Source organism: Schistocerca cancellata, chromosome 6 (genome assembly GCF_023864275.1).
Source record: "Schistocerca cancellata isolate TAMUIC-IGC-003103 chromosome 6, iqSchCanc2.1, whole genome shotgun sequence".
Classification (NCBI taxonomy): Eukaryota; Metazoa; Arthropoda; class Insecta; order Orthoptera; family Acrididae; genus Schistocerca; species Schistocerca cancellata.
The window spans coordinates 384,849,412-384,921,500 of NC_064631.1; positions in this window are offsets into that span (position 1 = coordinate 384,849,412).

A 72,089-nucleotide genomic window follows, 5' to 3' on the forward strand; every position below is an offset into this window, starting at 1 on the left:
ATGTATGTTAACAATTCCGTTTCTGTTTGAATAAGTGCTGGATATCGTGCATAGCCTATGTTTAATTTCTCTAAAGTACGATGTATATTTCTGGTATAAGTGGCACTATTACCTATCCTTCCTCATAATGGTTTCTCGATGTTTGATGTATACTACTTGTTCGCACCTTATATTTTTAAATTTATTTCAATAACACAATTAGAATTATAGGTACATCTTAAGTCTGCTTTTATTTCATATGGGTCTACTATAAGTTATGTAAAATCAAATTATTTTATTAATGTTCAAAACCGGTTGCTTGGCAATTTTTTTACTGTTTTATCAACCTGTGAATGTACGTATGGGTTCTGACCCAGTGCTTATATGGAAGCGTACAACCAGTGATGGGACGGTTGATATGTACATTATCACGTCGTTAAATATGATAACAAAATTGTTACTCTACACCCTCAAACCATTTTTATTGTTGTAATGAATATTGTTTAATAGCATTTGAATTGTTTCTTAGTGGCATTTTAGTACTATTACTATTTTTATTTATTTGACTTCGCAGTTTTAACGTAATATTTACGTAAATCAAGAACGATATACTTCTAATTTCCCACGTCAAATGGTCGGTGCTATGTTTTACAATAAGCAACCATGTGTATTTGATATCATGTATGTATGGGTTCTGACTAAGTGCTTATGCGGAAGCCTATAACCACTGTTATAACAATGCTCGCTTGTCCAAAGGGACAAACGAGACGTACATCAGCATGTCGGTTAAATACGAGGGCAGTTCAATAAGTAATGCAACACATTTTTTTTCTCGGCCAATTTTGGTTGAAAAAACCGAAAATTTCTTGTGGAATATTTTCAAACATTCCCGCTTCGTCTCGCATAGTTTCATTGACTTCCGACAGGTGGCAGCACTGTACAGAGCTGTTAAAATGGCGTCTGTAACGGATGTGCGTTGCAAACAACGGGCAGTGATCGAGTTTCTTTTGGCGGAAAACCAGGGCATCTCAGATACTCATAGGCGCTTGCAGAATGTCTACGGTGATCTGGCAGTGGACAAAAGCACGGTGAGTCGTTGGGCAAAGCGTGTGTCATCATCGCCGCAAGGTCAAGCAAGACTGTCTGATCTCCCGCGTGCGGGCCGGCCGTGCCCAGCTGTGACTCCTGCAATGGCGGAGCGTGCGAACACACCCGTTCGAGATGATCGACGGATCACCATCAAACAACTCAGTGCTCAACTTGACATCTCTGTCACAATTGTTCACCAGTTGGGATGTTCAAAGGTTTGTTCCCGCTGGGTCCCTCGTTGTCTAACCGAACACCATAAAGAGCAAAGGAGAACCATCTGTGCGGAATTGCTTGCTCGTCATGTGGCTGAGGGTGACAATTTCTTGTCAAAGATTGTTACAGGCGATGAAAGATGGGTTCATCACTTCGAACCTGAAACAAAACGGCAATCAATGGAGTGGCGCCACACCCACTCCCCTACCAAGGGAAAGTTTAAAGCCACACTCTCAGCCGGTAAAGTCATGGTTACAGTCTTCTGGGACGCTGAAGGGGTTATTCTGTTCGATGTCCTTCCCCATGGTCAAACGATCAACCCTGAAGTGTATTGTGCTACTCTTCAGAAATTGAAGAAACGACTTCAGCGTGTTCGTAGGCACAAAAATCTGAACGAACTTCTCCCTCTTCATGACAACGCAAGACCTCTCACAAGTCTTCGCACCCGAGAGGAGCTCACAAAACTTCAGTGGACTATTCTTCCTCATGCACCCTACAGCCCCGATCTCGCACCGTCGGATTTCCATATGTTTGTCCCAATGAAGGACGCAATCCGTGGGAGGCACTACGCGGATGACGAAGAAGTTATTGATGCAGTACGACGTTGGCTCCGACATCGACCAATGGAATGGTACCGTGCAGGCATACAGGGCCTCATTTCAAGGTGGCGTAAGGCCGTAGCATTGAATGGAGATTACGTTGAAAAATAGTGTTGTGTAGCTAAAATTTTGGGGAATAACCTGGTGTATTTCAATGCTGAATAAAACAACCCTGTTTCAGAAAAAAATGTGTTGCATTACTTATTGAACTGCCCTCGTATGATAACAAAATTGTTTATCCACACCTACAAACTTTTTTGTAATGAACATTGTGTTTCACGGCATTTTAATTATTACGTAATAGCAGTTTCGTACTATTACTATTTTTATATATATATTTGACTCCTTAGTATTAACGTAACATTTTACGTAAATCACGAACGTTGTACTTCTAACTTCCCACGCCAGATGATGGGTATTATGTTTTTTTTTTTAATATTGTGTTATACCTCATTTCATGTTATTTATATATTATTCTTTTTCATTGTATTTTTCTCTTTTACCTGTCCTGCGCTCTGACAACTTATTATCGATCTGGTTTATGTTTTGTAAGTTTGCTTTTTAAAAACAATATGCCGATGTATTTTAGATGTTTCCTTCCCCCTTCGTCTGCTATGTGTTTTACGTGCATTTTAATATTTGAATTACTTCATGATTCACAAATGCACAAGAGTTATTTAGTGTTAATATCTCGCAAAACCAGTAATATTAAGTCTTCACGTGACACATGTCACATAGAAGGCGTTCCAAGCCCTGTCACACCGAGGTCTGCTGAACAAGTGCATGTAAACAGCGGCCTCAGTTTGTGTGATCGCTCTAAGTTTGTTGACACCAGTGCCTACCAATTTAAATTGTATATTACAGGTATGTTCCTACCAACTGTTATGTTCATATGCAGGTGTAGTTGTGATTTTCTGTTTTATACTCTCTGATCGTTATGTGAAAATTTTTAACTTCTAGCACTGAGGATGGTCACTTAGTGACCGAAAATCGATTTTGCGGTTAATAAAACAAAAAGATACGACCGATGCTGTCTCTCCTTCTGAGTACATGTGAAGAAATGCCGTTCATTGTATATGTGTGATGTAGTAAAACGTTATTTTTTAAGTATTTATTTACCAATTATCATTACTGTAATGATTTTCTATCACAATATTGGTTTAATTTTTATTTTCGATTAACAGAACACACGTATGTGACACAATAAAGTAAAGAACAAAACAAAAAATATGACAGTGAAACGTAAAATAACAGTTTAAAATGAAAAACTAGTGTAAGTAAAATAAATAACTAGGAAAACAATGAATGTTTATGTGTTTTAATGAGGTATGTTGCAAACGCTATGACAGCACCCTGTGTACAGTTTATTTTAAAAGAACGGTATTTCAGAAACCAGATTTATTACACATGGATGTATGTAGCTTGAAAGTTTATTTTCTTTTTGTTGTAACATAAGTTAGCATTTTACAAAATTAGTTAATGATGGTGGGGTATTTTGCAAAATCTGAAATTATAAAAAATTCGATTGTAAAGTTTTCAAGTACGTTAATTACATATCAACTTTAATATGAGAAAAATTTTTGTATATCATCGTCTAGCAGATATTCCCTCCAAACCTAATATGCCAAATTACCTTTCGTAGTGAGTTTTACACCTTAAAAATAAAATTAGGCACAAACAAAATAATACGTATTGCTTTATTTTGCCCCATCTACGGATCCGCCAGTTCTCATCAAGATTGTTTACTGACATTTGGGAATGTTCCCTTTGTTAGCAGCGCTGCATACTTGGGGTTAGCAGTCAGGCGGGCCAGGGAGGTGCTGCTGCGGCCAGAGTACTGGTTATGCTTCGAGTTTTAATGTACTATTAATACTTATTGATAAAGGAAATATGTAACTACATTAATCTGGGACCGCTCCATCGATTGGAACCTAAAATTCCACTTTAAAACCATTTTGTTTGCAACGAGAAACACACATTCCGTCAATACTGATGTCACATGAAGAACTTGATGAGTACTTTTGTTTGGGCTGACACTATGAGAGAAACAAATTACAAATATGTTTCGAAACACCCGAGGAAATGCGCCTGGCGATACTTAAGCGAGACCCTCTGTATAATACTCTGATAACAATGGTTCACTATATAATCACTGACCCTCAATATTTTAGTACACATTGTTGCCTCCACAGCAAAACTTTTCCATCGAAAACTAACTTGAAGTACTATGCCTCTTAGACTGATGTGACTTATCCTGAGATACTTCAAGTTCGACTAGAGGAATGTCTGACAATCTCCTTGTAACTATCTCCGACGTTTTGCCTGAGATGAGCAAAACAACTCATTTATGCACTCTCATTCACTATTGCTACCAACGATTACAAATATGTCAAACAAATACATACACAGATATGATTATACAAATGCTTGGAAGTACAGCTGCAATGATATTTAATAATTATTATCTGTTTGTTGTTATAGGCCTTCGAAAGTGTCACAGCCCAACTAATTTGTGTTCCAGCTTGCTTCAGCCAGTAACAACTGAGAACGCTGACATCAGGTGGGCTGAGACGCTGTTCAGATGGCTCTGAGCACTATGGGACTTAACTTCTCAGGTCATCAGTACCCTAGAACATAGAACTACTTAAACCTAACTAACCTAAGGATATCACACACATCCATGCCCGAGGCAGGATTCGAAACTGCGACCGAAGCGGTCGCACGATTCCAGACTGTAGCGCCTAGAAACGCTCGGCCACTCCGGCCGGCAATCTCGACCTGACTTAGAAAAAAGTTGTGAATAGGGATATGATGGTGCATCCTCAGTTTCTGTGGAATGAAGAGAGTGTTGCAATGTATGAGGTTTAATAATAACTTTACAAGGGTTTGGTATCATATCAACTGTTGTAGTATACACTTTTATATAACTTATGTAACTCCGGTCGGCTGAGACGATGTAACATGTCACTTAGGTGCCACTTTTATCCTCGACCCACGTTGTAGGTCATGCACCATTTTATACCATATTACGAAATATTCTTTATAAATTCACTATAATTGCTGCACATCCTGTAATTTCTTCTACAAAACAGTAAATTTTCAAAGACAATAACAGTTCCCAAAATGTCCACCTACGAAGACAAACTTCTCTTGGCAAATTGCTTTTATTATTGAATGTTAATTTTTGCTAATAACTGTTAAATATTACCTTGGTTTTATTTGTACACATTACATTAAAATTTGGGTGTTACTTTGCCAAAAAAGATGAGTGTTTTATCGATGTTTGTCCTTGTACTTGACATATGAGTCATTAAATTCACTATGAAGTATTAAATTCCCGTCTTATTAATTCTAAAATATCTTGATGTACTATTTGCCTATTCATTGCAGCTTCATTAGCGTAGGGTTCAACATGTCTCTTGCACACATCTCGTCCTCCTCCTGTCTCTGTTCATGTCCTCCTTTCAGCCCATACCGCTGTGTCACTGTCCACCTCAAACTCCGTCCTCTATTTGTCAATCTCCATCGCCCACCTATCTTTACCCATCTCCTCCACCACTCTGTCTGACCATATCTTCCTCTCTCTCACACACTCACTTTCCAAATTCTCCTTCCTCTCTTTCCGTATCCCTCTGATACTTCCCTCTCTCTCCCTCTTCATTTCTTCCTCCCTCTCTCTGTGTTCCACTCCTTCTGGATCTCAGTCCCTGTCAGTCTCCTACAGACTCTTCTCACTGTACCAGCCCACCTGCCCACTAACCCTATTCGTCTCCTCCCTCACACTCTCTACCACCCCTCCTTTCCTATGTTTTTCTACCCATCCCCTCCACCAGCAGGCTGATACTATTCCCACATGGCACACCTACTGTGTAGGGCAGCCTGCACATCACATGCTTGATAACTGCTTCTTCCCCCTGGTACATAGGCTTTAAAGCAAAGCAGATCGATAAGATAGACCAGTACTATTTCCACATAAAACTACTAGCATGCATTGCAGCCTATGTGGCATATCAGGGAAGAGCACTTTTGGTACACATATCTGCTCATACTGGATCTAGGAGGTTGCAATTCCAACAGCGCTGATACTCATCAAGTTTGCTGTTTGTGTTACAAATTTGGTTGAAATCGATCAAGCAGTTTGGGAGGAGGCCCTGGACACATACATACATACATACAATCTGCTTTTTATGTGGTACTGTATACAACAATTGCATTCCTTGGTTTGCTTGGCACATTGCCACTCCTGTTAATTTTGTCTTTAATTACTTCCTTCATTCTGTCTGTCACACTGTTGTCCTTTAGACATGAATATTCACTGGTTAAATTAATAATATGCGCAGAAACTGGCTTCCGCTTTTCGGCAATTTGCCGTTTCCCACTCCTCACGGAAACGCTATTTCTGACAGGAGGCAGTTGTTGTGCACTTTCAGGTGATGGTGCATTGCTATTAGAATCATAAGATTCTTCCCTCGACAATTTTACCTTGTGTTATGGATTCAGCTCTCTGTCATCTCTCTCTTGCCAGGTAAGTAACTCAATGTTATTACATGTAACAGAAATGTATCAGTTAAATAATTATCCTTAAGACAAAATATTGTACCGCTACCCTATCTGGAAACCCAGCTGTGCTACTGACCAATATATTTACATGAGACTCACCTGATGAGTTTGCCCACGTGATCTTTGAATCCCTTGCTGTTGAATCGTTTTCACATTTTTCCCTATCGCTGATCCCGTAAATACCATATCCCATTAGCACATTTTTATGCTTTCGTGTCTCAAAACACATAGTTTGGTTCATACGCACTACCAGTTTGCGTCAACGAGTTAAAACATGGCGTTATGATATCTCTTATTTTAATCATTGTTATGCAATGCACATGTTTCTATAATCTTTCACTCATTAGGGTGTACGTTATGTTGAATGTAAGCATCCTACATTACGTCTGAAAGATTATTTTGCGTTGCCAGCATCGTTCATTTGGTGTTTACTTCCTACCCTGCCTAATTACATTCGATTAAACTGCTTCCTATTCGACTCTAATACATAATTCATTACATACATAGAGAGTGTGTCCCACAAACTCGTATCCCAACAAGGAAGACGTCAAAGCATAAGTGGTCATCAGAATGTTTCCGTTCGAGGTCCGTACAGTGCAGAATCGGTAAGCCTTGCGGCAATCATCTAGCCAAAGCATCATGTTGAAGCTGCGCATTTGGTAAATCGTCGTCTTCTGCTGTGTGAAGAAGTTCGTAACTGCCTGCTGCACGTTCTCGTCTGACAGGGATCGTCTACGTTTGAAATCCATTTTTAAGGGACCGAAGGCATCGTATGGGGAGAGACCAGGACTACAGGTCAGGTGTTCAGGCGTCTCCCACTCAAGTTAGCGTAACTTCTGAATTACGACACTTACGACTTGAGTCGAAAAGCGATCACCGCGGAACTTGGCGCATCGTTTCACGGTTGTGATTTCCGACAGACATGCTTCCCCATACACATTCTCAATTATCTGATGGAAGTCTACAAGTGCATATTCTTCGGCAACCAGGAAAAGGAAAACAGCACGTTGGTCTGGTTCGGATGCATTTGGTAATAAGTTCCCCACAGTTTATGTTCCGCATTTAGTGCACACGTGATGGGAAGACATGGATGCCACACTAAACACTTGTTTCCATGTCGGTACTTGTATATTCTCATTGTTTAGGAACCAAGTGTCACATGAGCTGTAGCTAGACCCTCAAACTGACACTTTTTGATCATCCCTTATATTTTGTGCAGTGTGTTGAGTAGTTTCGGCAATGCACTTACTTTTCCTCTATAATACCATATCTTTACGTCTTTGTACAATTTTTATTACTTTAATCAATCCTGATAAGATTTTCCTTTAGTATGCTCCTATGTCAGTACTTACCGACTTATGTCTTCTTAATTACTGTACTTCTTCACTTCACTTGGGTCGGAATTACTTCGTCTACTCAGTAACTGTTATAACGGGGATGCCTTGCCAGGCTCCTACCCTATATATTCTTTTCATTTTTTGAATAAACTATCTAGATAGCAAATTAAATTTCTTACTTTATTAAGACATTTAGGTTATAGATACCAACTGATATCAAACGGCTTAGAAAGTACAAAAGAAACAATTTTGGAGATCAGATGATATCAGTAGCCGAAACCTAGTAACAATGAAAGAAATTTTAAAGAGTGATCTATACTGTTCTATTCATGGACACTTTAATGGAATGTGGTCCATTGAAAGTGGCCTGCATCCTTCCACCTCCTGTAGGTTAATAATCTGAGCTGTCTGCTCCACTTAGTTTCCATCAGAACTTGCCATTCTAAACGTATTAACATATGTGTAGAATGACTTTTCATTTGCAATGTTATTCGATTACATTCGGTCGTTCTCTTGAATTAAAAAATCTTATGCTTTTGTGATCGCACAACTTCGGCGCATCTTATATTTGCACAAGATAGCAATGAATCCTTAGCTGTTGTCTCGTTGACAATATGGTAAAACGTATAATATGTTTGTGTTGTACATCCTATCCAACCATCTAACCCTATTTTTGTACATTTACGTGCACGTATTAAACTATGTATATTTCTTGATCTACGAAATTTTATAGCATTGCCTTAGATAAAAAATTGGAAAAATTATTTGCAAAGACTTAACAATGGAGTAGCGTTATCTGCGCTTTCAAAGTTACAGACATTATTATCTTTGTTCTTTTGTAGAGGAAAAATGAGTGTTTTTAGTTTCATTGTATTATCGATTCTGCTGTTCTCACTGACGGACGTTAACTGTTCATGGTCTGTAACTGATACAATTATTTGTAGTAGAAATGTAAATAATTGTAGTGCGTGTTTTTGTGAGTAGCGAGTACCTATCCTGCATATGATTCATATTAGGCCAGAGGTACAGTTTTGAATAACAACAATATCAATGAATTCTTACGCTGCCATTGCACATAGGCAGCTATCCTGGAGCATCAAGTCCACAGAGAAAATGTATTATCGCGTAATACTAAAACAGGATTTTTAACCCATCGTGAGTAGAACTTCACTCTTCACGTTGGGATATGTATGCTATTGTTGGTGATAGCCCCCTGAGAAAAATCAGCCGTGGCCTTTATAACAAAGATAAAGGAGAAAAGATTTATTATTGCTATTTTTCAAAACCGTTTCATACAATAAGAATAACGGCACAGTTATCGTTGTATGAAGAATTCAATAATAACCATTCAGTTACTTAATCATTACGTGATAATTTATTCTTCATATGTCTCATCCTTCATTTGTTGAAATAGTTGGAGAAAAATTAGTTTTACGCTTTAAAGACTGGCATTGTAATTGTAGAATATCTGGTGATAAGTAAAAGTAATAGAAGGAATATAAACAGCAACTCAGGACCTTGTATTTGTCAGGTAGATATTTAGCAGTGTTGCAAAATGTCTGAGGTTTTATTCCCAAGTATTACTTTTGTGTTCGTTTTCCAGACGGTCACTCAGGACCTCAAGTCTGAGTATTGTCTACAGAGTTTACTTTAACAAGATACAAATTACACTCATTGCGTTTTTCTAATAATTCTGTGTACTCTTCTTCCTCTCGTTAACTGCCTCCACTTTGCTCGTTTTCTATTTACAGTCTCATTTGAGCGGTCAGTTCTTAAAATGTATCCATACTTTAATTGTTAGGTATTAGAGTGTCGTAGCTTTGACGTATCTTTTGATTCTCGTTTGTACTTTCTTTATGCTGTGCCCTGTTATTCCCCCTCCACTCACAATGTCATATTCTAATGTATAAATGTTTAACGACTATCCGTTCCATGGATTCATTCTTGGGGGTAACAAAATTATCGACTGTTATGGGGTCTATCTTTTGTAACACACTGCGCTATGTAACGTTACTCCTGTCCAATGCTAAATTCTTCCTCACATCTTTCTGCTCGGAAAATTGCGTTCATTTTTACTTGTATTTATAATGTCTTTGTTACCTTCCTATGGATGACTGATAGCTTTCATGTACCTTTCCAAATATTTTCTTTTTTGTCTTGATCTCCTTGGTGTCAGTCTCTCTGTCTGATTAGCTTTTCGCTGAAGTTCTCCCACATTAATATAGCTAACGATTTTCCACGTCCTGTTGTAGATATGTATCTTGTCAATACTATCACAACGTAAGACCATTGATGAAGGGAACTAAAATAATGAAATTGTCCAGGTTTGTGCACTGCTGTAACACACCTCAGCAGTTACAGCGCCTCTCTCACTTTCCTCCTCTGAAATTTCAGTAGAACTCCTTTAACCTCTTGACATACACGGTAAAAATTTTGTTTCTCTTTAAACAAATAACCATATTTGGGACCTTTTTCCTTACTGTAGTGTATGGGCCACGCCACTGCGTGTCTAGCTTACAGATTTTGCTCCTTCTAAAGCTTTCACTGTACAATAGAACTTGATCACCCATTTTAGATACTTTTCTTTTCTTTAAGGTAGTTTTCCTTATTTTTTTCCTTACTCTGTTTCTTTTAACCTAGGCACACTGGTTCATTTGTCGCATTTTATCTTTTGATTCGAGCCCACAATCATGGTAATTATAAGTAACACCTGTGGGATTTATTTACAATACGTCCTTTGTGTTACATACTCTAACGAAAGACAAGTCCTGTCGTGTATAACATATGACACTGTGGGGTGTGGCATTATACACATATAAAGACAATTAAAGCCACTCATCCCAATATGACTGAGCCTACTGATATAATGTTTAAATAAATCGGCTGTAGTTTGGTGTAATGTTTCCAATGCTCAGTTACTGGGGATTGTAACTGGAGGTATGAAGTCTACATATCATTAATAATCTGCACACTCTCTTTATTGAATTACTCAAAAAGTTTATACCATTGTCACTGAGTGTTACTGAGGGTATACGAAATCTCAGGACACGAGCCACTATACTATACCTGCAAACTAAGTTAACACTTAGCGCAGTGGCTGGTGGGAGCGACCGTAAAGTCCACCGCGCCGAGTGTCAACTAATTTTCGCGGATGTCGTCTGCATCCTTCTTGTCTATCGGTTCTGACACAGCGAACTTTGTTAGATTGTTAGAGCATTTTGGAAGGTTAGTATATTTTTGCTATTTCTGTCTTCTACCGTCAGGGGACCGACGACATTAGTATCACACCATCAAACACCCCTTCTGGTGTTGCTGTTATAACCAACGGCATTGTTGTTTTATTTTCAGTTATCGTACTTCATACTCCTTCGTAGTGGACAATGTTCGGTATTCTCTGTTTTGACGATACGTTCTCACGATCCATTGATAAACACCCATAGGTATGTTATGAAAGACACGGAAAATTTCCGCGTTTCCTTCAACAGATATCTACTGCTGTTCTTTGCCTTCACTAAAGGCTCTTCTTTGCTTCCATTTGCCCCAATTTTTGTGTTAGCTGACTGTACTTCTCTCATCCTCGACAATACAGCTTGCCGCTTTTGTATACATACTTCTCTACTTTCCATCTGAATTTCATTAAACGTGAGGACGAATCGCTAACGTTTCCAATCCATTGCTGTGGTTAATTTACGAATTAGGTCGATTTTCCGAGATCTTCTGGAAAAAACTCGTATTCGCGGAGTTTTGATGAAGATGTACGACAGACGAAGATGAAAAATTCTGGACCATTTCACCTAACTTCTTACGGAAGTCAAAACTGTGTCACTCTTAAGAACAAACTGTCGTAATAGATTTGGTAATACATTGAGTTTTCAAATGTTTAAATGTTCTATATTATTGAGTAGTTGTCTTCGATCCCAGATTTGAATTCACTGTTATTGCATCACTATTTTATTACTGTGTTCTGAATTAAATATGTTTTTTTAATATAACATAGATGTATACAGGCACTTGCTATCACAGGAGCAGATGTTAGGACACATGTTTACTGACTGAACTTGGAGTAACAATTGTCTGTTTGGTCAAGCAAGTAGTCTTGTTGGGAGTATGCGCACGACATAACTCTATGACTTTCATAACTGGATCTACCTATCCTCTAAAATAGATTTCATTCAATCCGTTATTTCTGGGCGTTCATATTTTACAGATGTCCTCAAAGATGCATTAAGATACACAAACACAATAACGTCGTGTGTCCGAAACCGGATACACTTAGTACGTATTGCGTAAAATATTCTGGTGCATGCTTTATTGTGCTTCATAGCGATATCTACTATGGGCTGCCGAAATTCTGGCACATACTTTATTGTGCTTCATAGGGATATCTGTTAACGTTCCAAGGACTTTCTGACGATGTTATTTCTATTAACCTCAGTATACGTAAGAACAATACAGCCACGTAACGCAAGTGACATGAAACACGCATATTGAAGTCTCTACACTGCCACAGTTGTAACATGTGACTGACCTACATAGTAAGAATAAAGGAATACGCAGCATATTATCTCGTTTTCTCTCCCATCGAGTCGAACTAACACAAAAATGTCGAATTTCCAGCTGCGTCAGGTCGTCCAAATAGCATGACGATCCGTAGAGCCATTTCGACGGCCTCATACCGTTGGAAAAACCGAAAATTTTATTTAGGAATACATGTGGTATTTATTTCGTTGGTCTCACCTAACTGATGGCCCCGAAAATTGCTGATCCATGACTGCAGCGCCCAAGACCGCTCGGCTAATCCCGCCCGGCCACCATTCTACATTCATCATATTATGTATGTGGTGTATAACATATATACGCAACATTTCAATGGTTGAGGTATTTATTATGGACTCACGTGACCTAGCGTATGCTGTACTCTACCTGCTGCAAATCTTACGAGGCACTAGTTTCAGCTCTTCTTTTGGAATGTTTGAGAACGTGCTGAAGAGTAAGGTCCCAAATTTTTATGTGGAAGCGCCTTAAGATTAATAAATAAAATAATCGTTATCAAAATTCTGTACCCTTAATCCTCATGTACACATATTTACTTCTCAATGAAGTCACCCAAGCAGCGCGTTTCTCCCAACAAGTGACCAATTTACTGATATCGTCACTGTAGAATGTTTCACACAGCCTCACCTCTGCTCGCACCGCTCCACCACTATCAAAGTGAAGTTGTCGTAGGTGTACTTTAAATTGTGGAAAGAGACGAAAATCGGATGGGATTAAGTCGAAACCGTATGGAAGACGATCGATGACAGTGAACCCAAGGCCGGGATTGTTGAAGATGTCGCAGCGGTCGTGTGTGGTCTAGCATTGTCATGCTGAAGGACACGGTGATCATGTGTCGACGAACGCTTCGAACCCGGAACTCGACTATAGCACGCTGTTTCTTATGCAAACACATGTTTATGTTACACAAAGTAAAGCGCTACAATTTTGAGATGGCAGATGGTTTCAGATATGTAGATGCGAAGAATGAAGGTGTAAAAATAAACGTTATTTCAGAATCAGATTTTCACTCTGCAGCGGAGTGTGTGCGAATATGAAACTTCCTGGCAGATTAAAACTGTGTGCCGGACCGAGACTCGAACTCGGGACCTTTGCCTTTCGCGGGCAAGTGCTCTGCCATCTGAGCTACCCAAGCAAGACTCACGCCCCGTCCTCACACCTTTACTTCTGCCAGTATCTCGTCTCATACCTCCCAGACTTCACAAAAGCTCTCCCGCGAACCTTGCACAACTAGCACTCCTGGAAGAAAGCATACTGCGGAGATATGGCCTAGCCACAGCCTAGGGTATGTTTTCAGAATGAGATTTTCACTCTTCAGTGGAGTGTGCGCTAATGTGAAACTTCATGGCAGATTAAAACTATGTGCGTGACCGAGACTCGAACTCGGGACATTTGCCTTTGTTTTATTTAAAAAGATTCAAGAGTTTTCATATAAAAATTTGGAGTCGTTACTTTTCAAAAAGCTCTCGTAATTACAAAACTGAGCTTCAGTACCTTAACGTATGTATTTCCTCTATTAAAAAAACGATCCCGTTGTCCAAATAAGTTATTATTTTATCATAACAGGAAGTGTTCGTGCTCGCACATGTACTTCTTTCACTCATCGTTTCTAACGACACCACCGCTATATTTCATACACGTAACAGACCTCTTTAGTACTTTAAATACTTCCAGTGCTAGTCCATTAGTGGTCCATTAACAATGACGGCCTCCACAGCTAAGACATCATGAAACAGCTGCATTCTAACCCGGGTCTCAGCATGAAATTTTCATTGGTTCTGAGCCCTGAAATATTTCCTTTCATCCTCGTGACCGTAGCTGAGGATCTGGTAATCTAAACACGAACAGGCAGGGCAGCAACATCCGGACGCATGAAAATACGGTATTGAGAAACGTAACACCTGTCGCCAGCTCGAATTCGAGATCTTATGGGACGATTGTCCTATGAGGTGACTGGAAGCTTTATAAAATATTTCAGTTTTACTAGGAACTCCGCGAGCTACACGAATACAAATCTAGTTCCTTCATTCTGTTATTAGTGAGATATTCAAATAAATTATCTACTTTGTTCGTACTCAAAATGTTCCCCTCTTCGAGAGCAACCACACCAATAGAAGTTAGAACTTTTTATGAAAATTTTCCGTAATATATCTCGTAGCAGTACTAACAGTTACTCATTCTGGAATGTTTGTCACCTACATAGCTCAGATTTTTGATCTAGTTACACCTCCGGTGAACCACCGTATGTCTTCCTGAGAGTGTCACCTGAAAGCCGGTGGAGCACCTAGTTCCTGCCATAGAACTAGCTGTTAGTTGTTTATCTGCTAGCAGTTACCTCCTACAAACATTTGAATGAACGTTACATCCAGTTCCGGGACATCTCTGAAGTTCAAAGTTCACAATACTGCGTTAATTTGTTACTTTCGCTCCCGCTTCTTGTAAAAACTGTCAGTAGTGATATCACTAGACTGTTTCACGACTCTAGGTGTACTTCAGTTGTGTTCTGCATGAAACATGTTTGTCTTTCCACTAGTAACTAGACAAGTATCAGTTAAAGCTAATTTTGATAAGATTCTGCTCCTGATGGTTCGTATCAGCTTGTAGCATATTGTTCGTTATAAATCTTAAGTTTCCTCCAAGTAAGTGGGGTCTCTATGAAAGCTGGCATATTAGTCATTCGCTAATGTAGGCTAACGACATTAGCGTTTTAGGTCACAACATTTGCTACGTTGATAGCAAGGGCGCCTATGACCTGGGGCAAGAGGGCGAGAGGGGCGCGCCCGCTGGACCTGGCTGCATATGACTTATAAGTTCGTGGCGTTCTCCATCGGAAATGCTGCAATTCAGTATGGTGTTGGTCCACCTTTAACCTTGATGACAGCTTCCACTCTCGCAGGCATACGTTCAGTTAGGTGCTGGAAGGTTTCTTGGGATATGGCAACCCATTCTTCACGGAGTGGAGAGGTATCGATGTCGGCTGGTGAGGCCTGGCGCGAAGTCAGCGTTCCAAAGCATTCCAAAGGTGTTCTATTGAATTCAGGTTAAGACTCTGTGCAGGTGAGTCCATTATAGGGATGATATTGTCATGTAACCACTCCGATACAAGCCGTGCATTATGAAGAGGTGCTCGATCGTGTTGAAAGATGCAATCACCATCCCCGAATTGCTCTTCAACAGTCGGAAGCAAGAGGGCGCTTAAAACATCAATGTAGGCCTGTGCTGTGGTAGTGCCACGCGAAACAACTACGAGTGCAAGTCTCGTCCATGAAAAACACGACCACACCATAACACCACCGCTCCGAGTTTTACTGTTGGCAGATGTCGTTCACCGGGCATTCGTCATACCCACATCCTGCCATCGGATCGCCACACTGTGTATCGCGATTCGTCACTCCACACTACGTTTTTCCACTGTTCAATCGTCCAGAGTTTACTCTCTTTTCACGAAGCGAGGCGTCGTTTGGCGTTTATCTGGGTGATGTGTGGCTTATGAGGAGCCGCTCGACCATGAAATCCTAGTTTTCTCACCTCCCGCCTGTCATAGTACTTGCAGTGGATCCTGACGCTGTTTGGAATTCCTGTGTAAGGTGATTCAGTCCTTCCGACAGTCATTTCTTTTTCGGTTGCTTCACGTATTATTAACAACCATTTCGTCTTAGCTTCCCTGTGCTTCCTGTTTATTTCATTCGTCAGTGACTTATATTTCTGTGTTTCTGAATTTCCATGAACATTTTTGTACTTCCCTCTTTCATACATCAAAGTATTTCTTCAATTACCTATGGTTTCTCCGCAGTTAGCTACTTTGTACCTACGCCTTTCTTTCGCACTTGTGTGATTCTTCGTTTCAGAGATTTCCAGTCCTCTTCAACAGTACTGCCTATTGAGCTATTCCTTATTGCAATGTCTATAGCCTTAGAGAACTTCAAACGTACCTCTTGATTCCTTAGTACTTCCTTATCCAACTTCTTTTCATATTGATTCTTCCTGACTAATATCGTAATCTTCACCCAAGTCTTCAACACTACTACATTGTGATCTAAGTCTGTATCTGCTCCTGGGTACACCTTCCAGTCCAGTATCTGATTTCGGAATCTCTGTTTGACCGTGATCTAATCTAATTAAAACCTTTTCCTATCTCCCGACGTTTTCCAGGAATATATGCACTTCTTGAGATTTTTGAACAGTGTTTTTCTATTACTAGCTTAAGTTTATTACGGAACTTAGTCAGTCTTTCTTCTCTCTCATTCCTTGTACCAAGTCCATATTGTCCCGTAACCCTTTCTACTGCTCGTACAATCGCATTTAGTCGCACATGACAATTAGATTTTTACCTCCCTTTACATACTGTATTACCCTTTTAATGCCTCCATATACTTTCTCTATCTCTTCATTTTCACCTTACGACGTCTGTATGTATACCGGAACAATCGTTGTCAGTGTTTGCTGTGGATTCTGATTCTGATCTCTTCACAGTAACACACTTTCTTCTCTACCTTTCTATTCATAGCGGATCCTACTCCCTTTGCACCATTTTCTGCTGCTTTCCACAATACGTTACACTCATCTGCTTACAAATCCTTGTCTACTTTACATTTAACTTTACAGACCTTCGCTATGTCTCGATTGAGCCTTTGTTTTTCACTTTTTTTCGGTTATTCCACACCTCGACTCGTAGAACGTTATCCTGTCGCTCGTTATCAACCTTTTTCCCACGCTCACCTCCTCCTTGGAAGTCCTCTCCAAGAGATCGGTATATAGGCTATTTCAGAATCGTTTGCCAATCGATAGATCATCATGACAGTCTTTCTACTACACGCCACATGTCCTGTGGATGTACCATATGCGTCTTTAATGCAGTGGTTTCCGTTGCTTTTTGTATCTTTATGCCGTTGATTATCGGCTTTATAGGCGGTTTCCCACCCCAAGAGAAAGAGAGTTCCCTGACCGTCTGTCCTCTCTTCCGCCTCTTTGAGAAGGCGTTTTGTCGAATGAAGATTTCTTATATCGGAAGTCTTCAGCCACCAATGATAATTATTATTCAAAATTTATGCGGTGGTGGGGTTCTTAGCCGGGATCGAGAACGTTTGCTTACTAATCAAATACGCTAGCCCTGGACCACCAATCTATCCTGTAGTTTAAAGAAATATGGACGCTGTAAAAAACGGAACATAAGAGAATCGAAGGATTTGAGATGTGGTGTTACAGATAATGTTGAAAATTAGCTAGAATGGTAACGTGAGGAATGGAGAGGCTCTCCGCAGAATCGGCGAAGATTGGGATGCGTGGAAAACACTGACAGGAAAAGGGACAGAATGATGGAATATCTGTTGGATCAGGGAATAACTTCCATGGTGCTAGAGGGAGCAGCAGAATGTAAAATCATAGACGAAGACAGAGACTGGAACACAGTCAGCAAATAGCTGAGGACGTAAGTTGTAATTGCTACTCCGAGATGAAATGTTTGGTGTAGGATTTCGTGGCTGGCCGCATCAAACCAGTTAGTAGACTGATGACTCAGAAACACGGGACCATGAAAGCGATTTTTATGAAATCTTCTGGGACTAACTTCAGCCTGTGATACCCACTTCTTAGAGCTATTATTGTAAAGTGCTGTCACTGCCTTACATTGTCTAACGTTTCCGTTATACTGCATTCAGGAAGTGATATTCGTAACAAACTCTATACTTTTTAGCACCACCTCATGACTTTTTTGGCACGATGACGACATTTGCGCCTATGGACTATCATTGCATTCATTTATGCCTTCCATTAACAACTGATCTATTATAATTTGAAGGTGTTTCGCTATGCGGTACGAATTTCTGTAAAGCATCGCTTTTTTTACCTGCAGGTATATTGCGCTGCATAATTGGTGCTCCTGGTAATGGAACCTTCATGTTAGTATAAACCCTCAAGTCGTTGTACCACAGCTTCCATTGCATGCTGACCACTGATTTCAAGTGACCCATTTGCTTATGTAACACTGCTGCAGCAACGATTTGTTTGCGGCTCTGGCTACCGGACAACCTATGAATAAGTTCTTCACCTAATCCTATAACGTGACACTCATTAAGCCCTTCGACAGACTAATCATGTGCATGCCAAAGTTACTCAAGCTTACAGGAACAATAAATACACCATTAATATTACTTACGTATGCTGCGCTTCTTTACACGAAACAAAGCATTTTGTCTAAGTCTTCATTTTCCCTTAGTCGAGCTACCAAATATAATACTTCACGTGGTAGATCGGTTTAAACGGAAACCCACACTGACTTCCCAATACCTGGTGATATATTATCATGAGAAGCAATGTTAAGCATTGTCGTACTTGTTCGCAGTTAAAAGTCGGAAACACCTTAATTGCCTCGCTTGCAGCTATACCTCGTCTCCACCAGTTGTACCTCCTCCCCCCTTCCCCCCGCAATGGAAACGAAACCCCATTGATTAATACTGTATACTGCGAAAGATAGATTTTGGCATGGCGTCTATCGACAAATCCAACCTATGAATGCTGAATACACTTTACCCACGTATGGTAACACTTCCACATCCTCAGAAAAATCTCTGCTTCCGACATTGAAACTAAGAAATCTCGTGCCCAACGACTCTACATTATCATCACTGACTCTATGCTATTCACAACGCGAAGGCCCCGGTCTCATCCTGCCTACGAGATTAAAACCGATCACTGACACGTACGCACCTGTGTCCACCAGAAATTTATGTTCCTTGCTTCTTAAACAGCCCGACAAGCAGCATAACGTCCGCGAATCCATTTCTTCGGTGTTACTTTCTACTAGAAATGCCTTCCGATGGTTGAAGCCTAACGCTTCTCACAATTTAAAATTTTTTTGGGAGCTCACTATCAACAGCCCACAAGTAACGTATAAAATGCATGTTTTACCATCAGCTGTTGTTATTATAACCCAAATATCAGCCGGTTTCAGTCCACTGATAACGGTTAAAATTGTTTAAGCGACCACAGTACATCTGTCGTTACTTAAATAATGTGTGGAGCATGTCATGAATATCAATATACGATACATACTAATACTAAATGTATACAGAGCAGTACTTAAGAGAAGATCAGGACCATAAGTATTACATTTACAAAATATTTCGTACAGTATAATGCTATACAGACGATTGATTTTCGAAATGCAAGTGGTTGTCGTGAGAAACGGTTCTTTCTCTATGTAACAGAGTATTTAAAGCTTCTCCCATCAACTGGATGGCGAAAACTCTGGGTCAAAAATATAAATCTGTCGAGGAGCACTTCAATTCCAAAATTAACCATCTGAAATATGTGTTCCTAAAGAACGGCTGTGGGTCACGTGATATAAAGTCAGATTTCTGTAAGAAAAGGAAACAGAAAGGTGTTGAACATTCGCGTGATAAGCCGCCGACTGCATTCCTTCCCCTTTGCGGACCTACATCCAGCAAAATAGGGAAGTCCTGGGAAGACGAGTTATCAGTTGTATTTTCCGACCTCCTAAGAAGAGATATCAGGCACTAAGCCCTGTTAAGGGCAGCCTCCGCCTCAGGATTCATGGGATTTACAGCATCCTGGATGAGTGTGTAAGCAATTACATCGATCAGTCCATCCGCACCATCAACGGCATATTAAAAATCGAGAACTGGAGAAAACTGCAGTTGTTGAGGGAAGCCTCATAAACACAAAATACTGTTTGATGAAACAAATGCTTTGTCCCAGGCTTCGACATACTGGAACTCCATAATTAAAGATGCTACAAAAATAAGAGTCTGTGAGAAAACATTCAACTGTGACGGCGGATATAATCTTAGCAGTCCATGGAAACAAGTGCTCGATGTAGAGAAGAGCCAGAGCTATTCGTCGCAATGAGTACGCTACAGCGGGAGCAGTGGAGCCAACAGCGTAGACATTGACACCATCTGAGACAGCATGACGTAACTATTGACCAATCAGAAACCGTTCTGGGATATTAAGGCCACCACAGCAACACCTTTGACAGTCAGTTGCTCTTTAAGAAGACACTGGCGGAAATCGTCGAAAGCTCGAGACTTTATCCTGAAGTAAGGCTCGTCGGGTAGCCCGAGAAAGTGTTATACAACAGTGCCGTCGCCAAAGTCTTCGTTCTCGTGTTATTACGTTAGCTGCCGATGGATCTAAATTAACAGGGAAGGGTACAGACACTACTGTCTTGGGTTGTATGGTGTGATCCCATGTGGTACAATATTATACACATGTTAAGTGTAATCCATCAAAAAATGATTCAAATGGGTCTGAGCACTATGGGACTTAACTTCTGAGGTCATCAGTCCCCTGCAACTTAGAACTACTTAAACCTAAGTACATCACACACATCCATGCCCAAGGCAGGATTCGAACCTGTAATCCATCAAATTAAAAAAAAAAACATGCTACAAAACGTTTCTGAACACTTGGTCGGAGTAGGGTATCTTACATTATTAAAACTGCAACCTAAACTCCAATAACTCTTCGGATGGCTTTGGCAGCCAGATTGTGGAAGGTCTTCTGTAGCTACGCTAAAGGAGGTTAACTGGTTCGTTAACCAATGACAAATAGAACTGCGCCTTTTCTCAACTTGGTGCACCGTCCACTACGTTTGCACGTATTTTACGCGATCAAATTACGCTTTTAGACTGCAGCAACAGCTACAGTGTCGTAATTCATAAAAACAAAACCCTACACAACACACCCTTGTTATCAGGCCCTGTGTATAGTACAGATGCATACATTACAAACGTGTGGCCCACAAATTACTTCTCGAACAGTGGTATTCTATTGAACTAATATTTAAAACTGATTCGAGTGTTCTATTGACAAACTGGTGTAGGCATTATTGCATCGAAGGCTGAATCAGGCTGAAAATGAAGTAACACAAATTATTTTGAAAATATTACCAATTGACTAGTAGCTAGGAGAAATAAGAAAGGCGAGAATATGGTAGAGGCTTCTTAGAAAAAAATGAGAAGCTAAATACAAAATGTAACCACTACAATCGAAGTTTAAAATGTTGGATCATTTCGTAGGACAGTCGCTTGAGATGTAGAGATCGGAAGAATCAACTGATCAACATCACTGAAATATTGAATGTACCGAAACAGAAACCTCGACTGACAGTTTCACGCGAAGGGTAAGTTTCGCGCTGTATGGGCAAAGTATATGATGTTTCTATCCTCCGAGAACTCACAGTGATTTGTTTAAATGGAAGCGGTCTGGAATGTCTTATTTCTTAATGCCAAAACCCCGACACGTACGACCCGCAAAGTATACATTTGGTGTAAGGTTAGTGACATAGCTCATAACTGAAAACCTTGCAAGCTTAGACTATGCATCACTCTACTCGATACCGTCTCTTCTCGTGAGCCTTGCGTCTGTACAGCAGCGATGATGATGGTAGTGTACTCCTTTCGTGTAGCAAATGCAAATTCTAGTGCCTGAATAACATGGCTGGACCATGGTCAAATCCTTGTGGATACATACTTCTCTCTGTAAGCGGTTGCGTTCGCGCGCCCCTGTGTATTCGTGTGTGCGAGCATGCGTGTGTGGTTTGGTGTGTGTTTGTGTGTGTGTGTGCGTGTGTGTGTGTGTGTGTGTGTGTATGACCTACAGTGTCGTACGTCTCAAAGCATTTTCGAAACAATTGGATACACCCAATGTTAATATATCTGTAGATGGTTGAGCACATGTAACTGGTAAATAGCAGTACAAGATAGCATTTACTCTTCTCAGCAGACGCTATTACGATGATGACTTTGTCTAAAATAAGGAATTATCTCATGAAAAACGTACATCCCACAATCGTTTCTGTGCATTCTCCAGTACAGGCTATGTGTATGGCCATTTGGCTTGTACCGTTCTCTACCGTTCACGTTAACAGTAGCACTCCTGCCGAACTACCTGTTTAATATTTCATAACTTCACTTGCGGGCGAGCGGATTTATTTTCCATGTTTTCGTCCTGCCTGCTCCACGGCGCAGCCAGTTTTGGGGCAGGGAGCAGCCTCCAGCCGCCTCGGCTCTCCTCGGCCCTTCGGCACGTGGCGAGGTCACGGCTGTCCCAGCCGCCTCAGCTTCTGTACCCTGCCGACCTACGGCTCCACGGACGACTCCGTGGCACCCAGACTGAAAGTGAAGGCCCAGTTTCAATGAAGTATGGGTCGTGCTGTAACACTAAAATAAAAATTTAGCCGTGCTCACTGAAGTGGTTAGAATTAATGAGAATTTGTTTAGTCATATTACTTCGATCAGGAAAACCAAAACCCCAAAAAGGTAATATGTTCATTTCTGTGCTGTAGCTCACAGACTGGGCAATTCCTTGAAGCGGACTGCATGTGACACCGAACTATTTGAGGAGACTTCCTGGTGGAGACCTCCGTGCAGGACCGGTTTAAGGGGAAAGAGACACAAGCAGCAGCTTGAAGCGCCAAGCTGAGAGGGGTCTCAGACGCGAACACATAAACTATCTGTGTACAATGCGTATCATAATTAGTAGAAGAAGCTCACTGGTAAAAGCAAAGACGTTCTAGTAAACATGGATCATAAACTTTCGTAGAGCTCTTAGTAAGGCCATTAAAAGTAAACCTAAACCTATCCATTTATGTGACCACATCCATGTCTACATGGCTACTACTTAGATGCTTGGCAGAGGGTCCAGCGAACTACATTAGCACTACGTTTCCACCGCTCCAACCTCTAACACCATGCGGAGAAATGAACACTTCCAGCATGTGCGCTCTGATTTCTATTATTTTAGGTCAATGATCATTTCTCCCAATGAAGGTAAGTGTCAACAAAACATTATTGCATTCGGAGGAGAAAGTTGTAGGCTGATATTTATCACAAAGCTCTCACGGCAGTTATTCCTACCCCAACTTGCGTATCATATGCGTTACACTATCTTCCCTATTTCAAGACAATACGAAATGAGCTGACCTTGTCTGAACTTTTTCGATAACCTGCGTTAGTAAAATCTGGCAATAATCCCATGCTGCACAGCAATATTCAAACAGAGGGCGGACAACCGTAATATAGACAGCCTTTCTAATAGGCGTACTGCATCATCTAAGGGTTCTGCCAGTAAAATGAAGTCTCCCTTTTTCCTTCTCCTAAACATTATCTATGAGATTGTTCCAATTTAAGTTGTCCGTAATTGCAATATCTAGGTACATAGATGAATTGACAGCCTTTATATTTGTATGATTTATCGTATAATAGAAATTTAACCCATTCCTTTCAGTACTGATGTGGGTGACTTCAAACTTTTAATTACTGAGGGCCAATTGCCACTTTTCGCAACATACACACACCTTTTCTAAATCATTTTGCTGTTTCTTTCGATCTGCAGATGACTTTACTAACCGCTAAAAGGACAGCTTCATCTGCAAACGGTCTAAGAGAGCTGGTCAGGTTGTCCCTAATCGATAACACAGATTGGGAACAATACAAATCGTGTAACACCTCCATGGGGAACGCCACATATCAATTTTATTTTACCCGTTCGCTTTCCGTCGATTTCTCGAGCTGTGACTTTCCGACAGTAAATAACGAACCCATTCGCACAAATGAGACGATACTCTACAGATGCTCAATCTGATTTGAAGTCGTTTGTGAGGAACGGTGTCAATAACGAATTGATTACTATCCACCACTGACCTCAGAGTAAAATATTGTACTAGTCAATATAAATGTATTTGTCATGTAAGGTTTTCAATTAATTTAACATTTAACTGAATCCAAATTTCACCTAAACCCTGCCTGAACAAGAAATACAATACCAGTGCAGCACGTAACATGTTACAGTTTACTGATGAGTTTTCTTTACATGTGACATATAACATACATAATTGATCAGTATTTTACGTTTATCAATCACGTGAATATAAAGTTAGATGATGTTATTTGTATTTATGTCCCATTTTTCCCAATGGAACGTGAAAGACGTTTTAAATCATAGAATGAAAATTTCCATTAAACAATAACAAAAGGTTTCTATTTTAATTACGCGTTTGGTTAAATATATAGCACATCGTTATTGAGGCTGGAAGAATATAACAGGTCTAGTTATTCGTGTTTTGAGTGAAAGTTTTTAAGCCTCTCATGAATTACCTTCGACTGGAATTAACTTTTTCTTCATTTATCATTTAGCACTGGAATAAGTGTCACAAATTCGTTTCTGCTACAGAATAATGTCTCCGTAGCACTTGCTTTAAAAGACAAAAAAAAAAAATATTTGCGCCATCATGAGATTCTCATTTACCTTTAGTGGTCTTACCAAGAACTCAACGAAAAGCAATTAAAGTCTGTGGGAGGGAAGAAAGAGGGGGCAAATGATACGTTGCTTATGTGGAAAATTGGTGGGGACACAAAATGATACGTCGTTTGTGTGGAAAAATGTTTTCGATCCGGCCCTGTTTGTCACCATGACAGGCTCAGAGGTGATGTAGAATACAAACAATTGGAAGCAGTTATAGAGCTGAAACACATTTGCTGAATTTTCCACCATGAAATATAACAAACTAAACAGAATACATAACGGGCTGTTTACCCATTCATACAGCTCATGTAAGCACATAACATGTGCTCCACACTGTCAATAGCCAGTAGTCATACTGTCTACCTTAATGGCGGAAAAAGTAACCCTCAGCAGTTTTAAGCTAAGGACATCAATATTGTTAGAGATTATATACACAAAATTGTATAGCATTTTTAAACAAATGATAATAGTAGATAACTGCTATAAAATGGCTTGTACTTTCAAATGTTCGCTGAATACGTTAGTGGTTATTTATCAAATCACTTGCTAAGTCACACAATTGGAATTTTAGTTATTTTTATGCATTCCGCTCCAAGCTCGTCTGCTCTGCGATATTAGGAAGTAACGTAGACAAATACTATAGCTTCTCATTGATAACACAGCTCACCTAGACATTGTTTGGGATGTACCCTCTCACCAGACAACGTAGGCAGCTAAGGTAAACGCTCGGGCAACCGGAATACTTCCAAAGTCTGATACCCATTTGCTTCAATTAAAGTTCGCGACTGTCTCCGTAACTTACTGCTGTTTTTGGTATCCTGTTTTACTATCAGTTCCTTGATTTTGACTTCAGTGCCAACCTGATTTTACAGTGAGCTTGGTTGTCATGTACTATCAGTTTAAAAGGAAGCTTTCATGCGTGCATTACTATACCTAAGTTTTCTCTATCTCCTTCGCCAAATTACGCAAAATTAGATTGCCTGTTTTCACAGGCATGGAAAACGTAGTTAAGGATATCCTAATTTGTATTTCGTGATGTTTTACTACGTGGCTCAATTCTGTCGACTGGATTACAAAATTTTGTTCTTTCCCGATTTAGAAGCTACATAACTTTATAATACGGCTCATTTTACTTTTCAGAGTCAGCTGTAATAATTTAAATTTAGAGGCAGTTTGCACGGGACCTCGCTTGAAACGGTGGGCAACTGTCGACGCTAGTACCAATCAACGGTAACCTAAGAAAATGGTGGGAAAAAAGAGCACCTCCACTTACCTAAGTCATCTGACTGCCACCACTTCCTAGGAATTGGTAGCAAAAAGGCTCACTTGATCATTTGGAGGGTGTTCGGTTGTAGTGTATGGAATATTGTTTAAGCAATTTAGACATTGTGTGGAATATATGGGAAGGGTATATCGTTTATTTATAAGAAATTCAGTTTGTGGCGATTGGATTTCTCTTGCTCATCATTCTCAGCTGTTTGGAAGCCTCTAGGCCTTGCAACAAGCAGTTACATGGGGCAAACATGTTGCATAACCTAATGTTTGGCACTATACTCTGGGTGTCTTAACCTAATGTTTGGCCCCTCGTTGGCACTTAACCTATTCTTCTGTTAAGTGGTTTTACACATCACTGCACTTTAACTATTGTACCGCCATTCATTCGTAATTAAGTAATTAGTTACGTCCTCTCACCATTTTCTGGTACACGTTTCGAATTTCACATGCTTTTCAACGCCATTTCTGGTGCATTCTTCTTTGTCACCCACACCCTTAAACTAAACCCGACGCTAGACACCGCCCCCGCCCCAGCCGCAGCCACTGCCACAAGCCACTGCAGGAGGCAAACCAGTGCGAGCTATCGCTTTCACGCAACGCTGCAGGTGAAAGTTAGGTCTATTTTCGTGTATACAATTAGAATTCTTGGAGTGTTATACTGACACCACAGAACTCCGAGATTGGTCCCACATACGATGATGCATAGCTGTGGTATGGTCTAGCATCGAGAGAGAAGTTCCAATGCTTCCCAGAATACCACAGGGTGCATTCTTCCTAGCGAACCTTTCGCCATTGTTTTCTGCAGACAAGACTTTCGGAGATAAAATTATTTTGCACAGATCGCTAAATTACACTGACAGTTAAACACTGCAAAAGTCATCTACAGATCACCAATAATGCAAGACACAAGAATATTGAAAGCCAGGAACATATTTACCAGTGTAACTACAATTAAATATTGCGATTGCTGCTACAGTCTGACACCAATCGATGTACAGGTAATATCTCGCAAATTGTATAATGTCCCAGAAATACTTATCGTGCGCTTTTGTAGGAGTTTTCGTGATGTCTCAGCTTGTATACACGGAAATTCTTGCCCAAACAAAACCCGTTTACAAAAATAGAGCAGAATAACGTGGCAGCCCGTCCATCGTGTGTTACCCTTCCTGCTTTCAAGAGGTTTCAAGAGCCTTCCAAGAGGTATGTATATACACAGACATACAGCAAACGCTCTCCAAATGTGGAGGTGACTGGATACAATCGAGTACAGTGCTGTATTACGTCTCTCGATCAGTGCATTTGGGCTAGGTGTTGGCAGCTGTGCTACATTTACAAGCAATTTTAGAACACAGAACGAGAGGCTGTGTCACGATCGCATGGATAGATCTGACATAAAATCGATAGAATTGCGGAAATTGAGGAGAGAATAACTATAAATTGACCGAATATACATCGAAATGCAGGTAAATTGAGGAAGTACTTGTGCATCTTCTGGATCGCGTGGAACTATTTGTACATTGGAACAAGTATGTGGCAGCAAGAGGAATCCTAGAAAACGCTGACATTGAAATGAAGGGAATCAGGGAGGCAGTCAATTTTCCTCCGTCGATGCAGCGTTATACTGCATGACAATTGAGGTACCAGTGATACACATGAGTTGACTACAGTATTTGATGCTTTTCAGGAAGACAGAGAACCATCCGCCTTTAAACTTACTTGCATCTGCATTAAATGATAACAGAGAGTGGAAGGGTCATCGATTGAGATGGAGCTGTAGTGAGGTACGATTTAATGGTTGACTGATGATGCATTCTAGAGAAGGAGAAGTTGCTAGTATTGAGGCTACACCGATTCTACCCCAAAGTACCGTTATGCAAGTTGGCGGCATTGATGTCATCCAAGATGGCGGCCGTTACGTCATTCAATATGGCGGATTTTGGTGGGAAGTTGGAATTTTGGAGGGAAAGTGCCACGCCCCCCTCGCCCAGAAAAATGTCGGGAAGTTCAAATTCCAACAGGATAATGCGTCACACCAAGGAAAATCGTGGGAAAAAAGAGGTTGCCTTTATTATGTAATGAGTTTCAAGCATGAGTTCTAGATACCTAGAGCGCAACTGGCTTAGTTGAAATCGTCGCCACCAGAGAGCACCACAGTGACGTCATCCAAGATGGCGGATTTTGGCGGGAAGTTTGAATTTTGCCGGGAAGAAGGTCAATTGTGCTACCTCCACTAACCTAACCCCCCTACCACACAGGAAATGGCCGCAAGTTGAAATTACAACATGATAATGCGTCACACCTACGATAATGGCGGGAAAAACGGACTTGTCTTTATTATTTAACCAATTTCAAGCAAATGTGCTCTCCACTGCGTCTGGACTCCAACTGGCTTAGTTCATATCCGTGCTACCAGAGGGTGCTCTCCTGATGTCAGATAATGATGCAAGGACCGTTATTCAAGATGGCTGCACCCCATTTATCCACCACTAGGTCCAGAGCTCAAGTGGCTTAGTTCATATCGTGACCACGAGAGGACCCTACTGTAACATCGTGTGATGACGCAAGATCATCTGCTCTCTCTCTCGGGTGTGCGTTATAACTGGACGCACGCCACGCTACCAGCCCGTGGGCGTCTGACGGCTTGCTTCACACACCTTTGGCTGCTATCACAGTCTTCTGTAAATATGCTAACAACCACATTGCGCGTCTAACCTATCAATTACCTAAGTACTTAATTGCATTTCAATTTTACTAATATTAAATAATTCAATTTACAATTTCATATACTTATGAAAAGATGTTCACTATGCTTTCAACCACCACGTTTCAACTACTTTTCAAAGAGCAGACCGGCACCTCTTCCTAGGAACCGTCGCTGTGTTTGAATTCTGGCAATAAAGAAAGGTCACTTGCTCTTTCGCTACGAACGTGAGAAAATTGTGGGGCGAGGGGGGGGGGGGGGGAAGAAAGGATACTTCTACTAATCTCATCCACCCGACCGCCACTTCCTCCTAGGATCTGGCGCCAAGTATGAAATCGGCCAATTAACAAAGCTCACTTGCATTTTTGCTACCAACGTAAGAAAATTACTGCAAAAGAAGCTCACCACCACCACTAACCTAAGTTGCCAGACCGCCACCCGTTCCTAGGGGTGGGCAGTAGAAGCATTCAGCCTGCACTAGGCTGATGGAGAGAGGAAGGAGTGTACTTTATTTATTTGGGAGCAGTTTATTTATGGAGTATATGCATCACACATCACACGCTCTGACATGCCCCACAGCATACAGACCTGCAAACTACTCCTACATAACTCATATATAAAGCCCTACACACACTCTTGCTAATGGTAAACTGCCAAAAATAACACATTGCACAGCCTATAGACATGCGAACCACTCATAAACAATGCAGAGCCTTTACATCCAGATAGCCAAACAACTCTTAAATAATAGTAATATTAGTAATAATCCACGTAAAAGACTCTGCTTGCTAATTCTCAACTGTCAAAATCACACACCAGCCTTTATTGAAACAATTAGAGGCACACCAACACCCAGTGTATTCCCCACTGAGTCCATGGCCCAACTGACTTAATTCATATTGATGCCACTAGAGGATGCAGTAGTGACGCAAGTACCATAATCTAAGATGGCGCCACCTAGAGGGTTCACCATGAGCTCCAGACCCCAACTTGCTTAGTACATTTCCTCACAATCAGAGGATGCCACAGTGACACCAACTGATGACGCAAGTACAGTTATCCATGATGGTGGCAAACAGTGTGTTCTCCACAAGGTGTAATAGTACCACCAGCAGAGGACGCTGTCTTCCTTTTCATGACATAAACCAAGATGGTTGGAGAAAATGATGGCAAAACGACTCAACCTGCTCTGGGCTGCTGGAGAGAGTAAGGATTGATAGCACTCTATTTGTTTTGTAACAACTTATATAAGGATAGAGTATATCTATCACACTCATACAAAACATCCACCCTGATGTGCCTGGGGCCATGTTGCATAGTCCACAGACACGCAACCAACTCGTAAGTTCAGTACACAATAGCAAGCAGCTCCTAAATACAGCACAGTGATGTGTGGACAGGCTAAGTAATCGTAAACTGTCCGAATAGCGCATATCACGGCCTACAGACCAGCCCCCGAAATAATGCAATCAACACGCACAAGCACAGTACACCGTCCCCTGACCATTACACAGAAGGCAGCGATAAGTGACGTATCCCTCAGATGTCAAACCACACGCAGCCCCTGCTCCGCTTCCGCAAGCATGAGGTGGCGGCACCCCCAGTCATACGTAACACCTAAGAAATTCCCATCCAAATATGTGTTCGCCTACACACACGTGCTGATGTGATCGGGCAGGAATCCAACCGCGAGCTACAGCCGAACGCAGGCCCAAGTTGTATGCAGGCGCCTTTAATGACTAGGGGCTTATTTACATAGCATGCAACAATCCGAGCAGAGCCGCGAATCGCGGGGGGGGGGGGGGGGGGGGGGTTCACTACCCTCACTCTAACTGCGGTCCGGAAAAGACGCAGCAGAATTCCGTTCCACGTTCCACAATAGCAGAGCCTGCTTTCTCCTTAGCGATTTGACTCACGCTTCACCTTTCTTAGCTACATACCATTGCAAACGCATCTAGCAACGTTATTAATCTTATACTCAAGTCACATTGCTATCTGAAATAATAACAAAGTCTAACTCAACTAAATTCCATAGGCCCCACATAAATAGCTAACGCTAGCTTTCTTATTGTCTTAGCTTGTATGCGCCAAATTCCTGCCCTAACAGAAGCTGTGTTCCAAAATATCGCCGAATCCAGTGTTCCTCCCAGACATAACTTGATGGCCTTCCTGCTCTCAACATACGCAAATGTTCTCACTGCTCTTATATCCCACAACAGTCAATCGAGCATTTTCGTTCTGGGGCTTTCTGTCGTTATTTTGCAAAGATTGCTAAATTGCACCGACAGTTCCCTCAATCTATACAGCCCCAACCGGTTCTTTCTTTCTGCAAACGCTACACTCAGTGGTAATAAACTATTTTACACTGATCTCCATTTTGCACTGACAACTAAACATCGCAAAGCTGTCTACAGGTCATCCAATACATATGATATTCAGAGGAATATTGGAGCGTCAAACCGGTCTCCAACCATGGAATATTTCACTGAGTACGGTCTCGATCTAGTAAACATGCAATTCATATCCCTCACCATACCAAATTATCCCCTTTATATCAGTGAACCGAAGTCACTCTCTCAGAACTGATGTGAAATACAGGCTTGTTTCCCCCAGCACAAATGCGTTACTGTTTCCGCTTTCTTGCTCGTATTTCTACAGACATCTCCATACTCCTCTATTAAAATAACAGCCACATTTTCACCATGATATTATAGCCTTTTATCTGTACTTCTCGATATCAAAGACGAAGCAGCATCCTACCGATCACTCACGCAACATAATGCAGTAGATATAGACTGGGAATTATTTCTGTACAAACCCTAAACTTTAGCTAGGTGTAACCTGCTCTAGACAGCTCAATAACTAGAAACAAACACACGAAAAATGATATTTGCACTCTCGAATACCATTGTCGGTGATGTAACATATTCCAAGTCATCCCTATAATTTACAAGCCAACTAAGGTCTTTCCCAGGTCTATAGAACAGGCAAACGTGAGTCCAACACATACCACAACCGATATTCCCTCAAATAAATAAAGGCACCAAATGTACCGAAGCAGTCGACCGAACAATTTACATGAAAGGGATTAACGCTCCACTGCAAACGCACCATCTTCTCAAGGTTACAGTTGATCACGAAAGCCACCCAGCACATACTAAGTATTAGTTCGGTACTCGGTCGTCTAGAAGATGGTAAAGTTAACTATGGTACATTCTTACACCCCACCAGGCCTCTGCATTCGGAAGACTGGTACCATTAATATGGGAACGTGAATCAATACCACCACAGTCTTTGCATACATGGACACTTTCCCGAAAACCAGTCGCATATATATTTATCATTATACTTAAGTTGAATGTTACCACCGCACTCTCAATTGAACAATTCAAGAATGAGAGGAGTATCGGAAATACACCCTCTTGTCTTCAGTGGCTCTGGAAATAGCTGTACTTTCCTTACTACTAGACATACTCTTCCCTCCTCTATCACACTACCCCAAGTCAAATACATACCCTCCCTACAACAGCACATAGACATTTCCTTCACACAAGCTGATATACTTTACAAAGCTCATGCTCAAATGCGAACATATCACACACCCAGCACTAATACTAAGTATAATTTACCTACTCAATAACTGTATGCATATGACACCAAATAATACTGATCGAAAATCAACGATGGGTGTGCATGTCACTTACGTTCTTCCTCCGAGTCATACCACCGTGCCATAGACGTAATCGAGCACATGTTAAAGAAAAATTCCCGATCCCAACAACTACTGCATGTTACTCTCATAAGCGTTCATCGTTCTACAGGTGCACCCAAGTATCCATGTTAAAACCTATAACCGCTTTGCGAATCAAGGTTCGACATTACCTCTGAATGAGGTGGTGTTTTCCTGACAAATACCGTGACGGTGATCGTAGAAATGTGTATATTAAGAGCCAACGATGCAACCTCGTGATAAACTCAATGAACTTTGAAACTCGTTTGGCTAAGGAACGTCGTATGAAAGCGCTTTTTGCGACTCCATCACACCGCAAGCAACTGCATAATTCATGACTTTTGTAATGCATTCCGCCTCGAGACCATATCAGACATTCTGCGATATATCTGCTGAGTTATAGGCGATGACAGACAGTAGCAGTAGATGATGCGCTGATTGAGGTCCTAAGAAGATAAATGTACAGTAACTTATATCTCTAGCGTTACGCTATATATTAGAAATTACCATTCAAACACATACTTGCATAGGCTCACACCACACAAGTAAATCATATTTCACGCACTCTCATATCTCTAAACTAGCCACCTTCCTCGAATCTGTCTGCTACAGTAAAATTACAACCTCCGTTTAATCATACCCTATACATCCTCCAGTCGCACCCATTTCTACACCTTTCCACAACTGTTAGTTCCAATATCCAACACTTTCTGCAACTATTTTAGAAACAGTCGAGCTTAGTTACTGCAACGGGACCGTGTTTTGAGCATTTGGTGGAAATGCACCCAATGTGGTGGATACCCAAACTAGATACAAGTACTACAGACCGCCAACATGCTATCTTCATTATTCTATACCCACCCCAAACATAGAAAAATTACGAACTATAAAAGCTCATCCTGTTTACATGTCGCTTAGGCGTCAACACGGGCGCACTGGCGTATAGTTACGATGAACCTCCAGCTCGAAGAAAGACATTTCACAATACTTCCCCAGAATAGCTAGCGTGCAGCCACCTCGGCATTCCTAATGGTTCACGAAGTCCGACCCATCAAACCGCAGCTGCCTATGTGGAGACGATCATATTAAATATACAAACACCGCATAGACCACTTTAACGTTTGATCACCTATACTCTAAACGAATTATCGTATGAGACGTTCCCTCTGCTCCTGTTTCAAACACTGTTTTCTAACACGCTTTTGTACATTGCCAAATATTTCGTTTTTTGCCACAACGTCGAGGTCTGTGTCAGATTCTAAACTGACATTAAGACGCTCTGATCCACGACCTCTCACAGAAAACTAGACATCACACAGTGTAAATCATATTCTTACCGCCGATAGCATAACACTGAATCATTTTTAAATAAAACACACTTACAACGTAAGGAAATTAGAAGAGTTTGGTAGTTGTGGAGAGTTTACAGACTACCGTCCGAAAGTCATTCATGACCTCTACATCTAAGTTCCTATGTCACCGTGATGGAATAGATGATGGCTCGGCGTTCCATTTCAAGTTATTCGTAATTTTGCACTCATTTACGCGATCACTGTTTAGCTGCTAGCAACAACCAGAAGTTGTCTCCCACCCACAAAACTTCTCCCCCAACTCAAACAAGCTATGTTACTCAATCATTATGTGGTAACAAATGAGCAGATGTGATAGAAAAGACACCGTCTATGTACTGTAATATTAAGCAACAGACTATTTAGTGCGAACAATTTTACACTAAGTCCAGCACCAGCCAATGATGTGACAGCATGTTTCCCCAGTTTCAGTATCACAGCTAAACCATCCCTTCTCTACTTTGCAAGTATCATCGCGAACATGGATAGATGACTATTCAGTACGCTCATTCACAGTTAATTGTCATCCAAGTATACGAGACAGCACTCTACATTTTTCTGTCACCTCGATCATAGTGCTTAATTTACGATCTATCTCTCAGCGTATTTGGGTCACAGAGCATTCTCCCCATCTTAGGGTAAAAACCAACCTCACACAAGCATTGACCAACCCACCCTGCAGCACCGTTAGAGAATTAATCTCCAAGCGATCAGAAGAAGAGCGCTACACTCCACGTCTCGTGAATGAATATAGCTTTCCAAGTCCCAACCCATCCAAGCGCACGAGATCGCTCGAGATGTGACCATGTCGAGGAGCTCAGCAATCCTTATCGGTGTATAGTAACAGATTTCAAAGTGCCGTCATGTAATAGCATACAGTTAAGAACAACAAGAAAAGACATTTTTTAATATGTAATGGAGTTCGAGCCGAATTGAGTTGGACACATTTTTAGCAAAATCAACGAAACTATAAACTCTAAATTATTGTTCTAGAGTCCAGGATCTGTACCTGGAAGGTACTGGTAAACTAGAGAACGCCGGCCGCGGTGGTCTAGCGGTTCTGGCGCTGCAGTCCGGAACCGCGGGACTGCTACGGTCGCAGGTTCGAATCCTGCCTCGGGCATGGGTGTGTGTGGTGTCCTTAGGTTAGTTAGGTTTAAGTAGTTCTAAGTTCTAGGGGACTTATGAGCTAAGATGTTGAGTCCCATAGTGCTCAGAGCCATAGAATTCGACCATAAAACTAGAGAACATAAACACACACACTCCTAAGACTACAACGTTCTGCAATTAAAAACTGGCTGTAATGTTAGATTGAATACCTTTCCGGCTTATCAGACATACATCCTTCTTCACACTTTCCCTACGCTGAACTATCTTATCTATTGGTAAAAGTTTTTTCCGTGATACGAATGCAATATAGTTTTGCGGAGCCATATAGTGTCCACTGTTCACATCCGATCATGGTTCAGAAATTATACAATGCCTGCATATGGCCTACATCAAACGATAGTAGCTTGGGATACATCCTACAAGGAAACAGATAACACATAGCAGCAGCTTCTTCCAAATGAAAATTACAAGTCATTCTGTAACTAACTCTGTAAACAGCGCTACAGTCGGGCAAATGTGTGCACAGGGATTGCAGCGTATCACAAGCTCTTACCGCTAAGTTAGTTAGGACCCTGAAGTCTCGATTTTATACCCAAGAAGCGACAGGGGCGATCGCATAAATCAAAGCTCCTTTAGAGGAGTGTTTCAAGTATCTTCAAACATGAGATGGGAGTCCTCGGATGACCGATCGCCAGTAGACAGTGTTTTGAAACACATACGGAATTCGTAGTTGTATACGAGTAGAATGCAGGCTGTGTCGTGTGACTGGTGCATCCGGAATCACTGTTACCTCAATAGACATACAGTATATTGCAGCCTCAAAGGGAAAAAATTTACTGCCCCCCCCCAATTCCTATCGTTTCAAAGTCCCCGTTTTCCGGGATTCGTGCTGTTGCTGCACACTTGGTCCCATATACACTCCTGGAAATTGAAATAAGAACACCGTGAATTCATTGTCCCAGGAAGGGGAAACTTTATTGACACATTCCTGAGGTCAGATACATCACATGATCACACTGACAGAACCACAGGCACATAGACACAGGCAACAGAGCATGCACAATGTCGGCACTAGTACAGTGTATATCCACCTTTCGCAGCAATGCAGGCTGCTATTCTCCCATGGAGACGATCGTAGAGATGCTGGATGTAGTCCTGTGGAACGGCTTGCCATGCCATTTCCACCTGGCGCCTCAGTTAGACCAGCGTTCGTGCTGGACGTGCAGACCGCGTGAGACGACGCTTCATCCAGTCCTAAACATGCTCAATGGGGGACAGATCCGGAGATCTTGCTGGCCAGGGTAGTTGACTTACACCTTCTAGAGCACGTTGGGTGGCACGGGATACATGCGGAAGTGCATTGTCCTGTTGGAACAGTAAGTTCCCTTGCCGGTCTAGGAATGGTAGAACGATGGGTTCGATGACACTATTCAGTGTCCCCTCGACGATCACCAGTGGTGTACGGCCAGTGTAGGAGATCGCTCCCCACACCATGATGCCGGGTGTTGGCCCTGGGTGCCTCGGTCGTATGCAGTCCTGATTGTGGCGCTCACCTGCACGGCGCCAAACACGCATACGACCATCATTGGCACCAAGGCAGAAGCGACTCTCATCGCTGAAGACGACACGTCTCCATTCGTCCCTCCATTCACGCCTGTCGCGACACCACTGGAGGCGGGCTGCACGATGTTGGGGCGTGAGCGGAAGACGGCCTAACGGTGTGCTGGACCGTAGCCCAGCTTCATGGAGACGGTTGCGAATGGTCCTCGCCGATACCCCAGGAGCAACAGTGTCCCTAATTTGCTGGGAAGTGACGGTGCGGTCCCCTACGGCACTGCGTAGGATCCTACGGTCTTGGCGTGCATCCGTGCGTCGCTGCGGTCCGGTCCCAGGTCGACGGGCACGTGCACCTTCCGCCGACCACTGGCGACAACATCGATGTACTGTGGAGACCTCACGCCCCACGTGTTGAGCAATTCGGCGGTACGTCCACCCGGCCTCCCGCATGCCCACTATACGCCCTCGCTCAAAGTCCGTCAACTGCACATACGGTTCACGTCCACGCTGTCGCGGCATGCTACCAGTGTTAAAGACTGCGATGGAGCTCCGTATGCCACGGCAAACTGGCTGACACTGACGGCGGCGGTGCACAAATGCTGCGCAGCTAGCGTCATTCGACGGCCAACACCGCGGTTCCTGGTGTGTCCGCTGTGCCGTGCGTGTGATCATTGCTTGTACAGCCCTCTCGCAGTGTCCGGAGCAAGTATGGTGGGTCTGACACACCGGTGTCAATTTGTTCTTTTTTCCATTTCCAAGAGTGTACAAATTGTTCGGTGCGATCCAGAAGATAGCAAAGTACGTCCTCAATTTCACCGCCTTAGGCTCTATATTCGTTCAATATATAGCTATTCCCTCGTCATTTTACACAATTCTATCGATTTGAGGTCAGAGCTGTATATGCGTCTAGTAAAGTCCACAAACCGGACATGATCCTCCTCCTTCCAGCCACGAAGACGAGATGAGGTTCTCCTTACTCGTATTTGCATGGGTCACAACAGTATGACACATGGTTTCTTGGTACGGCGGGAGAAACCCCAATAAGTGGTGCTTGTGGTGCACAGTTTGCTGTGTGCCACAGGTAACTAGACTGTGTTTTCTTTCAGAACAGAGGGCAGTGGCAGATTTGCCTACAGATCTGCCCTCTATTTTAAGTGACGTTCAAAATAATGTGGTTAGACTGTTAAGGTTTTGTGACAAGTCCAACTTGTTTCAAACGCTTTAGGGGGTGGAAGGGTCATCCATGTTTCCTTATAAATAGTCAGTCCGTCAAACATTTCTGTGCCTTTCTTTTATTTCGTCTGTTGTTTTACATATATTTTAGCCCCAGGTGTAGCAACTTTCACCATTAATCTGTTGTCTTAAAGAGAGCAGGATGAAATTCTGTGTGTCAACACGGGTAGATTGGGAGTGGATGAGTGACAGAGTTTCATTTCGTAGGATTCCAAATCGCTGTGTCGCAACATTTGTAGTCATTTTATGCACATTCGGTTCTTTTAATATATATATGAGCGCTGATAATCTCGCCACCTTGCGCCCACACAGACACACACACATACACACACACACACACACACACACACACACACACACACACACATTGACATGACGAAGCTTTTTGATGTACATATATTCCAAGTATTTTGGCTGTCATATTTATTTCTGTGATGGACGGTTGCTTGAACTGTTTATTGAAGTGACGATAGGAGAGAACGGAATTAATATCGCCAATTGCAATAAAGAAACTTCATCGCTGAGAGTATCTCACCAGCTATCTCTCTGTACACTTGATTCATGATATGATATTTGTGGAAAAATTCAAAACAGTTGTAAATAAGCCATAATGTATTAATACCGTTTGTATAAAATATCTACATAGATTAATTCTAAGTTCGTACATTAATCGGTGAAAATATCAATCAATCGGTATTAACCAATGCCATAAAAACCAAAATTAACTTAGGATAAAAACTTATCTTGTTCACGCCGGTGTGAACTCAGATCACATAGTAATTTAAGGGTCGAACTGACCCAATTATTCGGCTTTTCCACCTAAAATTTTTCTTAACCCAACGCTGAGGTCGTAATCTCGTGCTTCAATAAGAGATTTCGAAAATTATCAAGCTGTTACTCCTAAGGTAAATCCATCTTATGATCATAAATTATGGATCGTAATGAAGATAAACTAATGCTTTAATAATTAAGAGTTTAATTATTCCTCATGTCACCCTAGCAAGATGCTGTAATTAAATACAGAAAGAGAAAGTTAAAACCACATAAAGTAATATTTCAAGCTGTATTGGGATTAATAGCGCCAAGGGCATTATGGAAACCACAATAACAGCGTCTCGCCAGTTATTTCCCTGTACAAATGATTCATGATGCGTTGCTTGTGTACTTCTTTGAACTTTAATTGACATGACGAATTTTTTTTAACCGGGATTGAAAACCAGCTCCTGCAGCCACTGCCACGATAGTCATTGCCGACTAGACTAAATAAGACTTCAAATGCATAAGTTTTTATCAGTATCAGAATTTTAATTTGAAAACAAATGAAAATTTTGTACTGAACAGGGTATCAAACCAAGACACTTATCAGCCTGTTACCTAACCTCGAAAGACGACTTGTTTCACCCACAAGAAGCAAAGTGTGCATGTGTCTAAGACTGAAATGCCATGACGTTGTCTTTTGAGATGAGTATTTCAATCCATCACTTAATAGGTTGTTCGATAAGTAAAATCAGATGTTAAATTTTTTCACCAGTAGCGAAATTTTTCTTACCTGATTGGGATTCGGACCCAGCACCCACCGCCGTTATTTTCTAGGTACTAAAAACATTAAATAACGATTGGTGGTCAAAATTTGCGAGATGTGCGCATGTTCGACTACGAAGAACGCAACGAAGTGTTTTGTGCTGACTGGGAGTCCAACTCTGTACACATGGCCACGAAGAAATATTAACTATCATATTGGATTTCAAGGAGTGGCTTGTTTGAACTTTTAATGCCTTTATGGGAAAATCTCTGTTGACTGGGAATCGAACCAACCACGGTCTGTCGTCGTGACTACAAATTAGTTATGGGCAAAACTGTTCTTTTTGGGTCAGAACTGTTCTCTCACTCGAATGAACAAATTCTTTTTCATGACTCATCATTCATAAAAATAAATAAAACGAAGGCACAGTGCCGTTTTACTTGAGGTCATGTATATTTTATCTGATTTGATCTGATTCTGAAGGAACATATAAAGAGAGTAATTTTGTGTTATGTCCCTGGTGTTTTAGAGACGGAAGTTAAATTTAGCCTGCTGTAAACGTTATAAATATTACAGCAAAATTATAAAATTTTTTAATCAAGTGAAAAAATTTTTAAGAATGAAGACTGATTCTTGTTTCAGTTTGATACTTTTATTGGAAAAAATACAATATAAGAATTGTAACGTAACTTTAATTAAAGTGTATCTCCAGTCGTCATTTACAGTCAGTATTACCATATATGTACCCAAAAAGGGAAAATTAATAAATATTGTCATTTATAAATAAAATCTGACATATTATAGTAGTTGTGAGTCTGTTTCTATTCTCAGTGCATATTTGTCCTGCATTTTAAAATATTCATTCTCAGAGTACTGATGCCGTGGCTCATAATACTTTCAGAACCAGTTTATACGAGGGTGAGTCAAATGAAAATCTTAAATTTGTAATAACAAATCGAAATTGCGCGCCGTTATCCTGTAAGTTGGTAAGCGTGCTATAAACAGCGTGCAGAATGGCCTGTAGGTGACAGCATAGTGCAGATGCACATATACCGTTGCAGTATGAGTATAAAGATGGCCGCCCCACTTGCGACTTGCACCATGGAAGAACAGCGTACTGTTATTCGGTTTTTGCATAGTGAAGATGTGAAACCTATTGAAATTCATAGACGAATGAAGGTTCAGTACGGTGATGCATGTTTGTCACAGCAGCAAGTCTACGAATGGAGTAGGAAGTACCCAAATTGTGTGACTTCAGTGGAAGATGTTCCTCGTCTAGGTCAGGCACAACGAGTTATGACTACACAGAACATTGCAGCAGTTGAAGCAATAGTGAAGGAAAACCGCCGAGTGACACTGAATGACATTGCAGCATGTTCACAGATTAGTCATGTGTCAGCACACATTGTGCGTGATGTGCTCCAGTTACACAAAGTGTCTGCAAGATGGGTGCCACGGCAGATGATTCCTGAAATGAGAGAACGGCGTGTTGATGCTTGTGAAGAACTTCTTCGGCGCTTTGAACGAGAAGGTGATGGCTTCCTAGCAAAAATCGATACTGGGGACGAAACCTGGCTTCACTTCCACAAACCGGAAACGAAGATGGCAAGCAAGGAATGGCGCCATTCCTCATCACCACAACCAAAGAAGTTCGAAGAGAACCATCACCAAGGGAATATATGCTGACTCTCTTTTGGGGCGAAACAGGTGTCATTTGGAAGCATTACATGCCTAGAGGGACCACTGCCACCAGTGCATCATACACAGATCTCCTAAAAAATAATCTGTGGCCTGGAATCAAATCAAAGCTATTTGGATCGCTGTCAGTAGGTGTCCTTTTGCAGAATGACAATGTAAGGCCCCATACTGCCCATAAAACAGTTGCAACAATCACAGACCTCCATTTTTAGTGTCTTCCTCATCCACCATACTCACCAGATCTTGTCCCAAGTGATTTCCACATGTCTGGACACCTCAAAGGCGCATTGGGAGGAAAGAAGTTCCGTTCTGATGAAGAGGTACGACACGCGGTGCATGAGTGGTTGCGCGGACTACCAAAAGAATTTTTTTTCTAAAGGAATTAGTGCACTCTGCAAGCGCTGGAAGACTTGCATGTTGAAAAGTGATACAGCTTTGTACCACTTCTGCACAATAAATAATATTTAAAAAGATATTTAAGATTTTCATTTGACTCACCATCGTACATTAATGGCAGCAGGAATTTTCTTGTTTCCCACCGGTTTAAGGGATCACTGTATCTAGGTAAAGAACTCTCCAGTAAATATTTCTCCAATTTGACAACTGCCACACTTCCCAGATCGTGACTTGCTTGGAGCTGACTAATAGTTTCATCGATTTCCTCCCATATTTTCAGGTCTCATGCATTACGATGCCAACTTCTTGAGAGGTGAGCTTTTTTCTGTTTTTGTAGCAGTCTTCAAATGTTTTGTCATCTGAAAGTCCTTGCCTTTTGAATCGGGTATCGAGTCATGTTGCCTAGAGTCTTTCCATTATCTCCCAGTCTATCTCTTCTAAATCTAAGATGATCGATTTTCAACCTAAAATAGGGAGGAAAGAAATTATTGCATCCTTATTTAAAGTAAATCCTTGCAAAATTTCGTAAGTAGAGCTCTATCTGATTGGTACATCTTGTCTCAGTTTCAGTCGGTCATTTTTTTAAATGCTTTGCATTGCAGCAAGTTTTCTTAAAGCAAAGGGGCTCTCCTTGAAAACCGTAACAACCCTTTTTTATCTCATCAACAGTTTTCTGTAGGGTCTTCTGAACTGCGTGTTGCACAGTCAGGTTTAAGGAACGTGAAAACGCATGGGAATTGTGGAAGTATAGTAGCAAGCCAGTTAATATCATGGTATTCGCAATAACAGACTTTACCCAGTTTGAGATGTTTTCTGCAGTGTGTCTGTCTTCGAATTGTGAGCAATCTAAAAGGTATAACTTTAGCTCACTCCTCTCATCTATCAAATGTGGAGTGAGAGCACAGGAACTAAGTTTATTTGCACTCGTCCACGCATCAGACGTAAGGCAGACTGCCGTTGTGATGGACAAATCATTTTTAATTTTATCTAATAACTCATGATACAAACTGGGCATTAGGGTAGTTTGACACTTTTGACTAGGTAAATTATAACATGGGTATATGTATTTGTAATTCTGTGCCTTGAAGTATAGGGAAAGAATGGTATTCTCTGCAAATCATTTTTAAAAGCTATACATCTAATGGCATACTTTTATTTAAAGTGAGTGGCTTCATAATATTAAAATTTTATATATTGGTTGCTGTAGACGAAATGCAGTTGCGGCGAAGGCATCACATAAGGAAATAAATTAAGATTTGGTCCAGAACCTGCCAACGGTCATGGGCTGGATACAGCTTCCTGGAAGGATACCTTCAAACGAAGTCGGAGTAGGGGTCAGTGATGACAGTTTACGAGAAATGATTTCTCAAATTTCCGCATCGATTGGTGGTGAGCTTGTCCGGCTTCCCGACCCAAATCGTTATGGAGGTATTGTAGGATGCTTCGAATTTAGACGTATCTTCATGTTCGATGATGAGCCACAAGCCATATAAATTATCTGCTGATGGTAGCAGCATTTTCGTTTCTCTTCCATCTCGGTAAAATGGTACCATACATTACTCGTAATTCTTCTAGTCAATGGCACTGTTATTGACTTGATGCTGTGAAGCACTGAGAACTACTCTGAAACAATTAAAATATTTACTTGTAACGTAGAAGCTTTAAATTGTAGAAACTAAAAGTGAGAAGAAATATGCATGAAGCATATTCCATAATCAGTAGTTATAGAGTAGCGAAACCTAGACTCACAATCTTGTAGTATGTATCATGTACGAAGAGGTCTGAAACAGTCAAAGTGTTTAAGGGATCCGCGAGGATAAGTCTGACAGTACATGCAGATTTCAATGCAGAAAGACAAACACTTTAAATAAAGTGACATCCGAATGTGGGCTACATTGCGTGTGAACAAGGGATTGTAGGATAATGTTGAAGATAAAGGCTGGAAAAAATCAGTGTAAATGAATTTGAAAACCTATTCTTTAGGAGCTAGGAACTTGTCTACTCATGCTGCCACTATTTCGTTATTGTAACTGAAGAAAATAGTCGTCCATCACTCACATTAAATCCGCAGTATATCTCAGAGTATCATCATCCATATCTTCCTTCTAAAAGAAGTGAACACCTGGCTCAAGCCAAGCATGCTCTCCAGTTCCGTAAATGTGGACTACACTGTCCTAAGGCACAACAAAATTAACAGGTGAGGGGTGGAGTAGCGGCATACCAACGGTTTACCGACCTTCCTACTCACATCCAGTATTAATGAAAACAAACACGTCGAATAAATGTTCGTAAATTCAAATCTCTCAACAAATTGCCTAATATTCGTTCTCTACAGACCTCCTAAATTAGGCGGAATAGCTTGTTTCAAAACTGACGTTTTAAAGTTCCATTCGACTTAATAGCGTAGAAATACTGTTAGAAACTCATAAACATTCTGAATCTTCACTGTGAAATTCAATGTATAGTCCCTTCTTCAAATATATCAGTATTTCTCATACACATATTTGTCACCAAATCCACAAGCGAAGAAATTCGTAACTGGAGTATCAGCTAACAATAAAATATTCATGACTTACTCTCCAAAATATGCAAGGAATGAAGAGTAACTGACAACATACAGAGACTTTAAGTACACTAGTGTACCTGAACTATTAGCGGAGGCACAAGAGATAATTTGGGAAAGAACTTCAATTACTTTCCATTCCTGTACTTGAAAGATAAACTCCATGGATTTACTACCAGACTAACTCGATTACACAACAAATATGCTACCACAAAGACCAGAAACCTGAAGGGAAAACCTGCAGATTGGCTAACAGAAGACCTAAAACAACGCATGAATCTCGGAGACACTGTACATCGGACTTACAAACGACCTACTACCATTGAAAATGATTACAGGCAGAAAGCAAACAGAGTCAGGCAATCTCCGAGAATCGATGACGAAGAAATGCCAGTACATTTTTCTAAAACATAAAGACCAGATGCCCCATGGGAAAACTTGTGTGATCTAGGGAAGTACAGGCGAAACAGAAGATACAGCTGATGCTATTGTCCTGACCAAGAAAGCAAACCAATACTTGACTTTAGCGATAAGCGTCACTGAACCGTAAATATTACATAGACATACAGATTATTTCATGGAGGAACATGACGGTATTCGCGAAAATTTTGTCTTGCGCTGACAAAGCCGCCGAAAAATCTTCCAGATAAGCATATGCTGTGCAGGACTGCGTCACTGTCCAAATGATGAAGCTTTTGCTTACCCACTACTGCTCACAGTAACTACTGCTGCCTAGAACTCGAAACTTTTGTCTGGAAAACACAGCAGAAACCAGCAGAAACACTCGTTCCCATCAGAATACAAGCACTAGAGGTTCGATTGTTAAGAAGTGTAGCTGGTTTCATTCTTGATGATAATCATTACCCAGAGCGCAGAAGATACTTAGGAATACCGAAGAAAATAAACAGTTTGAAACAAGAGGGCGTAAAAGACAAATACCTAATGCATGCAGAGACAGGAAGAGATATCTTATTAAAATATTACGATTATTTTAAAGTAATTGTGATTTTAATAAGTTTTGTAATTACATCTAAAACTCTGATCTGATACAAGAGGGACACTGAGGGCATTAATCTGTTCATGTCATATGAATAAAAAGTTAAATGCAACATTCAGGTTGTTCTAGGATGAATGATCAATTTCCAGGGATGACGGGAACAATTCTTTGAAGAAAGAAATTCATGTGGAAATAAGTGCCAATCTGACTGTTTTCCGAGACAGAATAAATTTATTGTTCGTATATTGTCATTGTTTACGACAGTAGTGTAAACGAAGTCTAGACGATGTAGGACACATGGTCTATCAAGTCATGAAATTACCTTAATATGGCTTTCAAAACCTACCTATACGTCAGCGCATGTGTGTCGTGCAAGATTTTCATTATTCTCTGGCTCTCTTCACACAAACTAGAAGTCCTACAGACAAAAATGAACGGGATCGTTTCATAGTAAATTTAATGTAGTTCAATTTTGTACTGTGACACCTTTTCACTAGAGGATACAGATATCGAGTTCTTCAAGAACAACATACAAAAGTAACATAAAATGGGTTCTGCCTCAGAAACCATTTGGAATAGGGAATATGTTCATATTTAGTTGTTGGCTTCAAATGATCGTTTCTACCATATCTCTGAATATTGTCATTCCTTCTTAAACAACCTGTATACATGGACTATCGTGTATGTTAAAGTAATTATGTGTCATACATACCGTTATTTCTATAGAAAGCCGAAATCGGATGGAGAAGTCCTCCGTCAGGAAAGCGAAAGTCATGCTGTATCACTGTGCCAAGAGCGCAGAGAACAGTGTGACGTCTCAAGTACCTGTGCGATCTCATCCATGAGAGCGGTGGGGAGAAGTGAGCTAGCTTGCAATTGATGCGTAAGATTGGTGGGATGCAACGAGCTAGTGAGATCGCTTTCGGTACGATTGGTTAGAGTGACGGGAGCGATGAGGTGTTCAGAGGGGAATGATGCCTGGAATGCTTTGCCATATGCCCCAACTGTGTGGTGGCTGAAGATTGCAGCTTGTATGATCGCTGACAACACATTCTGAAAGCGATGTTAATTCAAAGGATAAGCTGTAACAGCTGACTCAAAAATATGTAATCGTTGATTGAACTCCTGAAATTCGAGCTTTTCTTTTCACATTAAGACCGGAAACATGCTGGAAGGGTTTTCTGCGTTACTGTACCGTTCTAAAGACCACAACTCTCATTTGCCTCGGTAGCTGCGTCGTCAGTGTGGCTTTTTCTCCAGTAAAAGGACATGCGTTCGATTCTCGGCTGCATATAATATTTCTTTTACACTCTAGGAAGGGGTATCGTAGCGTGCTAGGTTTCGTATTGTTATAATTGGCATAATTACTGAGATGCCAGAATGAGTACGGTCAGCAGCCAATATTTTTTTTAAAAACAACGGAGGTTTCCTTATTTTCTGCTGTTTTCGTGGATCAGAAAAACTTCAATTACTAACAATGTATGCAAATCCACATTTGGACATGACCTATAACACATTTTTAGTAGATTGAGAACGGTTTCAAAGATTTGGCCTGGAACGTCGTTGAAGCAGCCTAGAGCAGAATTCCATTCGTTATCACCACCAGATAAGCATGTTTAAATCGGATGAGCTACCATTCATTTTTTCCGAATCATTCATCATCCACTCCTTAGAAGGATCTCGTTGTTAGAATCAATTCAGGAACTTACTGCCCATCTCTACTACAAGAGATGTTGAGAGGTGCCAAGCAAGTCCTCTTTTGCATGTCTCCTCTCATTTTCATCAATTTTATTAATGTTCTGTGTCATTGCACGGTAGTAACAGACCGAATAAGGTTGTTGTAATGAGAGTATTTGTACTGAGAGCTGAAAAATTACTTTTCACTTGATTCCTAAACATGTTGGGTTACTTGCCTGGGTGGCGTGTGCGAGGCAAGCTTCGGAGGACGAGGCACACGGCATTTCCGGTTGGGGGCTGCTCTTCCCTGAATTCTGAGTGGTTCGTACAATATGCTTAAGTGCTTGGAGGAACGACTGACGTCGTTCGAGTTTCGGCTATTGTATGCAGGGCGAAACGACGTGCGAGACGTCTGAGTGTCACCGCAGTTTATGTTTTTACCGTTGCGGCGCGTCCGGAACGAAGATTCCTGGCACCGACTGACTGAATTGTCCTCTTGATTCTGAGAATACTTGTGGACCGTGCCCTGCTGGGTGTGACTGTGTGGTGCTGGATGGCCGGTGGTCTAGGCAGGTTGTTTTCGTAGCCGGTCAAACGGCAAGTTCAGTGCCCTCAGCTGAATAGCAGAGGTATGATTGGTCAACTTAAACTGAGGCTAGTTGATGTCATAAAGCCCTGCTCGAAATTGATTGGAGGAAACGGTCGCTCCTGGCGCGAATGATGTTCTGAGACAGTGTGGGGGAATTTTGGAATCAGAACTGAATGCTGATTCGCGGTTTTCGAGGAGAGTAGGGAGTAGAGCAATGTTCGCTTCGTTCTTATGTTGCACGGGCAGTGGGTTGAGGGATCTGATCTTCCTCGGAGTCGGACGGTCTTCCAACTTGGTCGCTCGTTTTCTGAAGAACTTAGCATTCTCGGACAGCCTTCGCGGCCAAGGGTTGACACAGATTTGCTGCACAGCAAAAGTTGGCGCCCACATCATCAGGACGCTGCCTACCGATGACGTGCTGTAGATTTCAGTATTGGTACAGAATTTTGCGGCTCCGGCATTGTAGGACCTTATTAATTTTATACTGAATACCTCAGCAACACGCGCGATCCCTCTGCTACAAGTCTACCTTGTGATCCCATTTGAGCTCTCACTACTAATTGCGATACTGCTATATAGTCGGGAGATTAATATTTGATTCATTAGGATCTCCAGACATTATCGTCAATCTATTGCATCACAGAGAGTAGGAGCCCCTTGTTCTCAAGAAATGGTTCAAATGGCTCTGAGCACTATGGGACTCAATTTCTGACGTCATCAGTCCCCTAGAACTTAGAACCGGATAAACCTAACCAACCTAAGGACATCACACACATCCATGCCCGAGGCAGGATTCGAACCTGCGACCGTAGCGGTCTCGCGGTTCCAGATTGCAGCGCCTAGAACCGCACGCCACTTCGGCCGGCTCCCTTGTTCTCGAGCCAACTCTTATTCTCATAATATTTCATTATACCCTGTCTTTTAACCTACTGTTTGTATCGATAATCATGTGCATATATGTTCTGATGTATAATAAATCTCATTGTAATATTTAATCCGCATATCATTTCGTAGATATATGCAGATTCCTATTTCCTGTTGTTTATTAAGAGTAGATTACGATTTTTATTAAATTATTGTGAGTGTGCACTCCTTATTTTACGAACTAGCAGGGGGCACCATCATTCTTTTCCATTAGCGTTGAGCGCATAATTAATTAGCTGGTAGATAAGGAGGGGGTCGAGTGCATGTCTCGTTATCATGCAAAATTCGTCTGAATTGAAGAGGTACAAACTCTCCTCCACCGCGGCACCTCGCAATGTTTGCCATCTAATCTTTGCCAGAAATAGTCAGGAGTGGAGTGTTTTAAACTAAAACTATATGATAATAAGTTACACATTAAAATGATGTAATGAAATGTTCGACTAGATTTCATCAGAACTGCTTGTTTTTGGGATGCCAAGTGTGAGAGAGCATGAGAAATTACAAGCTGCTAATGTAAGTGCCATGAAATTTCAACCCAGGTACGGGAAAGTTACTCACGTGACAGTTTCGTGTGTAGAACATGGCGTGACAATTTCTGATCCATTTTATATACCACCATTATCAAAATGTGACAGAAAACACAGTTGAATTATAAACTTGTAAAACAGTCTGAAGACTATAGTTTGTTATAATGAAAGAAAAAGGTAAGCTCTTTGTGTAGCGTCCTGCGGTCGGCAGGAAAGAACTAACGATCACGTTTGAATACATTTTATTATAACTACAACGCCTTCTTAACGTGCACTAACTTCCAAAGCCAAAGTTGTATCGTCCTGGGCGTAACGCCACTATGTAATTGTATAACGCAGTGTTTTGGTTATTATTTCTTTTCACTGTCTTGAAATCTTATCTGGTTTTTGCCACCACTAGATTTGCTGTGTTTTTTGTTGCTCTTGCCTTTGGAAAATAGTGCACGCCAAGAAGGTGTGTTAGATGAATAAAGTGTGTTCCATCTTGATCGTTAGTTCTTTCCTGCCGGACGCAGGACACTACAGTTATTGGCGAATAGGATGGAATTTTCGTTTTCTGTCGAAATGGCCTCCTTAGAGGAATTTCTTCAGTCCTTGAGGGAACTCTACAGTAGATTCAGGCAGCGCTCAGAAGGTCAGAACATCGCCCTCACTCCCCAACGTTGCAAGAAGTAGCTCACCGAGTTGATTCCATCGCTGGTAAATTGAACAGTTAGCTCGTGGCTCCACCAATGTTTCTGGATTTCGATAGGTTTGTCGAACCGTGGTCATATTATGTCGAATGATCGGAACATCATTTACTGGCGAAAGTCGAAGTCGGGCTTTTTTTTAGCAACGGTCGCTTCAAAAGTGCATCGTTTACTTCAGCAATTGAGCCCTGAGCAGTCTTCTCGAGATATCTCGTTTACCCATATTAGGCGCCGCCTTTTATGAGTACTTTGACGCACACATACACGTCACCTTCGCCCGTCAGACTTTCTTTTCTTGTCGAAAGTCCGCAGGTCAGACATATCGGGAATGGATTACGACGCTCCACGGTTTCTCCCGCGATTCCAAATTCCGGTGCGCTAGCGTTGCTTCCAAGCAGTCTTGTGCCTCTTCGTTGATTCGCGATATGGTGGTGTTTCACGCACCTGGCGAGGGTCTTCAGGGCAGATATTTTGCAGTTACAAGCCCTGTCCCTCGACACCGATCTGCCGATCATTCGTGCGTGTGAACAGCCTCACGGGCTACAACAGCTGCGTCCTGATCCGGCTGTTTTCGCGGCTTGCCAGTTGCCTTGCGCCGAGTGGGAGTCTCGTCGGTCCGTTGGTCGTCTGGTTTTGTCAGTGCAGGACGGGGTACAGGCGGTATCGATCCCATGCCCGTTCCTCAGCTAATACGAAACGTTGTTCTCATCCTCCAAACCAGGGGTGAAGGGTTTAACCGCACATTTTTCAGCCTCTTCCCTCTGCTGTCCCTGGTTTTTTTAAGGCCCACATGGTCCCCTTTGCTCTCCGTGACCCGCTTCAGGTGGAACTTCGCCGCTTAATAGACGAAGGCATCCTTTCTCCCGTCAAGCACAGTCGGTGGGCGGCCGCCTATCGTGCTAGTTGAGAAGCCGAACGGTGCTTTACGTATCTATGACGGTAAAATCTGTCAGTCATCGATGCATATCCTGTCCCATAATCACACGTCTTGCGGACTCAACCGTTTTGCAGCTTCCGTTGGAAGAGGAATCGCAGCAGATCCTAATCATCAATACCCCGTGTTTCCTTTGCCGATACAACCACTTCCCGTTTGGCATTGCCAGCACCCCCGCCATTTTCTAATGTTATTTGGAACACACCACAAGTCAGGTGACCGGTGTGGCAAATTATCTCGACGATGTTATCGTCGGTGACTCGTCGGCGGCTTACCTCGCGGACGAGCTGGATAGCCTGTTTCAGTTTTTTTCGGACGCTAACCTGCGTTACCAAAAACAAACGTGAGGCTTTTTTGCGTCCGAGTTCAGGTGCCTCGGTTTCACGATTGATGCCAGCGGCCCACACGCCTCCAAGGAGTATGTCGAGGTGACTCAAAACCTGTCTCCTCCCACCACCGTGAAGCAACTGCAATCCGTCCTCGGTCAAATTAACCATTATCGTCGTTTTGTATCCCTCGCCCCTGACAGTGAGTTTGTCGCCCCCTCCCCCCCCACCCCGCCCCTGTTTGTTTCCATGTGGAACCGAATGTGGATGCAGCTCTTGACTCGCTACCTTTTCGATGCCGATGCGGTCCGGCGGGCCACCGCTCAGGATCAGACAGTGCAAGCTCACCGCCGCCAAATCATTGCGGGTTCGCCAACCAGCCGTTGTAGCGTCCGCGATGCGGAAATCCAGAATTTTTGGGATCATGAGCACTGTCTCTTTCTCCGCAGTGGCGTCGTGCTTTTGCATGGTGATTCAGACGTTCCGCAGGTGGTCAAACCGCAAGCATTGCGCCGCCGTGTCCTCGATCGCCTCCACGATGGCCGTTAAGGAATCGTCCTCACCAAACAGCTGGCCCATCGACGCCTTTATTGGCGCGGATTCTATAAAGACACTGTCTCCCTCATGTCGGCTTGCGCCACGTGCGAAACACGTCCGGCAGCATCCCAGCGACAGTACTTTTCGTGGCCAGATGCAGCTACCCCGTGGGAACGTCTCCACTTGGATTTCGCAGGGCCGTTTCATGGCTCCCAGTGGGATACCCCTACGTATCCAGCATGATGAACACCAATTCTGCTATCAAAGTTCACCGACGACTCTGTGCTGTCCAGGGTGCGATACTTACATATAACGGTCCACAGTTTACTTCCACGAGTTTAAGCAATTCAGTGCTGCCAATGGTATTTCCTTCGTCCACACCGCCCCGTTTCACCCTGCGTCAACGGCGAGGCAGAACGTTTTTTGCGGACGTTCAGAACTCAGTTCGATAAGCTGCTGAGTCATCTCTCGCTGGAGGAGGCCGTGATTCTTTTTTTGGCATCATACCACGCCGCCCTCATACCGGTAAAAGTCCAGCGGAGATAATTCATGGTCGAACATTTCGCTCTCCCTTATCTGTCCTTGTTCCCGAGACTTCTCACCCTACCGTCAGCTTTCCGGTGCAGTTCTTCCGCTTCTGGCAGGAGGTCTGTGCGTTAATCTCTCATCCACGTCCGCGCTGGGCGCCTGCCGCCTTCACCAAGCTCTGCACCTGGGCGATGGCGTCTCTCCGCTGGGCCGATGGTTCCGCCGCCTGCCGGCAGCTCAGCCAGCAACGCTCTGGGACCACGACGCCCTGGGGAAATGCGAAGTGCCAGTGCCTGTCGACGGCCGCCATGAGACGGAACCTCCGCATCCACCTTCATCTCAGTCGCTGCCTACGCCAGCAGCTGCCTCTGCTGTGTCGCTGCTTCCAGCCCTAGTGGCCACGAACCTATGGACGTCGACCACGACGTCCCTACTCCTATGGACGTTTGTGGTGCTGTGCACTCTTTTTCTAGGGAGAAAAATGTCGTACCGGTCCCTTATCCGTTAGAGGCTCCGCATAACAGACAAGCAAGGTGGGCTGCCGATCTCACTTCAACAGCTGATATCGAAGCATCCCACCGGCAGCCAAAGTTTTCCTAGCTGTAGGTACACACTGCCGGTGTGACTCTGCTGGCGTGCTTATAGCACCGATTCTGCAGTGTGTTATACTTAGTCACATTAGTTCCAATTGGTGGATCTCTGTCACACGGCTTTTCACGAAATAGAGCCTTGTTTATACGGAAAGTCTGTTGAGGCCTACATCTACTGTGTCGATGCTTTGATTTGATTTGTTGAAGGATGTCGGCAGCCCACCTTGTTGTCTATTATACAGGGTCTCTAACTGCTGCTACGACAGTTTGTTTATGTCGAAATGGGGAAACGACTCATGTGGTCCCAATTGTTCTCGGCCGCTTCACCCATCTTGACATTTGTACCAGTTCGTTTCAATGGCATAAACCACATTTACCGCCGTGATGGGAGCCATAACATAAAAGTAGAAAAGAACAATACGTTTGTTCTTATAAAGTAAGATCAACTGCAAAATCAGTTAACCGAAAAGTCAGAAACCAGTAACATACTGCACAATTTTGTTACTTGCGATTAGGTGTCATATACATGTAACATTTCAGGATTCTCATTATAATGTGGCCGGCCAGAGTGTCCGAGCGGTTAAAGGCGCTACAGTCTGGAGCCGCACGACCGCTACGGTCGCAGGTTCGAATCCTGCCTCGGGCATGGATGTGTGTGATGTCCTTAGGTTAGTTAGGTTTAAGTAGTTCTAAGTTCTAGGGGACTTATGACCACAGCAGTTGAGTCCCATAGTGCTCAGAGCCATTTGAACCACTTGAACCACTATAATGTGAAAGCATGTTGATGGAAGTAGAAGGAAAACTAATAAATAAATGTTTCGGTTTCACGTAGTAGTCAAATTTCCATTCACAAGGTAAATATATGTCGTCTGATGCAGATACGAAAGTGAATGTATGAACCGGCGTACAATTCTGTTTTTCCATACGTTTCTCACATTCACATTTACCATAGACAAATGTAGGACAGTGTGTTTATTCCTTCAACAATTTTTTTCTTGGGTAATGGATCCTTAAATGACGAACTATACACAAATCATTCTAATAAACAATCACTTTATGGCTTTTCAGGGCTCTTTCTAATGTACAGCGGTACCTCAGTATTTCCAAAGGAGACTCTTGTACTAACTGCTGCAAGATACTGACTACAGGCTATGAGACCGGGTAAGATGCGGAACATGCCCTTATGATCCCCTATTAAGATTTCGTTATTGATTTTTGTCGTGGTTCGTTTGCACAAATAAATCAGAATATAAAAAAATCTTGAAAACTGCAGCGTTTCCCAGAGGGATTCGAACAATACAGATTTTTGCTATCTGATACACCGAAAAAATGTCGAATGAAACAAAGCCAGGTCTCAGAATCGAACACGGATCAGCAGTCTGGTAGTCTAACGCCTTGACCGCATTATAGCTATATAAAGGGTAAAAGCAGCAGTCTACCAAATTCATGGTATTCATGTGATACATATATATTATAAAAAGAAAGATACGTCGAACGCCATCCAGCGATCAAAAGATTACAGAGCTTCAAAGCTAACCACGATTTTCCTTTTTTTTCTTGCTTACTTTTTTAATGCAGGTGCATAACAATTATTTATTTATTTTCTATATTTTTTAGAAGGAATCAGTTTATTTAAAGCATTACATTCAAATTATTGAAATACACTCCTGGGAATTGAAATAAGAACACCGTGAATTCATTGTCCCAGGAACGGGAAACTTTATTGACACATTCCTGGGGTCAGATACATCACATGATCACACTGACAGAACCACAGGCACATAGACACAGGCAACAGAGCATGCACAATGTCGGCACTAGTACAGTGTATATCCACCTTTCGCAGCAATGCAGGCTGCTATTCTCCCATGGAGACGATCGTAGAGATGCTGGATGTAGTCCTGTGGAACGGCTTGCCATGCCATTTCCACCTGGCGCCTCAGTTGGACCAGCGTTCGTGCTGGACGTGCAGACCGCGTGAGACGACGCTTCATCCAGTCCCAAACATGCTCAATGGGGGACAGATCCGGAGATCTTGCTGGCCAGGGTAGTTGACTTACACCTTCTAGAGCACGTTGGGTAGCACGGGATTCATGCGGACGTGCATTGTCCTGTTGGAACAGCAAGTTCCCTTGCCGGTCTAGGAATGGTAGAACGATGGGTTCGATGACGGTTTGGATGTACCGTGCACTATTCAGTGTCCCCTCGACGATTACCAGTGGTGTACGGCCAGTGTAGTAGATCGCTCCCCACACCATGATGCCGGGTGTTGGCCCTGTGTGCCTCGGTCGTATGCAGTCCTGATTGTGGCGCTCACCTGCACGGCGCCAAACACGCATACGACCATCATTGGCACCAAGGCAGAAGCGACTCTCATCGCTGAAGACGACACGTCTCCATTCGTCCCTCCATTCACGCCTGTCGCGACACCACTGGAGGCGGGCTGCACGATGTTGGGGCATGAGCGGAAGACGGCCTAACGGTGTGCGGGACCGTAGCCCAGCTTCATGGAGACGGTTGCGAATGGTCCTCGCCGATACCCCAGGAGCAACAGTGTCCCTAATTTGCTGGGAAGTGGCGGTGCGGTCCCCTACGGCACGTGCACCTTCCGCCGACCACTGGCGACAACATCGATGTACTGTGGAGACCTCACGCCCCACGTGTTGAGCAATTCGGCGGTACGTGCACCCGGCCTCCCGCATGCCCACTATACGCCCTCGCTCAAAGTCCGTCAACTGCACATACGCTGTCGCGACATGCTACCAGTGTTAAAGACTGCGATGGAGCTCCGTATGCCACGGCAAACTGGCTGACACTGACGGCGGCGGTGCACAAATGCTGCGCAGCTAGCGCCATTCGACGGCCAACACCGCGGTTCCTGGTGTGTCCGCTGTGCCGTGCGTGTGATCATTGCTTGTACAGCCCTCTCGCAGTGTCCGGAGCAAGTATGGTGGGTCTGACACACCGGTGAAATGTGTTCTTTTTTCCTTTTCCAGGAATGTAATTGTTCGTAAACTTACAATCATTGTGTTTACACAATCTTTACATTCACTTTGGTATAGAAAAGTCTTTACAAAAGAAGCTACAAAAAGAAAGTCTTCTCCCGGCCAGTGAGATGCGTGGTTCCTTCCCGGAACACATTTCGGAACTTTTTTGGAGACAGATGGTATGGAGACTTATGGACTGATACATATACTGTCCATGCCGGTCGTCAACGGACCACCAGAAAACTGTTACACACCTTCACCTAAAATTTTGCATATTTTTGTGGTAGGTAGCCAGTTCGCATCAGCATCGAATGGCGGCTTTCCAGGAATGTTCTATAGTCACCAACATCATGTCCCACAGTGCTTAATATGTAGTGCACGGCAAGGCCCTTCAGCCAGCGTACTGTATTTCTCTTCATGTTCAGGTACATAATGTTCTCCAGGAAAAGCAAGGACGTGATTGAAATCGCATGAGGTGCGGTGCGTTGCATGAAGGCCAATAGGCGGCAGGTCAGTTGCCACACTTCCTTTGTCGTCTCACAAACCAGTCGGTGGATGTCTGTGTGGCGCATTAGCAGGCCTTGCACAACAGCGTTGCCGCGAGATGGATGTTATGCAGACGTGAATGCGGCGGGTACTTACAATCCACACAAGAAATTCATTATGTCATCGCCACCGTTCGGTAAATTGGATGGAGGGATAGTGTGGTATATGACGCCAGACCGCATTGCCATAAACCGTAGGACATTTTGCTTTCGACCACGTTACGTCGCTGTCGCAACATGAGGGCGCCGCACACCCTGCGGACCACGGGCAGATCGTCAATGGCACAGCCAACAAAATACTCTTACAGCAAACCTTCATTCATTACTTCTATCGTGCCTGAGATGGATTGCTTGGGAAGTGAAAGAAGAATGCTGCCGCACGTAGAAATCGAACATCCCACCTGGATTTAAACAATGAGTTTTAAGAACCCGTTTTCGCGTCTTAAATGGTAAGTAACCGGAATATGTCATCAATATGACAAGAAAGTATCGGGTAAATATAGACGGTTAGTTTATCGCGCACCCGGTAGTAAACGGAAGATCACAGCACTGCCTAAACTTTCCTGTAATTTTGTCAGTTCTATCCGACAGTAGTTTCCGTATCCAAGCTGCTGGTGTGGCTCTGAGCATCCCACGTACTGGAGAGTAGGCGCAGTCGCAATCTGATATTCGTCCAGGGCCAGGAGAGTGCGAAGTAGGTTCAAATGGTTCAAATGGCTCGGAGCACTATGGACTTAACTTCAGCGGTCATCAATCCCCTAGAACTTAGAACTACTGAAACCTAACTAACCTAAGCACATCACACACATCCATGCCCGAGGCAGGATTCGAACCTGCGACCGTTGCGGTGGCGCGGTTCCAGACTGTAGCGCCTAGAACCACTCGGCCACTCCAGCCAGCAGAGTGCGAAGTAGCTACACTAGTTTCCCACTGAGTTTTATTCCCATTTCAGTAGCCAGGCTAACGGTCTAAACTCTAGACAGGAATACCACAGGAATACCATTCTCGACCACTGCAGCAAACTATAATACGAATTAAGAGCAAGAGATATTTTTCAGGTAGCCCTGCTGATTACAACCGTTTCCTTCCCGATTAAGCGTACTTGTAATTGGCATATTCATTTAACAGACCTTTTTCGGCTATTCGACTATTTATCTTCAGTTGTTACGCCTTATAGCCGTAATTTGGATCCATCGGAATATTCGTATGGGAATAATTTACGTGTAATTAAAACTCGTTCAATAAATAATAATTACAAAATGCAGATAACAGTAATTTACTGAAGTACTGATATAAGTGTAGAAGTCGACCTCGGAGATGAGTTTGTGTTCGGGAGAAATGTACGACTCCTGAAGCTATATTAACCCAGCGATTTAACTCAGAGAACAAAGTAAAGAACGGCAAACCTATGTATATGTTGTTGTTGTTGTCTTCAGTCCTGAGACTGGTTTGATGCAGCTCTCCATGCTACTCTATCCTGTGCATTCTTCATCTTCCAGTACTTACTGCAACCTACATCTGAATCTGCTTAGTGTATTCGTCTCTTGGTGTCCCTCTACGATTTTTACCCTCCACGCTGCCCTCGAATGCTAAATTTGTGATCCATTGATGCCTCAGAACATGTCATATCAACCGGTCCCTTCTTGTTGTCAAGTTGTGCCACAAACTCCTCTAATCCCCAATTCCATTCATACCTCCTCATTAGTTATGTGATCTACCCATCTAATCTTCAGCATTCTTCTGTAGCACCACATTTCGAAAGCTTATATTCTCTTCATTTCTAAACTATTTAACGTCCATGATTCACTTCCATACATGGCTACACTCCACACTAATAGTTTCAGAAACAACTTCCTGACCCTTAAATCTATACTCGATGTTAACAAATTTCTCTCCTTCAGAAACGCTTTCCTTGCCATTGCCAGTCTACATTTTATATCCTCTCTACTTCGACCATCATCAGTTGTTTTGCTCCCCAAACAGCAAAACTCCTTACTACTTTAAGTGTCTCATTTCCTAATCTAATTCCATCAGCATCACCCGACTTCATTTGACTACATTCCATTATCCTCGTTTTGCTTTCGTTGATGTTCATCTTATATCCTTCTTTCAAGACACTGTCCATTCCGTTCAACTGCTCTTCCAAGTCCTTTGCTGTCTCTGACAGAATTACAATGTCATCGGCGAACCTCAACATTTTTATTTCTTCTCCTTGCTCTTTTACACCTACTCCGAATTTTTCTTTTGTTTCCTTTACTGCTTGCTCAATATACAGATTGAATAACATCGGTGACAGGCTACAACCCTGTCTCACTCCCTTTCCAACCGCTGCTTCCTTTCATGCCCCTCGACTCTTATAACTGCCATCTGGTTTCTGTACAAATTGTAAATAGCCTTTCGCTCTCTGCATTTTACCCCTGCCACCTTTAGTATTTGAAAGAGAGTGTTCCAGTCAACATTGTCAAATGCTTTCTCTGTCTACAAATGCTAGAAATGTCGGTTTGCCTTTCCTTAATCTATTTTCTAAGATAAGTCGTTGGGTCAGTATTGTCTCACGTGTTCCAACATTTCTGCGGAATCGAAACTGATCTTCGCCGAGGTCAGCTTCCACCAGTTTTTCAATACGTCTGTAAAGAATTCGCGTTAGTATTTTGCAGCCGTGACTTATTAAACTGTTAGTTCTGTAATTTTCACATCTGTCAACACCTGATTTCCTTGGGATTGGAATTATTATATTCTTCTTGAAGTCTGAGGGTAATTCGACTGTCTCATACATCTTGCTCAACAGATGGTAGAGTTTTGTCAGGACTGGCTCCCCCAAGGTCGTCAGTAGTTCCAATGGAATGTTGTCTACTCCCAGGGCCTTGTTTCGTCTCGGGTCTTTCAGTGCTCTGTCAAACTTTTCACGCAGTATCATATCTCTCATTTCATCTTCATCTACATCCTCTTCCATTTCCACAATATTGTCCTCAAGTACATCGCTCTTGTATAGACCCTCTATATACCCCTTCCACCTTTCTGCTTTCCCTTCTTTGCTTAGAACTGGATTTCCATCTGAGCTCTTGATATTCATACAAGTGGCTCTTTTTTCTCCAAAGGTCTCTTTAATTTTCCTGTAGGCAGTATCCATCTTACCCCTAGTGAGATAAGCCTCTACATCCTTATATTTGTCCTCTAGCCATCCCCGCTTAGCCATTTTGCTCTTCCTGTCGATCTCATTTTTGAGACGTTTGTATCCCCTTTTGCCTGCTTCATTTACTGCGTTTTTATATTTTCTCCTCTCATCAATTAAATTCAATATTTCTTCTGTCACCCAAGGATTTCTACTAGCCCTCGTCTTTTTACCTACTTGATCCTCTGCTGCCTTCACTACTTCCTCCCTCAAAGCTAACCATTCTTCTTCTACTGTATTTCTTTCCCCCATTCCTGTCAATTTTTCCCTTATGCTCTCCCTGAAACTCTGTACAACCTCTGGTTCTTTCAGTTTGTCCAGGTCCCATCTCCTTAAATTCCCACCTTTTTGCAGTTTCTTCAGTTTTAATCTACAGTTCATGACCAATAAATTGTGGTCAGAGTCTACATCTGCCGCTGTAAATGTCTTACAATTTAAGACCTGGTTCCTAAATCTCTGTTTTACCATTATATAATCTATCTGATACCTTCCAGTATCTCCAGGAATCTTCCATGTATACAACCTTCTTTCATGATTCTTGAACCAAGTGTTAGCTATGATTAAGTTATGTTCTGTGCAAAATTCTACCAGACGGCTTCCTCTTTCATTTCTCTCCCCCAATCCATATTCATCCACTATGTTTCCTGCTCTCCCTTTTCCTACTCTCGAATTCCATTCACCCATGACTATTAAATTTTCGTCTCCCTTCACTACCTGAATAATTTCTTTTATCTCATCATACATTTCATCAATTTCTTCATCATCTGCAGAGCTAGTTGGCATATAAACTTGTACTACTGTAGTAGGCATGGGCTTCGTGTCTATCTTGGCCACAATAATACGTTAACTATGCTGTTGGTAGTAGCTTACCCGCACTCCTATTTCTTTATTCATTATTAAAAGTACTCCTGCATTACCCCTATTTGATTTTCTATTTATAGCCCTGTATTCACCTGACCAAAAGTCTTGTTCCTCCTGCCACCAAACTTCACTAATTCCCACTATATCTTACTTCCACCAATCCATTTCCGTTTTTAAATTTTCTAACCTAACCAGGTGAAGCATGGTGGATATCATTAATTGATCCCCCGAAGGCTCGTTTCGGGCATTCACCAACAATGTGATGTTTTGTTTGCAGGGCAGCTCCACAGTCACAATCTAGAGATATGGCCCAGCCCCATTTGGCTTTGGATACGCGCAGTTCCCTTGTCCTGTTCGGATGCGGTTGATGATTGTCTACTGGCGTCTGGGGAGTGAGAAACCTGGAACTTGCATGGTAGGCTTTGCAGATTTAGAGAATATTTTTGACCATGTTGACTAGAATCAACTCTCTGAGAGTCTGAAGGTAGCAGGACAAATCAAAGGAATCTAACAGTTGTCAACAAATTGTACACAAACCAGACTGTGGTGATAAGAATCGGAAGGCATGAAAGAGATACAGTAATTGAGAAGGCAGTGAGAAAAAGTATTGCCTCCCCCCGATGTTATACAATCTATAGTTTGAGCAAGCAGTAAGAAGAACCAAGGGAAAACGTCGTGCTCGAGGGTCAGAATAGTGCAAAGTAGCTACACAATTTTCCCACTGACTTTTATTCCCATTTCAGTAACTGGGCTAACAGTCTAAACTGTACGCAGGAATATCGTTCTCGTCCTCTACAGCAACTTACAACAAAAATTAATTGCAGGAGAGTTTTTTTTTAGGTAGGCGCCGTATGCAACAGTAGCTTAATCATGATACAAATTGACATGTTCTGTCAAATGCGACCTACTAACTAATTATACTCTGTTTTAATACCTAAATTCGTCGATTAAAACTATCAGAACATATGGCAATAGTCTAAGTGTAATTAGTGTGCTGGTACGTAGAGTAGTACTTCGTTGGTAACACTAATTTTAATTTGTCTGCCGTATTACAACAATGAAATTCACCCAGTATTCTGTCGCATGAGAGTAGACATGTTATTCACATATATGCAAAGGTCTTCACTCTAATAGCCGTGAAGCTCAACTCTTTTCAGCTGCGTGTTAGACGTTACAGTAGTCGCTAGTTATAGAATGAAGAGCTCATTCAGTGCATGTTCGATATCATATGTCCATTGGAAGCGATGACAAAATTGTTTCATGTACAATATATGAAGCTGTATCTTCTACATCTACTGTGTTTAGCAATAAATTCCTGAAAGTCCAAGAAAGGTGGAAAGTATAACGAAAGGCAATTTAATTTCACCTTCGGAGAACTGCTTTATGCAGCGTTCATTCGACTGACTATCGGAAGAGCGACGGCACTTATTTTACAACAGTATATTTTGGTGGTAGGCTATCAGTAGTTCAAATGGAAGCTGTCTACTCCCGAGGCCTAATTTCGACGCAGGTCTTTCAGTGCTCTGTCAAACACTTTACGCAGTATCATATCTCCGATTTCATCTTCATCTACATGCACTTCCATTTCCATAATATTGTCCTCAAGAACATCGCCCTTGTATAGACCCTCTATATACTCCTTCCACCATTCTGCTTTCCCTTCTTTGCTTGGAACTGGGTTTCCATCTCAGCCCTTGATTCATGCAAGTGCTTCTCTTTTCTCCAATCTCTTTAATTTTCCTGTAGGCAGTATCTAGCTTACCCCTAGTGATATACGCCTTGACATCCATACATTTGTGCTCTAGCCATCACTGTTTAGCTATTTTGCACTTCCTGACGATCTCATTTTTCAGTCGTTTGTATTCCTTTTTACCTGCTTCGTTTACTGCATTTTTGTATTTTCTCCTTCCATCAATTAAATTCAGTAGAGATACTTTTACCCAAGGATTTCTATTAGCCCTCGTCTTTTTACCTACTTGATCCTCTTCTGCCTTCACTATCTCATCTCTCAAAGCTGTCCATTCTTCTTCTACTGTATTTCTTTCCCCCAGTATTGTCAATCGTTCTCTAATGCTCTCCCTGAAACTCTCTACAACCTCTGGTTCTGTCAGTTTGTCCAGCTCCCATCTCCTCAAATTCCCACCTTTTTGCAGTTTCATTAGTTTTAATCTATAGTTCATAACTAGTAGATTGTGGTCAGAGTCTTCATCTGCCCTTGGAAATGACTTAAAATTTAAAACCTGGTTCCTAAATCTCTGTCTGACCATTGTATAATCTATTTGAAACTTGTCAGTATCTCCAGTCTTCTTCCATGTATACAACCTTCTTCTACTAAATACGTAGGCTTCACAATTACGAGCAACGTAAATTGGAACTATCATATAGGTTATGTTGTGTGGAAAGCCAAGAAAAGACTGCATCAAATTGGCAGAACACTCAGAAGATGTAATAATGATGCTGAAGAGACTGCCGACATTGCGCTTGTCCGTCTTCTTCTGGAGAATTTCTGCTCGATAGTGGGTCTTTAACAAATTGGAAGGATGGAGTACATCGAAAACCCTTAAAGAAGGGAGCTTGTTTTGTACTATCGCGAACTAGGGAGAGAGTGTCCCGGGTATGAAGCGCGAGTTCAGACGAAAATCATTAAAACAAAGGCGTTTTTCTTAGCCAAGAGAACTTTTCGCGAAATTTCAATAACCAGCATTCTCCTCCTAATGTGAAAATATGTTGCTGATGAGGACCTACCCAAGGGGAAATATTCATAGACATAAAATAAGAGAAATCGCAGATTGCTCCTAAAGATTCAAATATTCGTTCTCCTCGCATACTGTTCTATACTTGAACAGCAGAGATATGGACTGAATGTGATTCGATGAACCCTCTGCCAGACACATAAATGGGAAATGCAGAGTCGCCATGTAGATGTAGAGGGAAGACATTCGGTTTGCGCGGGGTAGCCGCGCGGTCTGGGGCGTCTAGTCGCGGTCCGCGTGGCTACCCCTGTCGGAATTACGAGTCCTCCCTCTGGCATGGGTTTGTGTGTCGTCCTTAGCCTAAGCTAGTTTAAGTAACATTAAATAGTGTGTAAGCTTAGTGACCGATGACCTCAGGGGGTTTGGTACCTTAAGACCTTACCACAAATTTCCAAGTTTCCATTCGGTCAATGTGCACGAGACCCAAGAAAATAAATGACGTCAACAGTGAAGATGCTTATCTATATACATTGGTGTCTTTACTCTGCAGAACAAAATTTTTCTGCAGGTATGTAGCAAAAACCCTTAAACTGTTGAATTCAGTGTTTTGAAATATTCATTTACTCAGTTCCTAACGACTGTACCATCTGTAGGACCGATTTTATTCTACCATTGGCTCTCTGCCCTATTAATCATATAACTGTTTCACTTTGATGTGTTGTTATTACCGTCATGGCCTTCATTCCGAAGACCTGCTTGACGTAGCCCTGCACGCTAGTCTATCATTTGCAAGCAAGTACCGCAGCGTACATCCATTTGAACCTGCTTACTCTATTCAAGCTTTTGTCTCTCTGTCTACGATTTTTATCCCCCCCCCCCACACACTCTTGAAGAAACTGATTATTCCTTGATTCCTCTTGATTCCTCAGGATGTCATATCAGTTGGTCGCTTCTTTTATGCTAGTTCGGCTTTTTCCTCAAATCGATACAGTACTCGTCATTAATTATATACTCACCCAATTTTAAATATCCTTCTGTAGCACCACCTTTGAAATCCTCCTATTCTCTTCTTGTCTGACCTACTTATCACCCATGTTTCACTGCCATTCAAGGCCACACTCCCAACAAATTCATTCAGGAAAGAATTTCTACTACTTAGATTTACGTATCTGTTAACAAATTTGTCTTTTAGAGCAACGAATTTTTTGTTCTTGCCTGTCTGCCTTTTATATAATCTCTGCTTTTGGTCATCGCCAGTTGTTTTGCCACCAAATAGCAAAACCCATTCGCTATTTTTAGTGTAGTAGTTCGGTCTGTAATTCCCGCAGTATCAACTAAATTAATTCAACTATATTTCACAACCCTTAACTTACTTTCGATAATAATCATCATATGAGTATAGTCTCTTTTCCAATATTTATTCTGTTCAACAACTGTTCCACCTCCTTTCCTATCTCAGCCAGAATTACAAAGTCACTGGCCTGCTCCAACTTTCCAGTACGTGGGACTCTCAGAGCAACTCCAGTAGTTTATACACGGAAACAAGCTGTATCTTATTGGCTAAGCGGTAACACGCTCAGCTTCTGACGTGCTGGAATCTTCAGATGACGGTTCTGTCTCGTTGAGAAATGCTGCAGTTTTCTGTATTCTTTATTCGTTGTGCAAACTACCAGAACGAAATTCAGTAGCGAAATCTTAACAAGGTATGATTAGAGATGGCATGTATCTTACGCCATCTCATAGCCTCGAAACAGTGCCATAGCAGCCTGCATAAGTGTCTTCTTTGGAAATATTCAGTTACTACACTAGAAAAGCCATGAAAAGCCATAAAGAGAGTAGTAATGACAGTGATTTGTGTTTAAAGAACCTTAATCATTAAAAGTGTTATGGACGCAATAAAAACACTGACCAGTAATAAATCTGGAGGTGCATGACGTACTGAATAGCAGATTTGTACGCTTGTTCATACTTTTATTTTTAAATCTGCAACGAACAAGATACATTTTTTGTGAAAACAAATTTGATTACTGTGTGACATCGAGTCATCTGTTTATCAAGTCTCCTTATACCTCTACTTCTACCATGTTTTCACATTGTGGCGAAAGTCCTGGAATGCTACCTATGTATGACGCCTAATGGCACATGTGAAAAGTGCGCAATACATTATTGCTTCGTGTCTTTTGGGAAACTTGGGTTAGCTGTTTCTTTCCCTTCATCTACATACATCTACATACATACTCCGCAATCCACCATACGGTGCGTGGCGGAGGGTACCTCGTACGACAACTAGCAACTTCTCTCCCTGTTCCACTCCCAAACAGAACGAGGGAAAAATGACTGCCTATATGCCTCTGTACGAGCCCCAGTCTCTCTTAACTTATCTTTGTGGTCTTTTTGCGAAATACAAGTTGGAGGCAGTAAAATTGTACTGCAGTCAGCCTCAAATGCTGGTTCTCTAAATTTCCTCAGTAGAGATTCACTAAAAGAACGCCTCCTTCCCTCCAGAGACTTCCACCCGAGTTCCTGAAGCATATCCGTAACACTCGCGTGATGATCAAACCTACCAGTAACATATCTAGCAGCCCGCCTCTGAATTGCTTCTATGTCCTCCCACAACCCGGCCTGATAGGGATCCCAAACGCTCGAGCAGTACTCACGAATAGGTCGTATTAGTGTTTTATAAGTGGTCACCTTTACAGATGAACCACATCTTCCCAAAATTCTACCAATGAACCGAATGCGACTATCTGCCTTCCCCACAACTGCCAATACATGCTTGTCCCACTTCATATCGCTCTGCATTGTTACGCCCAAATATTTAACCGACGCGACTGTGTCAAGCGCTATACTACTAGTGGAGTATTCAAACATTACGGGATTCTTTTTCCTATTCATCCACATTAATATACATTTATCTATATTTAGAGTTAGCTGCCATTCTTTACACCAATCACAAATAGTAAAAGTCATCTTGTATGCTCCTACAGTCACTCAACGACGACACCTTCTCGTACACCACAGCAAACAGCCACACTACCCAAAAGATCATTTATGTAGATAGAAAACAACAGCGGACCTACCACACTTCCCTGAGGCACTCCAGATGATACCCTCAACTCAGATGAACACTCACCATCGAGGACAACGTACTGGGTTCTATTACTTAAGAAGTCTTCGAGCCACTCACATATTTGGGAACCAATCCCATATGCTCGTACCTTAGTTAGGAGTCTGCAGTGGGGCACCAAGTCAAACGCTTTCCGGAAGTCAAGGAATATGGCATCCGTCTGATACCCTTCATGCATGGTTTGCAAGATATCATGTGAAAAAAGGGCGTTTCGCAGGAGCGATGCTTTCTAAAGCCGTGCTGATGCATGGACAGCAACTTCTCTGTCTCGAGGCAATACATTATATTCGAACTGAGAATATGTTCGAGAATCCTGCAACAAATCGATGTTAAGGATATTGGTCTGTAATTTTGAGGGTCCTTCTACCCTTCTGATATATAGACGTCACCTGCGCTTTTTTTCAGTCGCTCGGGACTTTACGTTGGGCAAGAGATTCGCGATAAATGCAAGCTAAGTAAGGAGCCAATGCAGTAGAGCACTCTCTGTAAAACCAAATTGGAATCCCATCAGGACCTGGCGATTTATTTATTTTCAACCCATTCAGCTGCTTCACAATCCCAGGGATGTCTATGTCCTCCATACGGGAATCTGTACGAGACTCAAACGGCGGTACGTTTGTACGATCCTCCTGCCTGAAAGATTTCTCAAATGCTAAATTTAAAATTTCAGCTTTCGTTGTGCTGTCTTCCGTTGCCAGGCCAGACTGATCAGTGGGTGAGTGGATGGAAGCCTTCGACCCGCTTACCGATTTTACGTAAGACCAGAATTTCCTTGGGTTTTCAGCCAGATCTTTTGCTAAGGTATGACGGTGATAGTGGTTGTATGCTTCGTGCATCGCTCTTTTTACAGCAGTACGAATCTCTACTAACTTTTGCCTGTCCTCATTCTCCCAATTTTTCTTGTGCCGCGAGTGCAACTGTCTTTGCTTCCTGAGCATTCTCTGAATTGCGCTGTTACACCACGGTGGGTCTTTTCCCTCCGCAAGCCACTTTTTGGGGCAGACGCATTTTAACCATGGTGGTAAATGATATGCATCAAAGATTCTTACACCATATGCTCCATGTTCCCTGAACAGTTAAGTATAAATAACTTTACCATCCCTGTGGCCAAATTTTATGAGACTGGGGCTAGGAAATATTAAGATCCACTCATCACTTTCAAACAGCTTTATTTGTTCATAGGTCCTTTCATCAAGTACAAAGTCTGATCACCTGTCTGCATTTCCATCGAAGGCACACTACGGTCCTTTCACTCACTATACCATAGTCTCTCACCATGGAAACTCGGAGAACAACACTGAAAAGAATTATAGCAATTGAAACGGGAGGAGCGGCGTGCGCTATAGATGGCAGGCAGTCGCTGCGACACGCAGGGTTTCACCTGGGCGCTAGTGGGCAGCCACATATCGCGATCGCAGTATTGGAGGAGTTCTGTCACTTGGCTTTCCACAATGTGGAACTGTGGTTGTACTAGCGGAAGAAATATAATTTTTGTGCACCTGTTTTTGTACACATGCAGACTTCAATGTCCGTCTTAGCATTGTTTACTAAAAGACCAGTAGCGGATACGGCTTTGGATGGATCTAGCAATTGATAACGTTTCCTCTACCAACTTCCTCACGCCACGGTGTGGCCGCATTGTCCATATTGACAGTCACAGAGATCTGATTAGCTCATCGGTTAGGTTCTAGACGCAACAGAGGTTGGCCGGTGGCGTAATGTTTTTGTGAAATACTGTTCTGATTCGAATGCTATCGAAGTGGCGTACTTATAAGTCAACATTAGATTCACGTCGTAATACGTATCTGCAGCTGTTTTATGCGTTTGAACAAAGGTTTAACTTCACAGTCAACATAAAAAAAATTCAGTAACATCACACCAGATGGTTGCTGGAATGTTTCGTAGTTTAGTTGGTAAATTTCTAATCTGCAGGTAGCGCATTTGAATCCTGCTGTTTCTACAAATTTTGATTCGTTGTTAGAGTTACTACTTCAGGAGGACAACGATAACTGTAGCATTTAAAGCATTCATTGTATTGTATACATTTTTGTGAATATATTTTCTAATGCTAGGTGGAAGGAAAATAGGAAAAACAGTCTCCGCCAATTTACGTAAATTTACGTGGTACAGATATCTCATCAGTCTTCTGATTGATTTGATGAGGACCGCCTTGAATTTCTCTACTGTGCTAACCTTTTCATCTCAGAGTGGCAACTGAAAATTACGTCCTCAATTATTTGCTGCATCTATTGCAACATCTGTCTTCCTCTACAGCTTCTGCGCTCTACAGCTCTTTCTACTAGAAAGTAAGCTACTTCCTGATGTCTTAACAAATGTCCTCTAATCCTATCCCTTCTTCTTGTCAGTGTTTTCCATATATTCCCTTCCCCGTAGATTATGTGGAGAACCCTTATCATTCCTTTCCTCATAAGTTCTAACTTTCAATATTCTTCTGTAGTACCACATCTCAAATGCTACGATTTTCTTCTCTTATGGTTTTCTTACAGACCATGTCTCAATGCCATACACTGTGCTTCAAACGTACATTCTCAGAAATTTCTTCCTCGAATTAAGACCTATGTATGATATTCTCAGTCTTCTCTTTACCAGGAATGCCCTTTATGCCACTGCTAGTCTGCTTTTTATGTCACCCCTGCACAGTCCATCATGGGTTATTCCGCTGACTAGGTATCACTGATTCATTACCTTCATCTTCTGCCAAATCTGCTATTCTAATTTTAAGTTCCTCGCTGTTCTCGTTACTTTCTCCGTTCTTCGATTCACTCTCAATCCATATTCTGCACTCATTAGACTATTCATTTCATTCATCGGATCTTGTAATTATTCATCACTTTCGCTCCGGGTAGTGATGTCATCTGCGAGTTTTATCATTGATATCCTTTCACCCTGGATTTTTGTCCCACTCTTGAACCTCTTTATTACATCCGTCGTTGCTACTTTGATGCATAGACTGAACAGTAGGGGCGAAAGATTAAATCCCTGTCTTATAATCTTTATAGTCCAACCACTTCGTTCTTCGTTCTCTACTCTTATTATTCCCTCTTGGTTCTTCTACATCTCCTTCTTCTTCAATACATAAAAGACACAGTCTTGACTAATTGACTGACCGAACGACTCCTCATAACACAGCCCAAACCGCTAAAAATGGAAAGTTGAAATTTGGAGAAGGTGTGGGTCTCAAGCTGTAGGCATTGTTTAAGAAAGAATTTTTGGAAATTCTAACCTTAATGGGGAGAAACTGGGGATGAAGTCTTCTTTTTTTTAATGTCGATACTAGGTAGTTTCGAAGCTAGACCCACCTTGATATTTCGTTTCTCGGTCAGAAATGAAGAAATCCGTGTTTCAGCATTTCTGGAAATGTAACCCTGTGAGGTGAAAAAGTAAGTGAAAGCTTTTATAAAACATTTGATTACTATATAACTGCTAAAGTATATTTAAAGCATTGGTATTTGGTTTCTCCATTACAAATAAAAAAATACATGGTTCAGTGTTTTTGGAAGCTGCACCCTTAGGGATGAATTTGGACTGAGATTTTTTATGAAAACGTTTTGTTACGAAAACATTTTAAAGCCAAATCTAAGAAAAATTAAATCTGGCTTCTCAGAAATGAAAAAAATATGTGTTTGACTGTTTTTGGAAATTAGACAACTAATGTGGTGAAATAGAGTCAGAGTGATTCACTGACTCATCGCCTCCCATGCTAACCCGCTAAGGACAGAAACTTGAAGTTTGGAGAGTGTGTAGATCTTGTACTGTAGTTATCGTTCAAGAAGGGGTTCTCCGAAATTCCGTTCCTATGGAGGTGAAACTGGGGGTGAAAGGATTTTGAAGGTATGTCGCTATTAAGGGCATTATGAAGCTATAACTACGAAAACTGGTATTTGATATCTTAGACAGAAAATAAAAAATACATTCTTGAGCATGTTTGGAAATTCAGCCGCTAAGGGGGTAAAACAGTGGGTGAAAGTTTTTTTTTTAAATAAATAATTACTACAGGACTACTAAAGGATTTTTAAGGCTACATATATGACAACTGGTACTTTACTTCTCGGTTAGAAAAAAGAAATACATGTTCTGTGTTTCTCGAGATTCAACGCCTAAAGGAGAGCAATTGTATTGTACCGTATTGCATTGTATGAAACTTGGGACCTAGAAACGACGGAGTCGCTTTGTCCCCGCCGTAGCCGACAGTGGTACACAACCCCACAACAGGCTACAGCTGTTTACTCACCCCATTGCCGCCCCACACCGAACCCAGGGTTATTGTGCGGTTCGACACCCAGTGGAGCGCCGTGGAACGTCTCACACCAGACGAACGTACTCAATGTTTCCGTGGTAGAGCAATTATGGTGTACGCTTACATCGAGAAAGTGTTTGCGCAGCAATCGCCGACATAAAGTAACTGAGGCAGAATAAGGGGAACCAGCCCGCATTTGCCGAGGCAGATGGAAAACCCCCTTAAATACCATCCACAGACTGGCCAGCACACCGGAGCTCGACATTAATCCGCCGGGAAAGCAGTGCGTTAGATCGCACGGCTAACCCGGCGGGCAAGGAGAGCAATAGGGGATCAAAATTTTTAAGAAAATATTTAATGATACTAAAAAAGTTTTAAAGCTAAATTAGTGAAAATTGGTATTTACCTCTCGGTTAGATATAAAGAAATATTTGTTTGTTGCTGAAAGTTGCTATGGAAATATCTACACAAGAACGCAAAAGGCGTATTTATACAAACATTGCAACTCAGCTACGAGAATCGCTTTTTGGTCAAAAGTACATTCGGAAAAGGCCATGGTTATATGGGCTTATTTAGCGTGAAAAGCTGGGAAGGTATTACAATTTGGGAAAAGCATAAAAATTCGTCAATAAAATTCTTCTGGCTGTTGACCGCTTTGCAAGATTATTAAACTGTCCAGCGTCAGCTCGACAAAAATCTCTGAGGGTGCCCACTTGCAATAGTGGCCGAAACATTGGACAGTTTTATGCTGTATATTGGCAATGTGGTCAACAACCCAGAAGAAATTTGTTGACAGTGACAACGGCCGCGGAAGCCTACTCCTACAGTTAATATAAAAATCCGATTAAATAAAAACTAAAAAACAAACGAATATCTGTGCAATTCCGGCTAGAGAATCAGTGGGCCATAAGCTGGTACTGTATATTACCCATCATAACCTATAGCTTACCTCTATTTCTGACAGATTGACGAACATATTACACCATTTGATATCGTCGGAGGTTTTATTCCGGTCGACAAATGCTATGAACGTGTCTTGATTTTTCTTCAGTATTGATCCATTATCAGCCACAACGTCAGAACTGCCTCTCTGTTGCCTTTCCCTGTCCTAAAGCAAAAATAATCGTTAACCAACGGATCCTTAATTTTCTTTTCCATTCTTCTGTCCATAACACTTGTCAACAACTTGGATGCGTGAGCTGTTCAGCTGACTGTGTGATAATTCTAGCACTTGCCGGCTCTAACTATTTTCGGGATTGTGTGGCTGAAGTTTTTTCAAAAGTCTGATGGTGTGTCACCAGTCATGTACATTCTATACACCAATGTTATAGTCGTTTTGTTACCACTTCCCTTAATGATTTTAGAAATTCAGATGCAATTATATCTATCACTTCTGCCCTATTTGAAGTCATCCAAAGCACTTTTAAATTCTGGTTCTAATGTTGGAGCCCCTGACTCTTCCCTGTCAACTGCTGTTTCTTCTTCTATCAAGAGATTAGACAATTTCTTTCCCTCATAGTGGCCTTCAATGGACTCTTCCCACCTGCTTTTCAAGCAGCCATTTCATCTTTGCTTTCATGCACTTCCTGTTTTCCTTTAAGTGATTTGTATTCCTCAATTTTTCTGCACATTTTTGTACTTCCTTTCCTCGTCGTTCAGATGAAGTATCTATTCTGTTACTCATGATTTCTTCGCAGTTATCTTACTTGTATCTGAGTTTTCTTTCCAATTTTCTTGAATGACCTTCTTAGGAATGTCCACTTAACTTCAACTGTATTGCCTACTGAGTATGCATTATTGCAGTATAGAGCTGCAAGTGCAGTTTTTCATTCCTTAGTACTTCGTGTCCCATTATTTTGCGCACTGATTTTTCCAGGCAAGTCTCTTAAATTTTGTTTTACTGTTCATCATTACTAAATTGTAATCTGAGTCTGTATCTGTTCCTGACCACGCTTTGCTATCCGATATCAGATTTCGGTGACTCTGCCTGACCATGATGTAATCTAACTGGAGTCTTCCCCTATCTCCCAGCCTTTTCTATGAATACCTCCTCCTATTGTGATTCTTCAGCAGGGTATTTGTTATTACTAATTGATATTTATTGCCGAGCTCAATTAGTTTTCCTCCTCTTGTTTCAACTACCAAGGACATATTCACTTGTAACTCTTTCATTTTCGCCGGCCACTGTGGCCGAGCGGTTCTAGGCGTTTCAGTCCGGAACCGCGCTACCGCTACGGTCGCAGGTTCGAATCCTGCCTCGGGCATGGATGTTTGTGATGTCCTTAGGTTGGTTAGGTTTGAGTAGTTCTATGTTCTAGGGGACTGATGACCTCAGATGTTAAGTCCCAAAGTACTCTGTCCAAATGTTCAGATGTGTATGAATTCCTAAGGGACCAAAC